General features: G+C 56.2%; 5 protein-coding genes and 2 long non-coding RNA genes across 13 annotated transcripts in view; 4 read left to right on the forward strand and 3 right to left on the reverse strand.

Annotated features, from left to right (window-relative positions):
• Positions 1 to 293, forward strand: part of LOC144379201 (uncharacterized) — a 7,891-nt gene extending 7,598 nt beyond the window's left edge. Inside the window, exon 3 of the long non-coding RNA XR_013441640.1 lies at positions 1 to 293. This exon is cut by the window's left edge and continues 4 nt beyond it. This is a non-coding gene — a long non-coding RNA (uncharacterized LOC144379201).
• Positions 294 to 12,132: 11,839 nt separating this feature from the next.
• Positions 12,133 to 26,546, forward strand: CAMSAP3 (calmodulin regulated spectrin associated protein family member 3). Of its 5 annotated transcripts, none has more exons than XM_036065949.2 (19): positions 12,133 to 12,394; positions 17,558 to 17,811; positions 18,128 to 18,250; positions 18,330 to 18,425; positions 18,612 to 18,644; positions 19,560 to 19,607; positions 19,838 to 19,976; positions 20,550 to 20,689; positions 20,774 to 20,867; positions 20,941 to 20,995; positions 21,149 to 21,222; positions 21,467 to 21,536; positions 21,628 to 23,083; positions 24,147 to 24,286; positions 24,368 to 24,675; positions 25,138 to 25,237; positions 25,579 to 25,691; positions 25,780 to 25,898; positions 25,992 to 26,546. In XM_036065949.2, the coding sequence occupies exons 1-19, from the start codon at positions 12,247 to 12,249 to the stop codon at positions 26,295 to 26,297; spliced, it is 3,816 nt and encodes a 1,271-aa protein (XP_035921842.2). In that variant the 5' UTR covers positions 12,133 to 12,246; the 3' UTR covers positions 26,298 to 26,546. The 5 variants fall into 5 exon arrangements, with proteins under 5 accessions (XP_035921842.2, XP_077912255.1, XP_035921844.2 ...); XM_078056129.1 differs by having other exon boundaries at positions 21,679 to 23,083; XM_036065951.2 differs by lacking the exon at positions 19,560 to 19,607.
• A 1,100-nt stretch (positions 26,547 to 27,646) lies between these two features.
• On the reverse strand, positions 27,647 to 39,309 carry XAB2 (XPA binding protein 2). The gene is made up of 19 exons (XM_036065971.2): positions 39,196 to 39,309; positions 34,333 to 34,481; positions 33,977 to 34,100; positions 33,580 to 33,777; positions 32,704 to 32,838; positions 32,454 to 32,618; positions 31,772 to 31,916; positions 31,322 to 31,473; positions 31,119 to 31,238; positions 30,808 to 30,939; positions 30,577 to 30,708; positions 30,371 to 30,484; positions 29,245 to 29,407; positions 28,938 to 29,128; positions 28,730 to 28,852; positions 28,473 to 28,644; positions 28,077 to 28,206; positions 27,863 to 27,972; positions 27,647 to 27,764 (listed from the first exon to the last, which is right to left on the reverse strand). Exons 1-19 carry the CDS (start codon positions 39,244 to 39,246, stop codon positions 27,703 to 27,705), a joined length of 2,568 nt encoding a protein of 855 aa, XP_035921864.2. The 5' UTR covers positions 39,247 to 39,309; the 3' UTR covers positions 27,647 to 27,702.
• A 159-nt stretch (positions 39,310 to 39,468) lies between these two features.
• Positions 39,469 to 41,041, forward strand: PET100 (PET100 cytochrome c oxidase chaperone). Of its 2 annotated transcripts, XM_078056168.1 has the most exons (5): positions 39,530 to 39,582; positions 39,869 to 39,950; positions 40,296 to 40,382; positions 40,550 to 40,582; positions 40,910 to 41,041. In XM_078056168.1, the coding sequence occupies exons 2-5, from the start codon at positions 39,927 to 39,929 to the stop codon at positions 40,991 to 40,993; spliced, it is 228 nt and encodes a 75-aa protein (XP_077912294.1). In that variant the 5' UTR covers positions 39,530 to 39,582; positions 39,869 to 39,926; the 3' UTR covers positions 40,994 to 41,041. The 2 variants fall into 2 exon arrangements, with proteins under 2 accessions (XP_035921873.1, XP_077912294.1); XM_036065980.2 differs by lacking the exon at positions 39,869 to 39,950 and having other exon boundaries at positions 39,469 to 39,582.
• A 44-nt stretch (positions 41,042 to 41,085) lies between these two features.
• PCP2 (Purkinje cell protein 2) lies at positions 41,086 to 42,965 on the reverse strand. The gene is made up of 4 exons (XM_036065978.2): positions 42,915 to 42,965; positions 42,267 to 42,381; positions 41,852 to 41,976; positions 41,086 to 41,220 (listed from the first exon to the last, which is right to left on the reverse strand). Exons 1-4 carry the CDS (start codon positions 42,963 to 42,965, stop codon positions 41,101 to 41,103), a joined length of 411 nt encoding a protein of 136 aa, XP_035921871.1. The 3' UTR covers positions 41,086 to 41,100.
• Positions 42,966 to 46,806: 3,841 nt separating this feature from the next.
• Positions 46,807 to 54,897, forward strand: STXBP2 (syntaxin binding protein 2). Of its 2 annotated transcripts, XM_036065972.2 has the most exons (19): positions 46,808 to 46,909; positions 48,069 to 48,118; positions 48,398 to 48,479; positions 48,994 to 49,070; positions 49,237 to 49,315; positions 49,403 to 49,506; positions 49,901 to 50,049; positions 50,244 to 50,328; positions 50,414 to 50,544; positions 50,636 to 50,743; positions 50,998 to 51,055; positions 51,203 to 51,268; positions 51,367 to 51,447; positions 51,844 to 51,982; positions 52,486 to 52,595; positions 53,463 to 53,558; positions 54,108 to 54,193; positions 54,322 to 54,479; positions 54,763 to 54,897. In XM_036065972.2, exons 1-19 carry the CDS (start codon positions 46,873 to 46,875, stop codon positions 54,846 to 54,848), a joined length of 1,782 nt encoding a protein of 593 aa, XP_035921865.1. In that variant the 5' UTR covers positions 46,808 to 46,872; the 3' UTR covers positions 54,849 to 54,897. The 2 variants fall into 2 exon arrangements, with proteins under 2 accessions (XP_035921869.1, XP_035921865.1); XM_036065976.2 differs by lacking the exons at positions 53,463 to 53,558; positions 54,108 to 54,193; positions 54,322 to 54,479; positions 54,763 to 54,897 and adding an exon at positions 53,215 to 53,427 and having other exon boundaries at positions 46,807 to 46,909.
• A 7,499-nt stretch (positions 54,898 to 62,396) lies between these two features.
• LOC118518925 (uncharacterized) overlaps positions 62,397 to 65,490 on the reverse strand; it is a 14,532-nt gene continuing 11,438 nt past the window's right edge. Inside the window, exon 4 of the long non-coding RNA XR_013441676.1 lies at positions 62,397 to 62,645. This is a non-coding gene — a long non-coding RNA (uncharacterized LOC118518925). The remainder of the gene's footprint in view (positions 62,646 to 65,490) is intronic.

Raw genomic sequence — 65,490 nt, forward strand, 5'->3', positions numbered from 1 at the left:
AGAGAGCACAAGCAGGGGGAGCTGCAGAGGGAGAAGGAGAAGCAGGACCCCCGCTGAGCAGGGAGCCTGATGTGGGGCTCAATCCCAGGACCCTGGATCGTGACCTGAGCCAAAGACAGACACTCAACCGCTTGAGCCACCCAGGCACCCCTCTTCCTTTGATTTTTAAAAATCATTTTAAAATGTCAAAACCATTCTTAGTTTGCAGGCCATACAAAAACAAGCAGTGAACCGTACTTTGCCCACCCATTTTAGATGTTCCCTGTATATTAAAGATATTATGCCCATTGTCATTTATGCTGCAAATATTTTTACATCAATTTATTTTATGACTTCATCTTTTTACTCTTAATCCTTTCATCAATCTGGAATTTATTTTGTTATATGATGTGTGGTAGGGTTTGAACTGATTATTTTCCCAAATGGTCAACCAGTTGTCCAAGCCATATGTAAAGAGTGTTTGAGAGTGTTAAACTTTCTAATGTGTACTGACAGGTGTGGTAGGTGAGCTGAGCAATCTGTTTGAACTCTAATGAAGTCTCCACCACCCAGGGTCCCCTCACCTGTCATGGATTCTGAGAGAGGCCCCGTCTCTCTGTGACCAATTTGGGATTGTCTTCCAGAATGAGCTTACACCAGCATTTCCCAAACTGGATTCCTTACATTCTTTCTCGGAGTTAGGTAAAGAGGGTCTGCAGACCAGAAAATGTCTCAAACTGGGGCTTCATCAAAGAGTCAAACAGGCTTTCCTTATTCATTCAACAAACGTTTGCACTAGCTATGTGTGAGCACCATGTTGGAATCTGTAACAACAGTGATGAGAAATACAAAAACACAGTCCCTGCCCTTATATTTCTGTGGGAAAGTGAAATAGTTGTATCATATATGATGTGTGTATTTATTAACTTTGTAAGAAGCTGCCAAGCTGTTTTCAAAAATGGCCACACTGTTTCAGCAGGTGTGTGAGTGTTCTAATTGCTACACAATCCTCGCCAACTTTTGGTATTGTCATATCTTATCTTTTATTTTTAATTTTAATTAATTTATTTTTGTTATTCTAGTGGGAGTGCCTCTCATTGCAGTTTTAATTTGAACTTCTCTGATCACTAATGACACTGAACATAGTTACTTGCTATTTGTATAACTTCTTTGGTAAAGTGTTTGTTTAATCTTTTACCCATGGGGGAAAAACACCTTGTTTATCATATTGAGTTGTGAGAGTTTTTAATATTTTCTTGGATACAAGTCTTTTATCAGATATGTGCTTTGAGAATGTTTTCTCCCAGTCTGTGGCTTGTATTTTCATTTTCCTATTGGTATCATGGAAAGGCCGACCCAAAGTTCGACATTTTGATTAAGTTCAGTTTGTTGTTTTTTGGATGATCTGTTTTTTGTGTCCTACCAAGAAATATTGGCCTAAAAAGAGGGTGCAGAGATTTTCTCTTATGTTTTCATCTAGAAGTTTTATAGTTTTAATTCTAGGTTTGGGTCTGTAATCTATTTTGAGTTACTTTTTATATATGATGTGAGGTAAGGATCAAGGTTTATTTATTTATTTTTGCATATAGATGCAGAATTTTTCCATCCCATTTGTCAGAAAGACTCTCCTTTTCTCATCAAGTTACCTTGACAGCTTTATCAAGATCAACTGATCATGTATGTGTGGGTCTATATTTATGGGCTCTCTATTCCATTAACATATATGTTTATCCTTATACCAACATAATATTGTTTTAACTGCAACTTTATGTCTTGAGATCAGGTAGCTTAAGTCCTGCAATTTTATTCTTTTTATTATTATTATTATTAGGGGGGCCCACCCAGGCATCCCAATTTCATTCTTTTTCAAATTGCTTAAGCTATTCTAGGTCCTTCACATTTCTGTAATTTTTCAATCAGCTCACCAACCTCTACCAAAAAAACCTACTGGAATTTTGATTGGGATTGCATTGAACCTATGGATCATTTTAGGGAGAAATGACATATTACCAATATTGAATCTTCTAATCCATGAACGTAGTGTATTTCTGTGTTTATTCTGGCTTTCTTTGATTTCTCTGAACAGTGCTTTCTGGTTTCCCGTGTACAGGTCTTACATATATCTTGTTAAATTTATCTCTAAGTACTTCATGTTTTTGATGATATTGAAAATAGTATTGATTTTTCACAATTCCATTTTCCAATTGTCTATTGTTAATACGTAGAGACAGAATTATATATAGATCTTGTATCCTACAACTTTGCTAAACTCACAATAGGTCTAGTAGCCTTCTTGTCAATTCTTTATGATTTTCTATGTAGATGATTGTATTTTACCTGTTTTCCTTCTTTTCAATCATGTAGACTATCATATTTAACTTTTCTTTCCAATTTGTGCTTTTTTATTTCTTTTCTTGCCTTATTACACAGCCATGACTTCCAACACAATGCTGAATAGAAGCAGTGAGAGCAGACACCTTTGCCTTATCCCCAACCTTGGGGTAAAACCTGCCAGCGTTCCCTATTAAGTATGTTGTTTTAGCTGTAAGTTTTCACAGATGTTTTTTAGTACATAGAGGAAATCTTTTATTCCTAGTTTGCTGAGAGGTTTTTTTCAGTATCATGAATCTGTGTCGATTTTTGTCAAATGAGTTTTCTACATCTGTTAAGATGATGATTCTCATCTGATTTTTCTTTTCTAATCTCTTGGTATGGCAAATTAGATTAATTGATTTTCAAATGCTGAATCAACCTTGCGTTCCTCAGCTAAACCACCACGTGATCATGATGTATTTCCCTTTTTATACATTGCTGGACTCTATTTGCTAATATTTTGTTAGGGATTGTTTGTGTCCATATTCATGAAAGATATTGGTCTGTGGGGAGCGGGGCACCTGGGTGGCTCAGTTAGTTAAGTGTCTGCCTTCGGCTCAGGTCATGATCTCAGTGTCCTGGGATCAAGTCCTGCGTCAGGCTCCCTGCTCAGCAGGGAGTCTGCTTGTCCCTCTGCTCCTCCCCCGCTAGTTCTCTCTCTCTCTCTTTCTCTCAAAAAAAAAAAAAAAAAAAGATATTGGTCTGTGGGGGTTTTTTTCTTGTAATGTCCTTATCTGATTATGATATCAGGATAATACAACCCTTATAGAATGAATTGGGAAGTGCACCCTCCTATTTTCTGGAAGAATTTGTGTAGAATCAGTATTATTTCTTTCTTATATTTTGTAGGATTCACCAATGAAGCCATCTGGGCATGAAGTTTTCTTTGTGGGAAGGTTTTAAGTCACAAATTCCATTTCTAAATAGAGGACTATTTAGGTCGTCCATTTTTTCTTAAGTAAGCTTTTGTAGTTTTGCATTTCAAGGGATTTGTCTATGCCATGTAAGTTCTCAGATTTATTGACATAAAGTTGTTCATAAAATTCCCTCATTATCCTTTTAATGTCTGAAGGACCTGTAGTGATCTCGCTTTTATTCCACTGTGCAAGTGCTTCTCAAGCCTCTGCTTCTGTCACATTTCCTATTGTCTCATTGGCCAAAATAAGTCACAGGGCTAAACCCTGACTCGGTGTGGGAGGGGATCCCCCAGGAGGGTGGAGACAGGCAGATGTGAATAAATTGGGAGCTATTACTTCAACAATCTGCCATACACACTAGCTCCTTGTGGAAAGTTTCTGCCCCTAAGGAACAGATTTATTCATATTACATCCTTAGTGATTTTGTGCAACCAGTTTTATTTATACAAATATAACAAGAGTATTGAACATTCATTAAGACCAGCTTATTGCATGGTCTACCTGTCTACAATTCCTCCTACATCTCTTTCTTCCAGGGCACTCATCACAACTGTAATTAAATAATTGCGTCTTTAGCTGTTCAGTGTCCATGTTCCTACTAGAATATAAGTTCCATGAGGACAGAGACTGTGTCTGTCTATCCGGGTTGAATCCCCAGCTCCTAGCACATAGTAGATGCTCTACTAAGTCATGTATTTGAAATGGAAACCTGTAATCTACAAGCTACTCCACACCTTGGCAATTATCTTCATGTCTAGGATACATAATTTGATAGGAAAATTGAGAAATGAGGTGGGGAGTCTATGAAACAGACTCCACAAACATGAACTGAGTACCTATTGCATGCATATATGATTCTGCTAAAAGAATAGATCTGGGGCCGGCAGAGCTGGAAGGGACAGTGAGCTCCCTTCTCATGGAAAGAATCAAAGACAGGCTGTACAAGAGGAGACAGAGATGCTCTAGAGGGGGCTTGTTTTAGCTTTGGGGAAGGTTTGGACTAGCCCATATATACGGTTCCTTTCATCTCCAATATCCTACAATTCCACAGCAAGGATTGAGTTTGAGGGAAAGAGAAGATGTGGAAAGGAGCACAAAGGGAGGACTCCAAGAGGTGGAAGGATGGCATTGTGGGGAAGAACAGTTTCAGAGAACAGCAGGAGAAAGTTGTGGAGGGTGGTTGGAGATGCAGAGAGGTTTCAGAGGGGAGATTTTAGGTGAAGTTTCCACTCCCTCTCACCTCCCTTCTTTGATTCCTCCCTTGTACCTCTCACACGCACCCTTGAAACTGCTTTCCTCAAGGTCACTATTGAACACTATGTTCCTGTATCTACTGTGAGTGCTCAGTCCTTATCTCCCAGACCCTCCAGACCAGCCCTGAACACTGGGGAGCACTCCCACCCTCTAGAAACCCTTGCCCTCTGGTCTTCTTCTCCAGGCTCCATTGTCAGCCTGTGTCTCGTTCTCCATGGGGCTTCAGTTTCCGACTTCCTTATGCACACCCCAGGTTCTGGCCATGACTCTGGAGGGGCTCCTGAGACATGGGGTCTTGGCAGACTGCAGCATCACAGGACCCAAAGTTTATATGTGATCTGCCTTTTCCAGCATGTCCTTTAGCTGTGCCCTCAGGGTTGGCAAGGGCCAGTGGGCACAGCAATGACCTTAGAGGATGATACGGAACCTTCATCTGTGTTGAGTCCCCACAGGTTTCACCAATGTCAGGAGAGCAGTCAGAGCCCCCTCCTCTCTCCACTTCTCCCTTCCCCCTCCATCCCCTACAATCACATTGGTCTTCAGGTTTTATATCTGCAAAGTCACTGCCTCACATCTGTTTGTCCAAAGACCTTGTCCTACCAGAGGGAGGGAAAAAAGAGATGAAGTGGACAGAAAATTTCTTCTCATCAAGGACAATGCAAAGGACAGAAGGCATACTTGAGATGATCTCTCTCCCTTGACCTGCATCAGTACGGACTATGTGCGTGAATGTGTGTGCGTGTGTGCGTGTGTGTGTGTGTGCGTGTGTGTGTGTGCGCGTGTGCGTGTGTGCGTGTGTGCGTGCGCGCGCGTGTGTGTGCGTGTGTGTGTGCGCGCGCGTGTGTGTGCGTGTGTGTGCGTGTGTGCGTGTGCGCGCGTGTGTGTGCGTGTGTGCGTGTGTGCGTGTGTGTGTGTGCGTGTGTGTGCGTGTGTGTGTGTGCGCGTGTGTGTGCGTGCGTGTGTGTGTGCGTGTGCGTGTGTGCGTGTGTGTGTGTGCGTGTGTGTGTGCGCGTGTGTGTGTGCGTGTGTGTGTGTGTGTGTGTACAGATACTTGTGTTCATGAGTGCAATTGCGTGGGTATCATTCAGTATATTTGTAAGTTTCCAAGTATGTGTTTGTGGATATTTTAGTATTATTCATGTGTCCCATTGTGCGTGTGTGTGTTTATAATAGACTATTTTAAAAAAAAAACAGTTTTAGGTTTGTGGCAAAATTGAGCAGAAAATATAGAGTTCCCATATACCCCCTGCCATCACAAAATCACAGCCTCCCCCACTTAGCAACATCACCCCAGAGGGAGACATTTGTTACAATCGATGAACCCGCATGGACACATCATCATCACTCAGAGTCCATAGTTTATATCAGGGTTCAGTCTCGGTGTCGTACATCCGGTGGGTTTTGACAAATATGTAGTGATGTGTAATCATAATTATAGTCTCATACCGAGTATTTTCACTGCCCTGAAACTCCTCTGTGCTCCACCTATTCATCCCTCCCGCCCCCACAAACCCCTGGCAATTGCCGATCCTTTTATTGTCTCCATGGTTTCACCTTTTCCAGAAGGTCCTAGAGCTGGGATCATACTGTCTGTAGGCTTCTCCGATCAGCTTCCTTCCCTTAGTAATAAGCATTTAAGATTCCTCCATGTCTTTTTGTGGTTTGAAAGTTCATTCTTTTTAAGAGCTTTATGATATTCCAGTGTCTGAATAGGACCACAGTTTATGTATCCATTCACCCTACTGAAGGATGTCTTGGAGGCTCCCAAGTCCCATTGTCCTTTTGTGTGAGAGAGACAAGGGGCTATGAAGGAGAGCAGAAGTTCACGATCTTGAACACATCATGATGAGTGATACCTCATGCGCCCATTCAAAGGACAATATTCCCAGAGGGGCAATGTCGGAAGAGCACCTACATGATTATAGGGGATGGGGGTGGAGGGAGACGTGGAGAGAGAAGGGGGCTCTGGTTATTCTGACATTGCCCCTCTGGAAATGCTGTACATTTGAATGGGCACCTGGGGCATCACTCATCTACGATGCATAAAGATCGTGAACTTCGACTCTCCATCATGGCCCTACGGGACCTGAAACTCGACCTGTCCGAGATGAAACTCATCACCCTCCCCTCCCTCACCCAACCTGGCTTCTCATCTCACGTTCCCATCTCAGCACATGACACCACCATCTGCCTGGTTGCGAAAGGTATCAGCAATCTGCGCATCTTCCAAAACTCCTCCCTTCCTCTCTTTGCCTCCTGCCCCCATGATCAGCGAGTCATGTCAATTCTCTCTCCCAAACACATTCGGAATCTTTCTGTTCTCTCCAGCCCCAAAGCCACACCCTGGGATTGGACTTCTGAGTGAAGCTTCCACAAATCCCTTTACACCAGTAGGGTTGTTTTGGAAATACCAGGCTCCTCAACACGGCCCTGAAACTCACAAACATGCATGGGGCTTTCTGGCCCGCATTTCTGGATCTGACTTTGTTGCCTGCCTATGTGCGTGGTTTTCGATGGGAAAGCGATTTGGCCTGCTGGGGGACATTGTGTAATGTCCAGAGATGTTGTTGGTTGTCACAGTTGGAGGGGGGGGTGTTACAGGCATCTAGTGTGTAGAGGTCAGGGATGCTGCTAAACACCCAACAATGCACAGGACAGCCCCTCCCACAAGAATGATCTGTCCCCAAATGTCAATAGAGCTGAGGGTGAAGAACCCTTATCTAGAGCTGCTTAAAGCCCTCCACAAACCAGCGCCGTCCTGACCCACTGATCACCTGTCCAGATGAGAGAGTATAGAAAACAGCAAGTGTAGAGAAACTTTATAGTAACTTGACATAGTAATTTTACGACTTTTGGGCTCACGTTTTGCATGTCTTTTAAATTCTTTTTTAAATCAATTTTTAGAACAATTTTGAATTTACAGAAAAATTGAGCAACGAGTACAGTTTCTATGTACTCCCGCCCCCAACACACACACACACACACACACACACAGAGTTTCCCCTATTAGTAACATACTAGTATGGGACATTTGTTACAGTTAATGAACCAATTTTGACACATTAGTATTAACAAAAGCACACGCTTTATTCAGATTTCTCCAGCTTTACCCTAATGTCCTTTTTGTGGTCCAGGATCCCACATGACATTTAGCTGTCACGTCGTCGCCTTAGGCACTTCTTGGCTGGGGTGGTTTCTTGAGCTTTCCTTGTCTTTGATGACCTTGACAGTTTTGAGGAGCATTGGTCAGGGATCCCAGAGGGTGGCTCTCTGTTGGAATTTTCCCGGTGTCTCCCTCATGGTTAGGCTAGGGTTACGGGTTTGGGGAAGGAAGATCGCAGACACAAGGTGCTATCCTCCTCACAATATATCGTGGGAGTACATACTATCCACCTAATTATGACTGCGGATGGTGGCCTTGATCCCGCAGCTGGGTGACATTATGTGTACGTCAGGTTTCTGCACTGTAAAGTTCCTTTTTGTCCCCCTCTTTCCACACTGTACTTCTTGGAAGGAAGTCACACTGTGCAGCTCCACCTCTTTTGGAAGATGCAGTATCTACATAAATGATTTGGAATTCTTCTGCACATCAAGTTTGTCTCTTGTCCTTCAACCATTAATGCATTTGATCATTTGTTTGTATCAGGACGAACTCATGGATATTGACTTTATTCTTGGGGTTATAACACAACACGACATTAGTTTAGTTTCTCGACTCGCTCTAACTTTGGCCCCAGGCGGCTCTTTCAGTGGGCTCCCACGGCCTTTGACACACCCCATCATTGCCCGCTGTTCCTTGCTTTCTGGCACCATGCATGTCTTTTTCAATTTTATTTTCCTAGAAATTAATTTTTATTGCATTTTATGGATTGCGGGGGGAAAGTGGTTCTTCAGTGGAGAGAATTTGAGAAGCACTGAAGATCTTCCAGCAGCTTCTTCCGCACTATCAGCTGCAGCGACCTTGGGCTGAGCACACCAGGCTTGCACCTGCCCCAGGGCCTTACAGTGCTCTCCTGGAATGCTTTTCCTTCAGCTCTTCCTTTTCATCCTTCCTGTCTTTCCCTATCTCCCCTCCTCAGAGAAGCCTCCTCCTCCCAGGCTGACACAGCCCCCACCCCAGCTGTCTCCAGCACTCTTGCTTTGTTTTCTTATAGTCCCAATATTTTGTCCCCTGCTGAAATAATCTGTTTGACATATTAACAATTGCTTCTAAATGTAAGCACCAGGGCACCCGGCTGACTCAGTTGATGGAGTGTGCGACTCTTGATCTCAAGCTTGTGGGTTCGAGCCCCGTGTTGGGTGTAGGGGTTACTTAAAAATAAAATCTTAAAAAAAATGAAAATAAATGCAAGTGTCACGAGGACAGGGATAGACCTTGGCATGCACAATATTGTGGGTTTTTAAAAAAATATTTATTTGAGAGAGTGCACAAGCAGGGGGAGGGGCAGAGGAAGACAGAGAAGCAGGCTCCCCACCGAGCAAGAAGCCCTACACGGGACTCGATCCCAGGACCCTGAGATCATGACCTGAGCCGAAGGCAGATGCTCAACCAACCGGATGAGCCACCCAGGTGTCCCTGTGGTTTTTTTTTTTTTTTTAATATTTCAGAAATGTCTCCCTGAGATCCCTGGATGTGGTGGTGGTGGTGGGGTCCTGATAATAATCTCCTTTTACTGAGGCCAAACTTCAGAGAGGCCACCATGAGACACTGTGTGGGTGGGGAGAACAAAAACAGGGGCCATGCTTGAATCCCCATCACTACAGTTTAGTGTGGGCAAGAGGTACAGAGAGGGAATCCCAACCATCCTCTGCTCTGAGGTCCCCACAATTACTGGCCTCATCCAACCCCATTTGAGGGTCATGAATGGTTGGAGAAGGTAGGCTAACCTCAGAATGGAAGGGCGGCATAGTGGATCAGTGGGCTCAAAGCCTCCTTTCATTCTCCTTGCCATGTCACTTTGGGGCTCTCAGCCTCAGTGTTTCTGTCTGTAAAGTGGGTATGATACTCATTATGCTCGAGATAGTGTGAGGTTAAATGAGACTGTATAAAAGGGGCATAAAAGACTCTCAAAAGTTGTTACCTGTTGGTATGATCTCCAAAGGGCACACACACATGCCAAATTTTGCAGATGATTTTTCGGGGCTTCACACGCTTCCCCAAAACCTCATCCTCAATCCCAACCTCTGAACCCTCTAAGTCATCCCCACCCCCAGCTTCATAACCAGAGCTTGTCTGATGAGTTAGGAGGTGTGAGAACCAAAGGCAGCCCCAGGTGAGGGAGGAGGCGGCAGGTGAGGACTTGGGGAGGGCCGGAGGGGGGCTGTAGGCAACCGCCTGCACACAGGGGAGCCAGTGTGTCTGGAGCTGCCTGGGCCCCAGGAACAGGCCCTCAGGGGCAGGTGGGACCTCGGTTCCAGCCGGCTGTGTGTGGGTGGGGAGGTCTGGCCCAGCCCGGAGTTCCAGTTGGCCCGGTGTGGGGGCTGGGCCGGAGGCAAGGGCAACTGTGCCCAGCTCCTGCCCCGACACCAGTGGACGCCCCCAGGCCCTCTAGTCCAGGACAGGTGAGGGCCTGCGGGCCCCCTCCCGGGGGCCGGAAGCCTCTGCCTGTGTGTTTACAGCGCATCCCCCCCAGGAGTGTGTGCTAGTTCGAGTTCGTCCCTGGGGTCCACAGAGGTCATGAGAACCTTCCCAGAAAAGCAAACACGAGCGTGAGCCAGCAGGACATGCCACGCTCACAGGAGTGGCAGCCCATAATAGCACGCCCTTCCCGGCCAGGGCACCTCCCCCTGCCAGGAGCCCCAACAGTGCCACGGATGGGGAAACCAAGGCCCAGTGGGGAAAGACGCATTAGGTCTTTCAGGGGGATTGGGACAGGAGCCGAGGCACGTGCATCGCACACGTCAACATGTGTGTTCACATACACACTGGCCCCTTTGTGTGCCCACACCCACCTCCTGCACAGGCACATCCAGGCAGGAGGGCCGATGCCCCAGCTCCCCTCCCTCGGGCACACCCACCCCCTCTCCAGTCACACGCTCTGGACCATGAGACCCACGCCTCAAACACACCTGTGGAACGTATGTTAAGGGGACCCAGGAATTTCTACAAAGTGTGGGCTCAGGGACCACTATGTGGACGGGGGCTGTCTCAGGTAGACTTGCTGTAGTGCTTTCTCATCTCATAGAATTTTATATAGTTGAGAAAACACTGATTGTTCTGTGTGTGTGTGTGTGTGCGCGTGCGTGCGTGTGTTTTGAATGAAACTCCCTCTGTAGTTGTAAAGGCAGAAACTCACACTATACCCCCTTACACGGAATTCACCCACCTAGTCTCACTTAGATCTGACACACAAATGTGATCTAGGTACAGACAAATAACCGTACACACCCACAGAGCCATTCAAAACACTACTTACACACACATAACCCCCCACACACACTACAGTCATAGATTCACAATCAGGCACACCCACAAATACACTCACACATAAAGAGGTAAGTTCAGATACTCAATTTACATTCAGGAAACAGATCCATATGTGCACCTTGTCACACTCATGCTCACACACAGATCCATGCAAATATCCCCAAATTCACACTGATGTAAACAGCAGCTTCACACACATACACTCAAAAAGTCACACAGGTCAAGAAGAGATAACATACAAACCCAAACACATACGTACACTTATTATACACACAGTTACACCCGACTACGCACTTAGACACACAGGCCCGCAAAGACTTAACACAAACATTTGTGCATTCACAATTCCTTACAGCTAAGAGGCACACTGCAGATGTTTTGACACAAAACCACAATGGAATACACAAGCAAATATTTAAATATCCACAAAAGGGCCTCAGAGGTTTGCAAGTGTATCCATTCATACCCATTCAACCACATTGATAGATACAAGTAGTCACACTCTTGGGTAAATACACATGCCCTCAATTCGTCTCCTAGGCTCCTTCATTGCCACTTCTTCACACCCTTATACAAAACACAAATACATCTAGATGCTCACAAATACGCACACTCGCAGATCCACTGACAAAACACAAATACACACTCACCACGCCTATATCCTCTGGACACAGACACTTACACAATACAGATCCTTGTACACACAACACACATGAAAAGCACGGACACACACACGTGCTGTCACACTCCCACCCAGATACGCACACGCAGACACCCTCAAATACACTCACCACCCGACTACATTCAGGGACGCACACACTGATAAGAACACACACACTCTTGTACGCTCACAATACGCAATCGGACACAGGTGCCCCCACGCACACGCTGCCTCTTGGCCAGGAACGACAAGCCCGCATGGATGCTCACACTCACATCTAAGGGTACACACTTGGGCCAGCACACACATCCGCAAACAGAGGGTCCCTCACCCTCCCCAGCGCACGCGCGCACACGCACTCCTCCGCAGCCTCCCGCCACCACCGCAGTCCGGGCCCGCCCCACCCCGCGGCAGGCGGCCAGGCGAGGCCAGGGCGGGCGGGGGACCGGGTCGGGGTCTGGGCCGGGGGCGGGGCGCACCTGGGCTCCGCCCCGGGGCGGGGCCGACGCTGCGTCGCGAGCGCGAGCGGCCGCACCTGGCTCGGAGGCGGCGGCGGCGGGCCCGGTCCGGGTGCGAGCGCGGCGCTGCCCAGCTGGAGCGAGCGCGGAGCCGGCGCCCGCAGCCCCGGCGCCGCCATGGTGGAGGCGGCGCCCCCCGGGCCCGGGCCGCTGCGGAGGACCTTCCTGGTGCCCGAGATCAAGTCGCTGGACCAGTACGATTTCTCGCGGGCCAAGGCGGCGGCCAGCCTGGCGTGGGTGCTGCGGGCCGCGTTCGGGGGCGCAGGTACCGGGCCGGGGGCGGCAGGTGCGGGGGGCGGGGCGCCGGGCCGCGGAGGCCGGGGCCGTGGGAACAATAGCGCCGGCCGCCGGGGGGCCCCGGGCTCGGGCTCGGGCCCCGCCGCGCGGGGCCTCCGGGCTTCCTGCTCGGCCCGGGCGGTGGACTTTGCTCGCCCGGCTGCGGGAGCGCGGTGGGGGTGGGGCCGGCGGGCCCAGATCCGCGCCGGGACCCCGGCGTCCGGGAGCCCAGGTGAGCGGGGCGGGGTCTCCCGGGCCGGCCTTGCACGCCCTCCCCCCCTTACACATTCACATCACGCCCCCGCGAGGACCCCCCCCCCCACCGCCCCGCAGCCGGGACCCACACCCCGCGTCAGCCCTCCCTGCGCTGCGGGCGGCGAGGGCAGCTCCGGGAGTCCCTTCTTTCGCCTCCATGGCCGCGGCCAGCGGCTGGCAGCTGTGACTTATTACCCCATTTTGCCTAGGAGGCGGGCGAGCCCGGGAGAAGGGAATTGGCCTGTCCGAGATCGGCGGGGGTGGGGGCCCAGGTGTAGGGCCTTCTCCCACCGGGACAGAGCCTCCACTCCTCCCTAGGCCCACATGTGTGCGGAAGTCAGGCCACCCCAAGGGGAAGGATGCGGGTGGGTCCCCAGGATTCGAGGGCCTGAGTGGGCCAAGTCAGGGCCCTAGGGCAGCCCCGGCGCTCAGGCCAGAGCTGGGAGCCAGGGCCTGTTCTGGGGCAGCTGGGGTTAATTAAGGTCTGGGCCTTCCGGGGTGTCCTGCGGGGACGCCTTGCTCTCCCACCGGTCTGCCCACTGGTCTTGGCACCAGCTGGGCACAGCCCATCCCCCCTTCAGTGGCCTTCCCAGATCAACCTGTTCTGGGTGTGGGGCTCGGGGACCGCTGCCCATCTCCTGGGTCCGCCCAAGCCTGTGTCTTTCTCCCAGCACCCTCCCATGCACGGCACGCTGTGGGCCTGCCTTTCCCTGAGGATCTGCTGGAGGAAGAAAGGAGGCTGGCGGGGAGAGACCCAGGTCTGCCCCAGCCTCTCCCGTCCCAGGTTATGTGGCCCTCCAAGGCTCGACTTTGGGAATCAGAACTGGGTTTGAGTCCCAGCTCCACCAGGTTATGGATGAATTATCCCAATTCTCTAAAGCTGCTGTTTCCCCCTCTGGAAAAGAGACCATTTATTCACTTATCCATTTTGCAAATGTCTCGGGGGGGGCACCCACTATGTGCCGGGGCAGTGCTTGGGTGATGGGGACCCCAGTACCCTCTTCACAAGGTTGCTGGCGGCAGACCTCAGATTTCTTCACGCCGTATCTGGCATTACTGTACGTTCTAAACGTCTGCTCCCCATCACTCCTGCTGTGATCAGTAGTGGTATTTTTATTAATATTAATATCATCATGGAGCAGAAATTACTGTCCCATTTCACAGAAGGGAAAGTGAGGTCTCCTGAGGATGATGCCCTGACTCCCCTGCACTGTGCGGTATCCTCCCCGAGGGTCATGTTCAATCCTCAGTCCCACTCTCCTTCTCGGACAGCCGGGGCTGAGGAAGGTGGGGCGCCAGGCCCAGAGAGGGAAGTGGGGAACAGAGCTCTGCCTGATTCATGAACTCTGGGACTTTCTAGCGATGCGCGTTGGGTGCCAGGCTGGTGCTGGGTGCTCTGGACAGAGGGGGTGGGGGTGGAGGTGGCAGAGAGGGGGATGGGACATGGAACCAGATCATTGCTGCTTAGAGTGATAAGGTCTGTGTTGTAGAGGTCTGCCGCGGGGCCGGGGGAGGAAATCCCTGAACTCTGCCAGGGAGGGAAAGAGAAGGAAAGTCTCCCCAGAGGAGGGAGGGTTTGAACCTTGAAGGATGCACCGAGTTGGCCAGGGGGAGGAGACCTCATGTGAAAAGGCCTGGGGTTTGGACCAACAGGGAGTTCTCAGAGGAGACCGTGCAGGTCCCGGTGGTGGGGTGGTGGCCGGGGGAGGTGGGAGATGAGAGAGGCTAGTGGGACTGAGGAGGGCCTCTCAAGGGGTGTGTGTGTGTGGGGGGTGGATCTGAAAGCACTGGGGAGCTATGGAACATGTTAGAGGACTTGACAAAATGAGATCAGATATGCAGTTGCCCAGGGAGCAGGTAGTTCTGGTGGCCCTGAGGCACAGGTGGGAGGAGGCTGGGCAGGAATGCAGGCCAGTGGGCTCCACAGGACTCTAGCTCAGAGATAAGAGGGTGCCATCTCTGTGCAAGTTTGGGAAACACCACACGAAGTCCCTTATGCCGGAGCATCAGGGTGACCTACAGGGAAACTGGGTTCACGTCAGCTGGGCCGTTTATTAGCTGTGTGATCTTGGGTGAGTTAGCTCTCTGGGCCTTGGTTTTCTCATCTGTACAGTGGGGCTAAGAATAAGTTGTCCTAAGGATTACACGAGCAAATGCATGCAAGGTGGCTTCGGTCTGAGTAAATGCTAGCTACGCTTAGAGCTGTGCGGTCCCAGGACGCGGCCGCAGCTCCCTGGGGCTGGTCTAAGTCACGATGCGCTGTAAGTGTAAATGAACCGCACCGTGGCTTCTGAAGACTTCATATAAAAAAGTGAAATATCTCATGATGTTTTTATATTAATTACATGTTGAAATGATAGTATCAGGTATGTTTTGGGTTAAATATATTACTAAGGTTACTCGTTTCTATGTTTTTAATGGGGCAGCTACAAAGTGTAAAGCTACATATGTGGGCCAAACTGCCTTTCTCTCAGACAGCACTACCCTATGGTAAATGCCTAATAAACATTTTTAGTAGAGAACAATGGCTCTCTACTAATGGGGGGTGGTTCTGCCTCTTAGGAGACCTTTGAGAGTGTCTGGAGACATTTTTGGTTGTCACTACTTAGGAGGAGGGTGCTCCTGGCATTTAGTGAGTAGAAACCAGGGACTCTGGTGATCGTCTTACAAAGCGCCGACCAGCCTACCCCACCCCCTGCCAAACACAACGAATTATCCAGCCCCAAATGCCAATAGTGCTGAGGTGTGGGCACACACACAGGTACAGAGGAAGTGCTTGATCAACATTAGCTATTGGTAGCCCTAGCTCACGGTTTTCATCTTGAAGGCCCTGACAAGTCCTGCAGGAAAGAAACTTTCTCTCTTTCTTTTTTTTTTTTTTTTTTTTAATATTTTATTTATTTATTTGAGAGAGAGAAAGAGAATGAGCAGTCGGGAGGGTCAGAAGGAGAGAGAGAGACACGGGGCTTGATGCCAGGACCCCGGGATCATGACCCGAGCCGAAGGCAGACGCTTAACCAACTGAGCCACCCAGGTGCCCCGGAAAGAAACTTGTTTAATTTTGCCAATGGGAACAGGAAATGAGCAGGAGCTGGGGAGATAAGGAGCAGGGTTTGGGTTGGAGAGATGCCAGGAGGTTGAAACCTGAGGACATTAGGTGTTGGGTGGTGGTGGTGGGGGGGGGGGGGATGGTGATTTCTTAGTGCAATTTCAGAGAGAAGGAGCAGGTTTGGAGCAAGGTACTGAGCATCATGAGAGATGCCCAGAGGGCAGTGGGACACAAGGCCTGGGCTGCAGCAGGTGGCAGTGCTCTGATGGCCAGGGAAGCCATCACTGGGGTGGGGGTGGGGGGTGGAGTAACATATCCATTTACAGGACTGTTCTGAACCTGGCATTGACAGGGCATGTGGGGAGGAGGCCTGGCTGGAGTGGTGGGACAGAGAAAAAGATGGGAAGCTGGGAGATGCTGGGGGAGGAAGGTTTCCGGAACAAGGAGGTGCTGGGCAGAACGCCCAGACAAGATACGGCCCACAACTGTGCGTTGGAGGGCCGCTGCTGGCCTTGGGCAGGCTGGGAGCTGGGAGGGCAGGAGTCTCAGGGAGGTTGGGGTGGGGGTCCGGTGGAAGGAAGCAGAGCCTGGAGAACTCTGTTCTTTCAAGAAGCTGCGCTGAGAGGGGCAGAGAGCGGGCACAACTCTCCACAGGAGTGGAGCATTAAGTGGGGAGGTCAAGTGTGATTTTAGGGGGTGGGGAAGGAGCTGGGGCAGGGAGGCACCGAAGGGAGGATGCCTGAGTCCTTGTAGGTGAGGGCGGGGGGGTCTCTGGGGAGCATGGCTGTGAAGACAGGCACCTGAGGAGGGTCTGAGGTGTCATGTGCAAATGTTTTTAAGCAGTAGAATCCTGCCCCCCATTCTTTCAGACACACAGAACCCCAAAAGACAAAACAACTGTTCAGATTGGAATTTAGAGTTGGGGCCTCCCTGGAAGACCCCCCCACGAGGGCTGGTTCCCCATGCTGGCTTCAGTCACCTCCTCCTAGACCTCCCCAGAGAATCTTCCTGGTGCCTTTTTCTGGTCTTTCTCCTCCCCACCCTTGGGTCCTGCTTGGGGCTCCACCACCCACCCCTCCCTCCACATGGGGCTTCCTCCAGCCTCTTCCTACCCTGCCTGTCTCATTCAGCCTTTTCAGGGGTCTTGTGGCCGCCTCTGCAAGGTGACCTCACCTCTCTCCTAAGGCCCAGCCCCTCACATTCAGCCTCCGCTGCCTCACCTGCCGCCCCTCCGCCCCTCCCGTATCCCTAACCCTTTCCCCTCCCAGCCCCATCTTTCCAGTCACACCTGATGGGGCCTGGGCACCTCCCTCTCCCTCCCCTGCCTCCACCCTTCAGTCACCAGGTACAGACCCCTCACCCCCCCCCCCCGCATGTCTGCAGTCTGGCCACCTCCCCCATTCGGTGCCCTGCCAGCCAGCCAGCCCTGCCCTCCACAGCCCACCCCACCCCAGCCCCCAAGCTGAGACAGGGTGTAGAGTCTGCTGAAGGCCTGGGTCTGAATCCCAGGGCCAGCGTTGCCCAGCTGCGTGGCCTTGGGCAGGTTTCTGGAGTTACCTGTTGTGCCCTGGCTGTTGTTTCCCAGGCTGGTGGGCCCCCCCAGGGAGATCGATTAAGCCATCTTGGCATTGTGATTGTTCTTTGAGGGCCTCCAAGCCCACCCACCTCCCAACAAGCCCCTGCGCAGGCGGCCGCCTCCCCTCGGGTCCCAGAGCTGCCGTCCCCCTGCCGCGCTGTGCTCTCGCACCGCCTGGAGCCCCTTCCTCCGGCGCGCTCCCGCGCGTCCCCGTGCCGTCCTCCCTGCGGATGCCCGGGCCCTGACCCGCCGTCCCCCGCCTCGCCCCACAGAGCATGTGCCCTCGGAGCTGTGGGAGCCCTTCTACACCGACCAGTACGCGCAGGAGCACGTGAAGCCCCCGGTGACGCGGCTGCTGCTCTCGGCCGAGCTCTACTGCCGGGCCTGGCGCCAGGCGCTGCCGCAGCTCGACCCCCCCCCCAGCCCCTCGGCGCTGCTGGCCCTGCTGGCGCGGAGGGGCACAGTGCCCGCGCTGCCCGAGCGCCCCGTGCAGGAGGCCGACCTGAGGCACCAGCCCATCCTCATGGTAGGCCCCGCCCACCAGCCCCGCCCCGCTCCTCCCTGAAGGCTCCGCCCACCAGGCCTGGCTCCTCCCCAGAGGCACTGCTCTGGCCCTTGAGGCCCTGCTTTATGGCCCACCAGGAGTGGTTCTTCCAGGACCCCTATCCTGCTCCTTCCCAGAAGCCCCACCCACTAACCCAGGCCCATCCCCAAAGCCCCTCCTACTTCAGGCCCCGCCCCCACCCACCCCACCTTGAGGTGCTTCCTCCTCTTCTCCCTCAGAGGCGAGCGGAGCCCCCATCCCTCGCCCTGGTCTCACCCTTCAGCCCTTACCTCCACAGGGAGCCCACCTAGCTGTCATTGACGCCCTCATGGTTGCCTTCGCCTTCGAGTGGACAAAGACACTGCCCGGTCCTTTGGCCCTGGCCAGCTTGGAGCATAAGCTCCTTTTCTGGGTGGACACGGTAGGTGGGGTTAGGCTGGCATGGGCTGGGGGCCAGGATCGCCCGGTGACCGGAGCTCTGACCTCTCCCTGTTCCCCAGACCATCCGGCGGCTGCAGGAGAAGACGGAGCAGGAAGCTGCCCAGAGAGCCTCTCCTGTGGCCCCTGCAGATGGGGTGGCCCCAGCACAGCCCTCGGTGAGGCTAGGGCGATGGACGGATGGACGGACGCAAGGACAGTTGGATGGCTGGGTGGGCAGGGAAGGGCTGCACCTCGAGGCCGGTCCTACACTCGGTGGGGGGGGGGCGCTGGAGGTGACTCTCTCTCTCTCTTCCCTCTCCCCTCTGCCTCTTCTGCTCTCCCCTCTGCCTCTCTGGCGTCAGTGCCCCACACGCTGGTATTGGAAGCTGGTTCCTGTAAGTGGGGCTGTTTCTCCGCCCCGTCTGCCTGCCTTGCTTGTCGCTTTGTCTCTCCATGTGTCTGTTCTGCCTGCCTGTCTGCTCCCTCTCCTACTTCTTCCCAGCTGTGAGCAAAAGATGTGGGACCCCATCCCTGGGGGACAGAGAGAAGCCCTCTGTAGCCTCAGAGAGGAGGGGAATCTCTGCTGTTAACTGACCGGGCAGACCCCTCCCCAGTTACCGTTCAGGGGGATGAACCTCCCCTCCCAGCAATTAAGAGGGCAAAGCTCCTCGGCTTGTCCATCTTAGCTGAGCTGGGAGACTTCCGGCACTTCTGAAGGGAGGACTCTTGCCCTTCAGACATATGGATCCTGACCCCAGTGGCAGGGCACATGGAGAAGACCCCCTTAGTCAAGAGGAAGACCCCCAAACCCAGAAGAAGGTGGAAGAACCTTCCCAAGACCCCGGTTTCCCTAAGGACAAGTCCCAGCTTTGGTGGTGGTGATGGGGGGGGCCTCCATCCCTGAAGCACAACAAGGGGCAAGTGACCCCTGCAAGTGGAAGGCTTTGGGCTGGGTGGGATCCCTGCCTTTGCTCACTCTGGGGCCCCCTTCCTTCCACTCTCGGGCCTGGGTTGGGGGTTCCTCTCCTTCTGCCTCCCTGCTTCCTCTGCATCCCCTCCCCGAGCTGGGGCCTGGGTCTTTTGTGGGGGGAGCCGGGGGGAGATTCCCTGCATGGGAGGCTGCTCTGTGGGGTCCCTCCAGGCTGGGAGGAGCTGGGGTCCCCAAAGCCGGCCAGAGCGCAGTCGGAGCTGGATGGCCAGGGCTCATGACAGGGTCAGGGCTCTCTCCCCCTCCCCTGGAGGTGTGCTTGGGGGCCCAGCAAGTCAGCACCCCTCCCGCCCCGCTGACGGCTGCTCCTCTCCCCCCCCAGCACGCAATTGCCTTCTGTTTGAAGGAGTCGGGGAGCAAACCCCCCATGGTAATGTATCCCCCGCCCCGGGGTCCCAGGAGTCCTGCCCCAGCCCTCGCTGCTGGCCTGGCTGCTCGCTGCTACCCTTCCCCCTGCTCCAGGCTGGCCCCACTCTGGCTCTGGGACCCCCAGCTTCACGCCCCCTCATGGCGGAAACCCCAGGCCTCCCCACCCAGCCTGCATGACCACTGACTTGGGGCCAGCCTGAGCCTCTGACCTAACTTGGCTCCCACCCGCAGATCCGATACCGCAAGGACCGAGCTGTGGCCCGACGCGCCCCCTGCTTTCCAAATGTGACCACCCTCCAGGATCTGGCAAGTGGGGCTGCACTAGCTGCCACAATTCACTGCTATTGTCCCCAGCTCTTGCGACTCGAGGGTGAGTGCGTGGGCCTGGGCCACACTTGTCCTTGGGAGCTTGGCACCCAGGCATCTGCCCCCGAGTGGGGCAGTAATTATGAGTGCAGCTTCCAGAACTGGTGGACCGGGGCTTGCACATTTTTTCCCCCAGTTAGCTGTGTGACCTCGCACAAGTGTCTAAACTTCTCTGCGCTTCATATAATTCATTCCTGCGGCAAATATTTATGGAATGCCAGATCCTATTGTAGGTGCCAGAGATCCAGTGAGAACAATACAGATGTGCTCCTGACCTCAGGCAGCTCACATCCTAGTTGGGAGAGAAGGACAATGAGTTCAGCCAGGAGAACATTCCGGATGTTAGGTGCTCCAAGCGGAGCCAGGTGGTCAGGAAGAGCTTTTTGAGTTGAGTTCTTGCGGAACTAGTTCTCCAGGCCGTTGGGAACAGATGCAGAGGCCCGAGGAACAGCCTATCCTAGTACCCACTTTGTGAAAGGCACCTAGCATGAGGCCCGGCCCATAGGAGGCCCTCGCTTCCCCAGGGCCCCGCCCTCCTGCCCATAGTGCTGGGGACCCAGGTATCCTGTCCCTACAGAGGTGTGCCTCAAGGACCCCATGTCCGTGGCGGACAGCCTGTACAACCTCCAGCTGGTGCAGGATTTCTGTGCCTCCCGCCTTCCTCGTGGCTGCCCGCTCTCCCTCGAGGACCTGCTTTATGTCCCACCGCCCCTCAAGGTAAGGTCATCTCGAGGCCTTGGGGGCCGAGGCAGGCGTCCAGGGCCGTGGGTCCCATTGGCTGACCCTGCCTTCTGCCTCCAGATCAACCTAGTGGTGCTGCTAGCCGAGATGTTCATGTGCTTTGAGGTGCTGAAACCTGATTTCGTGCAGGCCAAGGACCTGCCTGACGGTCACGGTGAGGCCTGGCCCTGGGTGTGGGGCGGGGTAGGGAGGCCAAGCCCTGCCTGACCCTGCTATCCCTGCTGCAGCGGCCTCCCCCCGGGCCACGGAGGCCCCTCCCGCTCAGAACAGCAGTGGCTGCAGGTACAGTTTCCCTGTTGGGTGAGTCTCCATGGCCATGGTGGGCTCTTCCCCTCGCTGGGCGCTGCGCCAGGGCTCGGGGATGCTCTCTGCTCCACTCCTGGGAGAGGTGAGCAAGGCCGGGGGGTCCCTCGGCTGACGTGCTTCTCTTGGCAGTTCTCCTGTCTTCAACTTCCGCCACCCGCTTCTGTCACCCGGCGGCCCCCAGTCCCCACTCCGTGGATCCACAGGTGAGGGCAGGAGTACAGCTGGTCACTGGAGACCCCTACCCAAACACTGCCTTAGCAGACTTCATGTCTCCTCCTGATCCCTCCACTGGGTCCCACCTGAATGACCCCCACTGACCCCTCCCACCAGCGGCCCCCAGCTATCTGTCCACATAATGCCCCATCAGTGACACCCCCTGGCAGACCCCACCCAGGGCCCAGCGACTCCATAGTGACCACTGAGCGACCACTTACCACCTCTCCCCAGGCTCACTGAAGTCCTCCCCGTCCATGTCCCACATGGAGGCCCTCGGCAAGGCCTGGAACCGTCAGCTCAGGTGAGTGCATCTCAAGGGCCAGTGGAGCAGACTGGGCAGGGCTGGGGCTGGGGCTTGTCCCAGGGGCTGACCCCTCCCTCCTGCCGCCCAGCCGTCCCCTTTCCCAGGCAGTGTCGTTCAGCACCCCCTTTGGCCTGGACAGCGACGTGGATGTTGTCATGGGAGACCCCGTCCTACTCCGCTCGGTCAGCTCGGACAGCTTGGGCCCCCCACGCCCTGTGCCAGCCCGGACCCCCGTCCAGCCGCCCCCGGAGCCCGGAGACCTGCCTACCATCGAGGAGGCCCTGCAGATCATCCACAGCGCCGAGCCCCGGCTGCTCCCAGATGGGGCCGCCGACGGCAGCTTCTACCTCCACTCCCCTGAGGGCTCCTCCAAACTGCCACTGGCCTCCTCCTACCCACTCGACGGGGCCTCAAAGCCACTGTCCGCTGCGCCCACCCAAGCACCCAGCTACGTGCCCCACCCTGAGGGTCCCCTGAAACCGTCTCCCTGCCCGGCAGGGGAGCTTTCGAAATCCCCGGCCCTGTCTGAGGGCTCCCCGAAGGCAGCAGCTTCGTCCCCCGCGGCCGGCAACTCTGAGGTGAAGATGACCAGCTTTGCTGAGCGCAAGAAGCAGCTGGTCAAGGCCGAGGCCGAGGCAGTGTCCCCGGCAGCCACCCCTGCCGCAGCAGAGGCCCTGAGCTCGGAGATGAGTGAGCTGGGGGCCCGGCTGGAGGAGAAACGGCGGGCCATCGAGGCTCAGAAGCGGCGCATCGAGGCCATCTTTGCTAAACACCGCCAGCGGCTGGGCAAGAGCGCGTTCCTGCAGGTGCAGCCGCGGGAGGCTGGAGGGGAGGCGGAGGCGGAGGCCGGCCCGGTCCCTGGTGGGGAGCGGCCAGCGGGCGAGGGCCAGGGCGATCCGGCCCCACGGCCCAAGGCAGTGACCTTCTCACCCGAACTGGGCCCGGTGCCCCCCGAGGGGCTGGGGGACTATAACCGGGCGGTCAGCAAGCTAAGTGCTGCGCTGAGCTCCCTGCAGCGGGACATGCAGAGGCTCACGGACCAGCAGCAGCGGCTCCTGGCCCCACCCGAGGCCCCGGGGCCTGCCCCGCCACCTGCTGCATGGGTCATCCCTGGTCCCACAGTGGGTCCCAAAGCCGCGTCTCCCAGCCCTGCTCGGCGTGCCCCAGCTGCCCGGCGCAGCCCCGGGCCCGGCCCCAGCCCGACACCCCGAAGCCCGAAACACGCACGGCCAGCAGAGCTGCGGCTAGCGCCCCTGACAAGAGTGCTCACGCCTCCCCACGATGTAGACAGCCTCCCCCACCTGCGCAAGTTCTCGCCAAGCCAGGTGCCCGTGCAGACACGCTCCTCTATCCTCCTGGCGGAGGGGTCACCACCTGAGGAGCCTGTGGCCCGGCCTGGCCTCATTGAGATCCCGCTGGGCAGCCTGGAAGAGCCCACAGCCGAGGACGAGGGAGATGGGAGCCCCCCTGGTGCTGAGGATTCCTTGGAGGAAGAGGCGTCTTCAGAGGGAGAGCCCCGGGCCGGGCTGGGCTTCTTCTATAAGGTGAGAGTCACCTAAGCCAGTGGGGGAAGGGACCGGGTGGGTGGCCGCGTGCTCAGGGAGTGGGATCACTGGTGGATAAACCGGGAGGTGGATAGCCAGGTGGGAGTGGGCAGACAGGCAGGGTGTGTGTGGCCGGATGGGTGGGTGGGTAGAGGGACGGGTGGATGACGGATGGATGGGTGGGTGACAGACAGATGGACAGGAGTAAGTGGACAGACAGGGCTGGGGTCTTCCATGGCATCTCCTCCCTCCTGTTCTCTCCTTCCCACTCTCCCCACCATGGCCCTGCCCGTCCCCCTTCCTACTCTTCCATGTCCCTGTTCTCCGTCCTCATAGCTCCCCCAGCCTGGGCCAGTGGTCTCACCTGGACGCCTGCGGTCACGTGCTGACTGGCCTCTACCATCCACCCCCCCAACCCCTCCGTCCTTGGCCATTTTGAATGGCCAGTTCATTTTTTTTTTTTTTTAATGTAAACTGGACCCTGTCGTCCCCTACTTAAGCCCTTCTACAGCTCCCGTTGGTCTTAGAATAAAAAAAAAGTGCTTCCCACGGCTTTGGGCCCTGCTCACCTCTGACCTGTCCTATGTCCGTCACCCTCGCTCCACCTCCCAGCACGCCCGCCCCTCCCCCTTTCCATGCCTGCTAGGCTTGTTCTAGCCTCCGCGCTTTTGCACTTGCTGTTCCCTCTGCCTGGAATACCCTCTTCACCTCCCACCCCTCCCCAGTCAAGTCCCTGTCCTTCTCCAGGAAGGTCACCTCCAGGAAGCCTTGCTTAGTGCCCTCAGGCTAGGATAGGTCCCTCCCTACACTGTAGACTGGTTGCTGCTGCTGATCTATCAGGTCGCCTTCCCCACTGGGTTAAGCGCTTGGTGTGAACAGCACCCAGTCTGGCTTGGTCCCCTTTTTGCCCCGGTACCCAGCTCAGGGCCGTGCACAAAGCAGGAACCCGCTAAGTGCCTTCAGACCAGTTACACAAGGGAAAGGAGGGGTGAGTGGTTAGCAGGCAGGTTGGACAGAAGTACTAGGGGAGGGACGGCCAGCTGGACTCGGTGCCTGCCCCCAGGATGAAGACAAGCCCGAGGACGAGATGGCCCAAAAGCGGGCCAGCCTGCTGGAACGGCAGCAGCGGCGGGCAGAGGAGGCGCGGCGGCGGAAACAGTGGCAGGAGGCCGAGAAGGAGCAGCGGAGGGAAGAGGCCGCACGGTGAGGCTGGGGGCTGCCCGGGACCCCTGCCGCCAGTGAACCTGTGAGCGGTCTGACTGCTCGGTAACTCTTGATCTGCAGGCTGGCCCAGGAGGAGATGACTGCGGGCGCCCCGGCCCCCCCAGCTCCTGTGGCCCCCACAGCAGGCCCAGCCCCTGCCGGGAGGGCCTCAGCTGAGGAAGAAGTGGGCCCCAGGCGGGGGGACTTCACTCGGCTCGAGTATGAACGCAGGGCCCAGCTGAAGCTGATGGATGACCTTGACAAAGTGCTGCGGCCACGGGCTGCGGGGACCGGGGGGCCGGGCCGGGGCGGGCGGAGGGCCCCCCGGCCACGCTCTGGTTGCTGTGATGACTCGGCCCTGGCACGAAGCCCTGCCCGTGGCCTGCTGGGTAAGGACTCTGTAGGGCTGGGGCGTCAGGGCTGGTGCCTGCCCAATGCGCATGTCCAGGGCTTGCCGAGACCCCCATGAGTACGTGGGGTGAAAGGGGTCTTGGGGGGTTGCCCATGCCTGTTCGACTTCCAGAGGGATGTGGGGTTACAGTGGGGCAAGGCATGCTGGGCAGAGCTGGCCTAGAGTTCTCGCTAGAGCTTAAGGGACACAAGGCTCTCTCAGGGATGTTTAGGAGCAAGAGCTTTGGGGGGGGGCGTTCCCTCCCGCCTGCTGGGCACAGCCCCCTCCTCCATGGGTGGGCGGAGGTCCGTCTCAATTGGAGTGCACAGGGTGAGGGTCTCAGGAGGCGGGGCTGACCCCTTGTTCCCTCCACAGCCTACCACGTAAGCGCCCCCCCACCCCCCAGGCCCTGTGGAGGCAGGACTGTGGGTAGGAATGACCCCATGCGCTCTTCTCCCAGGCTCCCGGCTCAGCAAAGTCTACTCTCAGTCCACCCTGTCACTGTCCACCGTGGCCAATGAGGCCCCCAATAACCTCGGCGTGAAGAGGCCCACGTCTCGGTGAGTGTGGGCCAGGCAGGCCTCTCAGGGTCCGTGTGTGTCTTGCTGAAGGGATGAGAGGACGCAGTCCTGTGCATGTGCACAAGGGGGGCTGTTGACGGGCCTCAAGAACACGGCCGTGTACCTGAGTGGGGGTGCACCCGAGCGGGGGCGCGGGCATCTGTGGCTGGCGCGCGCACACACACACACACACACACACGCACACACATGCAGCACGCGCACACATCCCCCCGCTCTGCAGGGTCCTAGGGCCATCCCTTCCCTGGTCCCTCTGCCTCTGGGGAGGCTTCCCTGACCACTGACTGCATCCCCATCCCCTCCTGTCCCCCCTTCCCCCCCAGGGCTCCGTCCCCATCCGGCCTCATGTCCCCCAGCCGCCTGCCCGGCAGCCGTGAGCGCGACTGGGAGAATGGCAGCAACGCCTCCTCCCCGGCGTCGGTGCCCGAGTACACAGGTAAGTGGGGCCGGAGCTGGCGAGCCCCAGGCCCTGCCTGTCCCCCCCCCCCCCAACCCCCAGCCCCGCTGACTGCCCCACCCCCTAGGTCCACGGCTGTACAAGGAGCCCAGCGCCAAGTCCAACAAGTTCATCATCCACAACGCCCTGTCTCACTGCTGCTTGGCGGGCAAGGTGAACGAACCACAGAAGAACCGCATTCTCGAGGTGAGCCTGCGCCGGGGGCTGGGGGGCCGGCGGGGGGGCGGGGGAGGGTTGGGGGCCCTGCCCACTGGCGAACCGGTTGCACCACCCCACCAGGAAATTGAGAAGAGCAAGGCCAACCACTTCCTGATCCTCTTCCGCGACTCGAGCTGCCAGTTCCGGGCCCTCTATACGCTGTCCGGGGAGACAGAGGAGCTGACCCGCCTGGCGGGCTACGGCCCCCGCACGGTCACGCCCGCCATGGTCGAGGGCATCTACAAGTACAACTCGGACCGCAAGCGCTTTACCCAGATCCCTGCCAAGACCATGTCCATGAGTGTAGACGCCTTCACCATCCAGGGCCACCTCTGGCAGAGCAAGAAGCCCACGACTCCCAAGAAGGGCAGCAGCACCCCCAAGTAGCCTCGTCCCGGTGGTACACGGGACAGGCCCCAGCCGTCGGCCATCCGGAGGACAGCCTGAAGGACAATCAGTTGGTATTCCTGGGTCTCGTCTGTTCCCAACCTTGTTTGGGTAGGGCTGGAGTCCCTACCCCCTAACTTCTGTCCTGTCCTGCTGTGGGGGCTGAGCTGGGAGGTTCAGGGACTCAGGGCTCAGCTCAGTCCCCTGTCTGTCCTCCCCACCTTCTTGAATAAAATAATTTAGAAAGAGCTTGAGTGTTGTTGGCATCTCCTAACCCTAACCCAGTGACATCTCTGAGAGGTTTCCTTTCTCCTCGATAGCTCTGATGTGGTTCCTGCCATGGCCCCTCATAGCCGCTCCTTGGCCACCTCTTCCCTGATCTCTCCCCGTGGCCGCTCACTCCACTTTTCTCCTCCACGTGGATGTTATTGGCCTCTCCTGTCATTTGGTCTGCGGCCAGTTGCTAAGCTTGACCTTCTCTCTGCCTGCCTCTTGTTTCTAGGCTCGGTTACCACCGCTAGAAAGGATTCCCAGGTTTCTCTCCTATGAGCCCCTCACCCAAGAGTCTGGGTCTGTCCTTGGCACGGCCACGGACGTCTCAGATGTAGGCCCTACAGCGTGAGCTCGAGCCGGCCTGAGCTCCTAGTCTCCCTGTGGCTCAGGCACGGGACCAGCTCCCCCCTCCCCCCCACCTGATGCCTAATGGCCTCTTCTGTCTCACTCGCTTCTCTCCATCCCCAGGTCCAGGCCAACGACCTGATTCCCCCTCCCCCCCGCCCCCCCACAGCCCAATCCCTCACAGCCCACATGGCCTGTTCAGGGCACAAATCTGATTATATCCCTCAATGCTTAAAATCCCTTAATAGTTTAGAGCCCACTAATGGCTTCCCAGAGCTTAGGCCTAAGGACCACGCCCCGGCCCCGGCCCAGGGCTGAGGACTACTGGCTGCTGTCCAGGGCGAGAAGTACCTCGCGAAGCTTGCCGACCTGCCTTCTCCTGAGAGGAGGTCAGCGCCCTGGCTCAGGAAGAAACAGTTTGGAGAGGGAAGGCTGAGTACCTCCACCTGCTAATGTGGGTACCGGCTGGCAAGACCTGGGCAGTCCAGGGCAAGGCCCTCAAGGAGGCCTCAGGCGGCAGAGACTGGCCTCTTAGTCCTGAACTGGCTCTGCAGGGTGAGGGTGGGGCGTGTGCCTGGCCTGGAGCCCAGCTGCCCCACCTCCTGCACCAGCCAATCTGGTGGGGGGGGTGGGGAAGGGGGGGGCTGGGCCCAGGGCCAGAGCTCCACTGAGCAGGCAGTCCGTATGGGCACCTGGGCAGCGAGAAGGGCGGGCAGGAAGGAGGCTCAGACTGGGACATACACACATAGGCTGTATTAGGGGAGTACAGAGGGGGGCAGGGGTGCAGTCAGTCCTCCTTCAGGCTCCCGAACACGGCGGCCGGCACACTCTGCTGCTCCAGCCGCACCTCTGGAGGAGGGGGGAGGCAGGGAGGGCATGGTCACTCCAGGAGGGGGCCTGCCTCTGCCTCCCCCCAAACCGCCCAGCCTGTCTGGCCGACCCCTTACCGTTGGGCTCCAGGTCCATCTCGTCCTCGTCCTCGTCCTCGCCCAGCTCAATCTCCTCCGGGTTGGCTTGCTGGGCCAGCTCGGCCAGCTCTTCCCGGGAGGCGTCGCTCCTGCAGGCAGGCAGGGGTCAGGGAAGGGGCCACACCGCCCGGCCTCCCTGGCACCTCCCCTCTTAAACAGGAGCTGGCTCACTCTCACCGCCCCCCACCCCTACCTCACAAACAGGATCTTGCTCTGGGCCCGTGGGGGCTGGTCCCGCTCGGCCTCAGCGGCTAGCTGCTCTGCCCGCTGCTCCAGCAGCTTCATGTCATCCATGCCGCTCTGCCCAGGGGCCAGGTCAGACACTGGGGGGGGGGGGGCACGGGGTCAGACAGCGTAAGCGGGTCCTGCCCTCCCCACAGCCATACCAGCCCCACCACAGCCCACGCCCACCTTGCTCTGGGTGCCCCAAGCTGTGTGAGCACCCAGCCCTCAAGGAGTTCCCAATTTCCAGTGGGGGAGGCGGAGGTGGACCCCCAGTGCTCCCAGACAGGAGGTCAAGGCTCGGCAGAGGGCAGAGGCCAGGCCGAGAGGACCTGGCCAGGGCGAGGGGTAGCCCGCAGCTGCTCACCGGTGCCCGTGGCGCTGCCCGACACCTTGAGCATCTGCGAGGCCATGAAGTTGACCTGAGTGTTGTACGTGGCCTGCACGCTGCGGCGGATCCGCAGCATCTCCCGGATGGTGTCCTCATTGCCGTGCCGGACCTCGAAGTCCTTCCACGTTTGCCAGAAAGCCCCAGTGGTCTGTGGAGGGTGGGCGGCAGGCGCGTGAGCGGGCTGGCTTGGCTGCAGCCCACCCCCCTGCCCGCCCACCAGGCTCTCCCCCTACCCGGGGGTCACAGATCTGGGAGCAGAAGCTGTAGATGGCGCGTGCCCGGTCGATCTCGCCAAGCCTGCACTCCATGTCCGCAAACCGCAGGCACATCTCCCGGGCGTGCTCATCCGACAGCACCTGGCGGGTGGAAGGGGGTGGGCGTCAGCGGGGTGCGCAGACCCTGGGCCGGCCTCCAGAACGGCCCCCCGCCCCCACGGGGCACCTCAATGGCCTTCTGGTAGATGCCGCGGGTGTGGGTGACGCCGTAGATCTCGGCCGCGCGCTTGATGTAGATGTTGAACATGTCGTACTGCTGCGCGGGCTCCACGGCCCTGGTGGCGCGCTCGTACACGGCCATGGCGTGCCGGGCCAGGCCCCACTCCTCCTCCAGCTGCGCGTACAGCAGGTACAGCGCTGGACGGGAGGCCGGCGGGTCAGGGGCTGCGGCCGGGCCGGGCCGCCCCGCCCCTCCCCCTCCCCGCCCCTCCCCGCCCGCCCCGCCCCTCCCCCACCCACCCCGCCCGCCTCACTCTTGGCGTATTTGGGAGGGCAGCCGTCCAGCGCCTGTTCAAAGAGGTCCCGCGCCCGCTCCAGCTTGCGGCCCCCGTAGCGGGCGATGAACTTGGTCAGGTACGTGCTCCAGATGTCCGACACGTTGGGCCACTTGAACAGCGAGATGCCGCGCTCGTACGCCTGCCCCGAGAGAGGGAGTCGTGCGTGGGAACACAGGGCGAGCGCGCGTGGCGCCCAGGCTGCCGGGAGCCTGGCCCTGTCTCCCTCGGGCTGAGCAAGGTGGCCTTTCCCTCGCCACCCCTCCCTACAATCACGACGCAGTCAAAACGGTCTGTATGCCTCCCTCAACACACTGCAAAGCCCCCAGTGACAGGGCAGGACTAGGACTGACCAAGTCACCAGGAGGTAACGTTATGGGCAGGGGACTTGGGGGCGGGGGCGGGGGGACCTCTCAGCTCAGCAGACACTGGAGCCCAGAGCCCTGCGAGGAGGCTCACATGCCGGGGCCAAGGGGCGAGGCCTGCGTCACTCAGGCCGGGGGTGGCCTGTGTGTCGTGTACAACCTCCCCAGCTGTGTCCGGAGAGTCTCCACACATAACCCAACACGTCAAGCAGCCTGGTGGGGCCTCAACGTGTACACGTGCAGACCTACAACCCAGGGCCTGAGTGACAGGGCGGGGACAGCCCACACACACCCACACCAACCCCCCCATACACACAGAAGCAGGATGAACTGTGTCCCCCAAACTCCTGTCAAAGCCATAACCCCAGGGCCTCAGAACGGAACTGTACTTAGAGATGAGGTCTTTAAAAAGGAAATGAAGATGAGATTGCTATAGTGGGCCCTAATCCAACGACTGGAGTCTTTAATGAGATTAAGACACAGACACACACACGGGGATGACCACGGGAGGCCACGGGAAGAAGACGGCCACCTGCACGCCAAGGAGAGAGGCCTCAGGAGAAACCAGCCCCGCCGACACCACAATCTGAGATTTCCAGCCTCCGGGACTAAGACGACACGTCTCCGTTAAGTTCCCTGGTCTGTGGCACTTCATTAGGGCGGCAGAGCACGCTAACACAGCGCCCGAGGCACTGAAGAGGACACACTGCTGTCTGGCGCCCCCAGGTCACCCCCCTCACCTTGAAGCTCTCCTCGAAGTACTTGTGCTCCTCCAGGAACATGGCGTAGTTGATGACGATCTGGGGCGTGGCGATGCGCAGGTCCAGGATGCGGTCATACACGGCCTTGGTGGACTGCGGGGCAGGGGCGGGTCGGAGCATGTCCCGGGGCAGAGTCTGCAGCCCCAGCCCACCCCCTGCCACAGGCCCTTGGCCACGCAGCTCACCTGGAAGGTGCCTAGGCTCTCCTCTAGGTCAGCGAGCATCGACCACACCTTCAGCGACTTGTACACACGGTTCTGCACGGGCTCCGAGCCGTCAAAATACTCGGCTCGGCGGGCGGGCAGCGCGGTGGCCTTCTGCAGAGAGCCAGCAGCGGAGGGGGGAGCTTAGGGACGTCCGGGGCCTGGCCACACGGCACGCCCCACCCCCGCCCCCAAACCCCGGCTTGCACTTACCCGCAACAACCGCAAGGCCTGGTCGTAGTTCTCGTGCCGGAGCTCCAGCTCGCCACACTCACACCACACACTGGCCAGGTCGTCCACCTGCTTGAAGCTCACCTTGGTGGCCTTCTCCAGGATGATGCGGGCCTGCCAGGGCGCAAAGAGGGCAGGCTGAGGCCCGGCCTGCCCCCCCCCCGTGAGGGTGCACGTGTACACAGCTCAGGCAGACGTGACTGTCTGTGCCTCCTGTGTCCTCCGGCCAAGGCATCTGCGCGCGCACACACACACGCACACACACGCACGCGCACACACGGCACAGCACTCACATCGTCCAGCTGCCCGTTGTCCTCGTAAAACTTGGCAAACGCGACCCACAGCGTGTGGGGCTTGCCTGTCGCCTTGAACGGGTCCACCGTCTGCACAGCCTCCGTGTATGTGTTGATGATCTGGGCGGGAGGGGTTGAGTCAGGGCCCGGGCCGGTGGGGGAGGGGGGAGCGGCAGGGCCGAGGGGGTGGGGCCGCCACGCACCTCCCGGGGGCGGCCCTGATGCAGGGCCACGCGCTTGTGCCACTCGTGCACGTGGTGCGGGTTCTGACGCAGCAAGACGCTGTTGAGGAGCAGGGGCCGCCGGCTGATGAGCTGCTCGAAGCGGGCCAGGCGCAGCTCCAGGTCCACGTCATCTGCTCCACGTGATGAGGGCCACGGAGCAGAAGTGAGGGCCTCGGCACACAGTCCCCACCGAGTGCTCTGGGCTTTGTAGACTCACCCCATTGGCCACCCGCGCTGGAGATGCATCCCTCGTCCTGGCTACTCTCCAAGGTTCCAACCACCCTGGCCCCTCAGCCGGCCTCCCTCCCTGCCGGCCCCCGACACCCGGAGATGCACCGCTCCCCTGCCCAGCCACTCAGGACGCTCGGAGCCCTGCCCGCCAGCCCGGCCTTCTCCCCTCACCAGCCCAGGACCGCCGTGGAAGCTCACCTTCCTCCTCCCGCCCCAATTCTGAGGCTGTCTCCATCTTGGCTGCAATCATGCTCTCCTCAAACTGGGCATAGCTGTCGAACACCTGGGTGAAGTCCCGCACGGTCATCACGGTCCGGATGGCCTCCTCATACACATCTCGAGCCTGTGGGCACAGGAAGGGTGAAAGGAAGGTGCTGGCTGCCCACTCGTGTGAACACAAGGAACCCAACGGTGCCACCCTGGCAGCGGTCCAGAGCCGGGGTCGCCCAGCTCTGTCAGGCTCTGAGCAGTGACACTCAGCAGAGCCATGACTAGAGCCGTGCCCCGGAGCCGTCCCCTGCCCCCTGCCCGGCCAGAGCGCTCTCCCCGGCTCTGGCCCCTCCCCAGTAAGCTGACAGTGACGGTCCCTTACGTAGAACCAATGAGGCTTGAGGGAAACGCGTGTGAGGTGCCTGACACCCAGTAAGACTCGTGAGGTGACCGACCCCCGTGCAAGGCCACCCAGCCAGGAAGAACTCAGGTCTGGCCAACCCCAAGGTGGGCATGCTTGCCAGCAGGGCTGGACCACTTCTCCTCACCTTCAGGAAGGCCGTGCACCTGGGTGTGTTTTCTGCTCCTGCACATGCCCACGGGCGTCCCCTGAATGCCATACGCTCGAGGGACTGCCCCCCTCCCCTCGTCGGCTCCCGGGCCCGCTCACCTTCTCGAAGTGGCCGCTGCGGATGTAGTAGTCAGCCAGCGAGCACCAGAGCTTGCCTAGCTGGTCAGTGAAGCGGGTGAGGCCCCCGCGGATGATGGCATCCACATTGAGCGACTGCACCTTGTCTGGGTTCTGGGAGATGAGGTCACAGAGCTCGTGCCACAGCTGCAGCGCCAGGAGGAGAAGTCTCAGGCCTGTTCCACACGGGGGCGAGCCGTCCTGCCCCACCCCCAGCCCCCCACAGGCCCACCTGGTAGTTGGACTTGCCGGCCTTGGACACGAAGCGCTCATCATTGACCACGGTGGCCAGGCGCTGCGCGGCTTCATCCAGCCGGTCGCTGGACTTGAGGTACTCGATGTACTCCTCTGCGCTCTCGGGGCTAAGCTGCACGGCAACCGGCCCCATCGGCAGTCAGGGGGGCTGAGGAACCGTACCACGACACCCCCTCCCCCTCGGCGGCTCCAGGTCAGCCATCCGCCACTGTCCCGATCAAGAGCCAGCCCTGCCGACCCAGCCTCAGCCACCCCTGTCCAACCTGGGTCCCACCAGTGTGGCTTCAGCCCCGCAGGTCCAGCCTAGGCCCCAGCGCTCCAGTCTGGGCCCCACTGGTCCAAGGCCAGCCCCAACTGGTCTGGCTTAGACAACGGTGGAGCCTGCACCGTCCAGGCCCTGCTGTTTACCACAAGCCCCCTGGCCAGACAGCACTGTGTTAAGAGTTTCACAACGTATGACACTTGTTAGAAGTTTAACAAAGCCACAACCATCCGCACCCGGTTTCCACCTGGAGACGCTCCCATAGCCATTCATCTCACATTCCCCGCCCTCCTGCGGTAGCGGTTTTCCTGGTTTATGTGGTCAGCTCATGGGCATCTGTCTGCCCAGTTAGACCAGAAAGTTCCACGCATGCAGAGACTGCCTCTGTCACGCTGTCCCAGGACCTGTCTTGGTACCGGACACGCAGCTGCTGCTAGCAAGTATGTGGAGAATAAACAAATGGCCAACAAAAGCCTATCTCAGGAAGCCTTTTCCCCACTTCCTGTCAGGTGACATCCTGCAAGGGGCTAGTGTCCAGGGAGCCAGTTCTGGGCCCCTCTTGGCGCGAGGATGCGCCCCCGCCCAGCTCACCTTGAGGAAGCGCCGGTAGCCCCGCACGGCTGTCTCGGGCAGCGGGTGCGAGCGGAGGAAGCGCAGGTAGAGCGGCCAGATACGAGAGTGCTGCGTGATGGGCAGCGCCCGGAGGGCACGGTCAAACGTGCGGCGGGTGTGCGTGACGCGGCCCTGGTCCATCAGGAACTGGCAGTAGTCCAGCCACAGACGGGGCATCTGCAGGTGTGGGGGAGAGGCGTGCTGTGCGCTGCAGGCGCCACGGCCCGCCACAAAGACCCCCGCTGCCCTAGGGCCCAGAATGCAGCAACACCCAGAACCCCCTCCTCCAGGACCCGGTCTAGCTCAACCGCAAGTCCACCGAGGCGGCAGGACTCCCAGCTTCGTGCATTTCCCGGGACTGAGCCCCGCCCCCCACCTTGTGCATGAACACAAAGGCCCTCTCGTGGCAGTTGTTGGCGTCTTCGTAGGCAGGGTCAGTCACGCAGCGACGCTTCACCTGTGCCCGGCGTGCCTTCAGGTATCGGTACCAGAGTTTGTAGCTGGGGGAGGGTGGCAGGAGGGGACAGAGGATGACTGGTCAGCCTTATGGACCCCTAGAACGCTTCGCCCTGTCCCCATGAAGCAACTGCTGGGAGAAGGGGCCTGGGGAAGCCTGACAAGTCTCAGCAATGGGGGGACGGCTACTTGGTGCCAAAACAAGAGCCATCCCTGGGGACCTCCTGACCGGTTCTGTTAGGATAGGATTGGGGGGGCGGCTGGAGCGATTCCCACCTGCAGGGCAGCAGCTTCAGCGCCCGCTCATACAGCTGGTTGAGCCTGGGCTTCGGGGCACCTTGTTTGAACTCAATGTAGCGGAGCCAGCACTTGACCGAGAACTGGTTCCGCATGATCTCCTCCTCATAGGGGAGGTCCTCTTCCTCCTGTGGGAGCCAGCGAATTGGGAGGAGAGAGACCTGCCCTCAGAGCCTGGTCCCAGGTCCCCCTGTTCATCAGAGCCAGGTCACCCAGACACCCAGATCCTAGGGCTCAGGTCCGGATCTTAGTCCTTGGAAATCTACTGCCCACCATCTGACCCAGATCATCAGACTCCTCAATCAGGGTTCTAGGCCAGACTCCTGAGATTGTCACCCAGACACCACTCTTTTGGACTTCCAGATCGAGCCATCCACTCTCTGGCCCAGATCACCAGATTCCTGAGACTCCCTGGTCCAATGCCAGGCCTTGCTCGGACCTGGACACCAAGCTATAACTCCGCACAACGTGCCTCTTCCTGAACACAAGGCCTTTGGCATCTCAGGCTCCCACTGGCCAGAGTGTAGCTCAACTCTGCCCCAGAACTTGGAAAATGAATAAGGAAACCTCTTTTGAAATGGAATGCGGAAGCCCTGAAGGGAGAACCCTCATGCCCTACCATCTGTCAATTGCAGAACCCCCAGAGGAAGATTTTCTCCTTGCCTGGCAACAGCCCAGCCAATGAGAGACTGCCATAACTCAGTCAGTGAGAAGCCATCACCACCCTGAACCGGCACTTTCTTCTAATAGACTTTCCTTCAAAGCAGCCCCTCCCAGCTGACTCCTTTTTCTCTACAAAGTGACATTTCTCTCCTTTGTTCTCCAGACTTGCCTTTGGTTTTACCAGAGCTTGCATGTTCCTATTTAAAATTCCTCTGCCACTCTTTTTTTTTTTTTTTAATTCTTATTTATTTATTTGACACAGAGAGAGAGAGAGAGAGAGACAGCGAGAGAGGGAACACAAGCAGGGGGAGCGGGAGAGGGAGAAGCAGGCTCCTGGCTGAGCAGGGAGCCCGATGCGGGGCTCCATCCCAGGACCCTGGGATCATGACCTGAGCCGAAGGCAGACGCTTAACGACTGAGCCACCCAGGCGCCCCATCCTCTGCCACTCTTAAATAAACCCATTTGTGGTAAAATAACTAGCAGTTTTATTTTCAGGGTCGACAGAAGCTAGACCTTTCCCTCAGGAGAAGTGTGGACCACCACTAAACCTCACTAATACTAAACACTAAAAACCCGGTGAAGAGGCCAGGCCTCAATAAGCATACCTCACGGATATTGCGGGTTCGGTTCCAGACCACAGTCCAGTGAGTATCACAATACAGTAGGTCAAGTGAATTTTTTGGTTTCCTAGTGCACATAAGTTATATTTACGCTATACTGTAGTCTATTAAATGTGCAATGGCATTATGTCTAAAAAATCTACATATCTTGATTAAAAAATACTTTCTTGCTAAAAAATGTTAATCCCCATCTGAGCTTTCAGTGAGTTGTAATCTTTTTGCTGGTGGACGGTCTTGCCTCCGTGGTGATAGCTGCTGACTGATTGGGGTGGTGGCTGCTGAAGGCTGGGGTGTCTGCGGCAATTTCTTAAAAAAGACAAAATAGTTTGCCACATCAATTCAATCTTCCCTCCGTGAACGACTTCTCTGTAGTATGTGATTCAGTTTGACAGCATTTTACCCAGAGTAGGACTTCCTTCCAGACTGGAATCAATTCTCTCAAACCCTCTGCTGCTTTGTCAACTGAGTTTATGTAATATTCTAAAAGCTCTGTTGTCATTTCAACAATCTTCACAGCATCTTCACCAGTAGATTCCATCTCAAGAAACCCCTTTCTTTGCTCATCCATAAAAAGCAACTCCTCCATTCAAATTTTATCATGAGATTGCAGCAATGCAGTCCCATCTTCAGACTCCACTTCTAATTCTGGTTCTCTTGCTGTTTCTGCCACACCTGCGGTTACTTCCTCCCCTGAAGGCTGGAACCCCTCAAAGTCATTCATCAGGGTTAGGATCAACTTCTTCCAAAACCCTGTTAAGGTTGATACTTTGACCCCTCCTCATGAATCAGAATGTTCTTTTTTTTTTTTTTAAAGATTTTATTTATCTATTTATTAGAGAGCAAGCGAGAGAAAAACAGCATGAGAGGGGAGAGGGTCAGAGGGAGAAGCAGGCTCCCCGCTGAGCCGGGAGCCCAACGTAGGACTCGATCCCAGGACTCCGGGATCATGACCTGAGCCGAAGGCAGTCGCTCAACCAACGGAGCCACCCAGGCGCCCGAATCTGAATGTTCTTAATGGTGAATCCTTTCCAGAAGGTTTTCCATTTGCTTTTCCCAGATCAATGTAATTGCTACCTATGGCAGCTACAACCTTATGAAATGTATTTCTTAAATAATAAGACCTGAAAATTGAAATTACTCTTTGGCCCGTGGGCTACAGAATGGATGTTATATCAACAGCCATGAAAACAACATTAATTTCATTGTAGATCTCTGTCAGAGCTCTTGGGTAACCAGGTATATTGTTAATGAGCAGTCATTATTTGGAAGGAATCTTTTTTTTCTGAGCAGTAGGTCTCAACACTGGATTCAAAATATTTAGTACAGTGTTGTAAACAGATATGCCATCATCCAAGCTTTGTTGTTCCACTTATACAGCACAGAGTAGTTTTAGCTTAATTCTTAAGGGCCCTAGGATTTTTAGAATGGTAAACGAGCACCAGCTTCAACTTAAAGTCAGCAGCAGCATTAGCTTGATGACTTTATGAGCAATAGAGTCAGCCTATCCTTTGAAGTGCTGAAGCCAGGCACTGACTGCTCTTCTCTAGCTATGAAAGCCCTAGATGGCATCTTCTTCCAAGAAAAGGCTTTTCCATTTATTTAGAAGTCTGTTTGGGGCACCTGCGTGGCTCGGTTGGTTAAGCGTCCAACTCTTGATCTCAGCTCAGGTCTTGATCTCAGGGTTGTGAGAAATAATAATAATAATAAAATAAATTTTAAAAGTCTGTTTCGTATACTCACCTTCATTAATTATCTTAACTAGTTTTTTTTTTAAAGATTTTATTTATTTATTGGAGAGGGAGAGAGGGAGAGAACGCACACAAGCAGGCGGAGCAGCAGAGGGAGAGGGAGAAGCAGGCTCTCCACTGAGCAGGGAGTCGGACACGGGGCTCGATCCCAGGACCCCGGGATCATGACCTGAGCCGAAGGCAGACGCTTAACCAACTGAGCCACCCAGGTGCCCCTTAACTAGATTTTCTTCTTTTTTTTAAGATTGTATTTATTTATTTGAGAGAGTGAAAGGAAGAGCGCACAAGGGGGGGAGGGAGAGGGAGAAGCAGACTCCCTGCTGAGTAGGGAGCTCAACACAGGGCTTGATCCCTGGACCTTGGGATCATGACTTGAGCTGAAGGCAGACACTTAACCGACTGAGACACCCCAGGCGCCCCTAGATCTTCTGATTAACTTGCTACAGATCCTACATTGGCACTCGCTGCTTCACTTTGCACTTTTGTTATGGAGATGGCTTCTTTCCTTAAACCTCATGAACCAACCTCTGTTAGCTTCAAACTCGTCTCCTGCAGCTTCCTCACCTCCCTTAGCCTTTGGAGAACCAAAGAGTTAGGCCTTGCTCTGAATCAGACTTTGGCTTAAGGGGATGTTGTGTCTGGTTTGATCTTCTACCCAGACCACTAAAATTTTCTCTAGAACAGCAATAAGGCTGTTTCACTTTTTTATCATTCATGTGTTCACTGGAGTAGCACTTCCAATTTTCTTCAAGAACTTTTCTTCTGCATTCACCACTTGGCTGTTTGGTGCAAAAGGCCTAGCTTTCAGCCTATCTCAGCTTCCAACATGCCTTCCTCATTAAGCTTAATTATTTCTAGCTTTTGATTTAAAGCAAGAGATATGTGACTATTCCCCTCACTTGAACACTTAGAGGTTATTCATTGGTCTAATTTCAATATTGTTATGTCTCAGGGAGTAGGGAGGCCCAAGGACAGAGGTGGGCAATAGCCCATGACGCAGTCGAAACACATACATTTATTAACTTCCCCTTTTATTTGGGTGTGGCTCCTGGTGCCCCAAAAGTAATGGAAAAGTTTGAAATACTGTGAGAATTACCAAAACGTGACACAGAGACATGAAGCGAGCAAATGCTGTTGGAATATGGTACCAACACACTTGCCTGATGCAGGGTTGCTACAAGCCTTCAATTTGTTTAAAAAAAAAAAAAAAGAGAGAGAGAGAGAGAGAAAGAAAAAAAGAAAACAAAAAGAAAAAAACTCCTGCAATATCTGCGAAGCACAATCAAAAGACATGCCTGCGCTCCAGATACCAAGATACCAAGTCTTGGACTCTTCAGGATCCCACTGGCCAGCGCCTGACCAGCTCCACATCTGACTCCAGAGTTCTCCTAATGCAGACACCAATCCTTTATTTCAGAAACTACAAGGCTCCGGGCCAGACCTAGGCCGTTACTCAGTACACCAGGACTTTACCACAGAAACCAGAGCCCTGGCTTTGGGTCACTAGCCTCTACTTCAGACGCCAGATCTCTACAAGATTTAGCTATGCGATCCACCCCTCTCCCCGCGCGCTCCCATTTCCACCGGAGGCCCGGGTCGCCTGGCCCTTAACCTCGACAGCAACTCTTCACTCAGACCACCTGGACTCAGGCACCAGAACTTTGCTCCTGGCCAGCCGGGTCCACACGCCCTGCCCTCGGGGGGACAGAGTTTTGGCCCAGACACCCCAGGCGGCCAGGCCTGAAACCCCTGAAGCATCCAAGCCCTGTGCTCCCACACGGGCCACCCCCCGGCCTCGCCGCGAACTCACGAAAACGAGGTCCGGCCGCTGGGGCCGGGAAAGACGCGCCATCACCACCATCTTCCTGGCTGTCCAAGTACGGGAAGGAGTCGTGTTATAATGACGCCTCCCGCTGAAGGCCCGCCCCCCAGAGCCAGGCCTATTTCCTATTGGTTGAACCCTTTCCAACCCCGCGGACAGCGTTTGTTGACTTTCGCTTAGAAGGCGCCAGCGACCGGAAGCAGAGAAGAGGCTCCCGAAGATGACGTCATCTTGAACCTCCTCTACCAATCAGCTTCAGTGGTGGAGCCTGCGAACGCCCAATGAGCTGCTGTTTTGCTGAAGGGTTGACTCGGGGCGGAAGCGGCTTTGTAGCCAAGGAGAAGCGAGATGGGGGTGAAGCTGGAGGTGTTTCGGGTCAGTGAGCTTTGCAGCGGGTGGACGGTTGGACTCCTCCCGGCACTGAGGAGGCGGCTCTGAAAGGGAGGGGATTCCAGGAGAGAGGGCGGTGTGGGGTGAAAGCTTCTGAGTTTTGAGAGGGATCTTTAGGGTTGGAAGCCCGGCGAAGGGGGCTCTGGGGTAGGGGAGGGCTGGTGTGCGGGAGGGCGTTTGAGAGGAGTGATCTGAAAAAGGGGCTCCGAGAAGGAAGGCTCCAAACCCTGAGGAAGCTCATGGGCTCCGGGTGGTTGTGTGTTTCTAATAGGGAGACCCCTGTGATTAGAGCAATAGATTCCAAATAATGAGGCCTCCTGGGTTTGAAGATGCTCCAGGGATCTGACGAACGGGTGGGTAATGAGGTCTCACGAAGATGCCTTTGATTTTAGGACGAGGTTTTGTACTCTGAGTGAGGGGTCTTTGCGCGCGCGCGCGTGTATGTGTGTGTGTCTTCGGGAGGGAGTTTCTCCAGACTTGGAGGAGGCTTTGAGGTCTCTTAAATTATTACTCTTAGGGGTCTAGGCTTTAAGGTGTCAGGCTTCTGTATCCTTGGTGGGAGTTCTGCGGTTCTTGGGGACCCTGAGGAGGCACGCCTAAGCTCTGCGGGAGGATGGTCCTCCAGGCTCTGAGCAGCCATGCGTGTTGTGGAAGGGGTTTAATCCGGGGCTCCGTTCATTTACCCCCTGCCCTTCTAGATGACGCTCTACCTCACCTTCCCTGTGGCTATGTTCTGGATTGCCAATCAGGCCGAGTGGTTTGAGGACTATGTCATACAGCGCAAGGTGGGCACAGGGAGAGTATTCATGGGTTCATTCCAGGGCGTGGGGGAGAGAATGGAGCACCAACCTGCTGGGGACCAATGTCTGCTTCCCACCAGCCAACCCTGCCCTGGGTGGGGGGCTCTGGAGGCTCCTGGCTCATGCTACCAGCTGTTACTTTGTCCCCACAGAGGGAGCTGTGGCCACCTGAGAAGGAGGACCAGGTAAGTCACATACTCTTCTTACCCCTAAAGGGACGGAGGTGCCTGGGTCCCTGTGGCCATGATGGGTTTCAGTGAAAATTTTGCTCTCAGTCATGAGGAAAGAGAACTGAGAACAGAGGGGCATATAGTTTCTTTCTTGCCCTCTTCCTGAAAGATGAAGCGATCCCCCTTGAACCGTCGCTGTAATTGGCACAGGGCTTCCAGTGTAGATGCTGAATCCTGTGAAGCTGTGGAGAGTAAGGGGCAGGGTAGGGGGGAAGGGAGTCTAGGCCCCTGAGGTGTGTGTCCTCCTCTCTTCCCGTTCCACCCCCCTTCTCCAACCCCCAGCGCCGGGAGCTAGAAGAATTCAAAGAGAGGCTACGGAAGCAGCGGGAGGAGAAGCTCCTTCGTGCTGCCCAGCAGAGCTCCTGAAGCCTAGCCCCTCCACCCATGAAATAACACACAGTTCCTTGTTTCTTGTGGAAGTGTTTTATTGTCTGTTTTCAGGGGCCATGCAGGGCCCAGGATGGCTCAGGCCCTCAGGGGGCTTGTGTCTGGGGCTGGGGGCTGCTGTTCCGACGGAAGCTGAGGGCAGTCGGGTCTTGAGGGGTGAGGAGGGGTTGGGGGCTGAGCGTCCCGGCTCGTTTCTGCACTCCGTCCTGTGGATGAAGAGGGGTCAGCCAGAGGGAGGGACCAAGGACAGTGCCAGCCGGAGGTGACCCAGGCATTGGGGGAGGGTGCCTGTGTGCCCCCTCCTGCCGTCTGTCCCTACCATCCACCGGCTTCTATGTACCTTAGTTACTCAACCTTTAAGATGGTATTTGGGGTCTTGATCAGAACCCAGGCTGTGCGTGCATATGTGTGTCATAAACACTAGTGTATTGAGGTCTGTGTCCTGTGTATAAACTCATGTGCCCTCTTCCTCGGAGGTGTCTTCCTAGGAAGGGGGTTCTGCTCATTCTGTCTTCCCTGAAACCCTGAGACAGGGCGGCAGGGCCCCTGAGTTCCGGCCACGGCTCTGACATTAACATGCCCCCAGCCTGACCTCGGGCCCCTCTCGGCCCTGTCTGGGCCTTTGTCCTCCCACCCGAAGTTGGGGATTGGATTGGCCAGGATCCTGTGACTGGCAGGGACCCAGGATGGCACTCTTATCAGGCACTTATCCCTAGGGGGCAAATCGTGGCTAGATGTGAGGGTGAGGCCCCATTTACTCCTGGCTGGGGGTGGGAGGCAGGGTCAGAGCACTCAGCCTAGCTGGTCTCTGCTCAGCCCCAGCGGCACGTCACCTACCTTGGGGCCTATGGGCTGGAAGCCAGGCAGGGTGCTGACTGTCACACGCTGGTCATCCATACGGCGGCCCTGGGTACTGGCCAGCATGTCCATGAGACTGTCCATCTCGGGTGCAGTGCCACTCTCTGCGTTAAGCAGAAGCATGTGAGGATGAACATACATGCTGACTCCAGGGGACACAGCCCAGCTGGAGCCCCCAACCCGCTCCTCTGCCTCCACTCATGTTCTCTCGGAAGCGTGCTTGTCTGTCCCCCCCATCCCTTGCCCAGTGTTCCCATTTGCGGCTTACTTTCTCAGGTTCTTGCCCACAGGCCCCCCAGATGGCCACTCTTCCTGGATCCCTACACCCTGACCCATTCATGCCCCCAAACATTACACCAGTCCCCCCACCACCACCACCCGTGCCAGCTCTCACGGCTCTCGGAGGTCGGATCCAGCCCTGTCTGCAGCGAGCACCGCTGCTCCTCCATCCGGTCGCCCTGCACCTGGCTCAGCAGGTTGAAGAAGCCCTCCTGGTCTGGAGAGCCAGCCTGGGGAACAGACACACTCAGTCCAGCTGGCCTCTCAGCTGGGGAACCCCTCCCCTCCCCTCCTCGGCTCTCACCATGGTCCCCGCCAATGCGCTGCTCTGCAGAGCTGCTCAGAATGAGACCTGAGCCTCCTTCCCCATCCCGGCCCCTGCCCCAGGGGCCCAGCCAGCAGGGCCACCCCACGTGGTGCTGCCTCAGGGGAGAAGCTGCCGGTGCCAGCATCCTGACGTCCTAAATTGGGGCCTGACTGCAGGGTGGCCTGGGGGCTGGGACATGAGCCAGGGAAACATACCAGGGGCTGCCCCAAATCCCAGCATCCCCCACCTCACAGGGGTTAGCACCGAGAGCCCTGACCTCTGCCCTGGGGCTGGGTTAGGCACTTGGACCCTCATGCCCACCAGCACTTCTTTGGGTGGCAACTGGGTCAGGGGTCCCAGGAGACTTGCTTGCTAATTAGGTGCCCTACAAACTAATTAGTCTTGTCATTCACAGGCCCTTGAGTTGGGAGGATGTGTGGGGTGGGATCTGCTTACCTTGACGCAGGGGGCCGAGCTCCCGTCCACCTTCTCTTCCTGGTCCATCATTGTCCCCGCTCCCCTCCCCTGGGTCCTGTCCACTTCTCTGCTGGCCTCTGCCCCGGCCCCGTGCCAGAGAAGGCTTTTTAAAAGACTGGGAATTGGGGGGGAGTGGATACCCAGCCCCAAATCCCCAGCTCATACCCCATCTGCTCCCACCCAAGCTTAAGCCCCATAAAGATGATCCAGATAATTGTTTTTGCAGCAGGATGCCGTGCTGCTGTGGGGGTAGGAGACAGGGTGACCTGGGTTTGGACCTTGCCCAGCAGGACTCACTGGGCCCCAAGAACTCTCAGGTGGGGCTCAGCAGCAGGCCAGACCAGTGTCCCCACAGTGGGGCGAGGGGGCTGGGTGGCCCCACTGGGAGAGGTCAGGCCACCAGGGCAGCTCAGGTGAGATCTGTAGCCCACCAGTGGGAAGCAGTGCGGACAGTCTCACCTGCCGGAAGGGCAGTTGCCATCCGCAGGTGGTAGGGGAAGAAGCTGGACCTGAGGACCACTGAGGCACCACCAGGCTGACTAGCTCCATGTCTGTCTCCTGGCACCCCCCCCCCCCCACTCACTGTCCCTGGGTCTGGTTGCCCACCACAGGCCCTAAGACAAGAAAGTCTGGGATTTCCTTTTTTATTTTTTAAGGTTTTATTTATTTAAGAGAGAGTGAGAGAGAACAGGAGTGTGTGTGTGTGTGGGGGGGAAGTGGGGCAGAGGGAGATGGAGAAGCAGATTCTCCACTGAGCAGGGAGCCCGACGTGGGGCTCCATCCCAGGACCCTGGGATCATGACCTGAGTAGAGGGCATACGCCTAACCGACTGAGCCACCTAGGTGCCCCAAGAGGGTCTGGGATTTCCTGTCCTGCCACCGATGCCAGGTTGAGCTTTCTCCTGAGATCTCAGTGCCTGGGGATGGGAGGCAAGGAGCCCCAAGCAGCTATGGCCTTCTTCTAGTGCCCTGGGTGCCACTGGGAGGGTCCCGCTGGAACCCCATCCCCTACCCAAGATGCCTTTCTAGAAACCAGTTAAAACCTCTTCTCAGAGTAAATGGGCCACACGAGCACCACTCCTGCCTGAGCACAAAGCTCAAAGCTCAGTCCTCTTCCCCCAGGCAACTGTTCCCCATCCAGGGCCCCCACCCACACCCTGTCCACAACCCCAAGTCCTCGATGCCAACCGGACGCCCTGCTCTTCCACGGATGCACTAGTTTCCTGGAGCTGCCTTAACAAAGTCACAAGCTAGGTGGCTTAGAGCAACAGATGATTGTCGCACAGTTCTGGAGGCCGGAGCCAGAAGTTGGGACGTTGGCGGTGCCATGCTCCTGAGACCCGCAGGGGAGGGTCCTTCGTTCCGTCTCCCTGGCTCCTCGTGGTTGTAGGCAGCCCTCAGTGCCCCTTGGCTGGTCGCTGCAGTATTTCAACCTCTGCCTCTGTCGTCACGCGACATTCCTCTGTGTCCCTGTCTTCACATGACCGTCACAAGACATGGAACCCAGTCATGTTGCGTTAGAGCCTCATGCTACTGCAGGTGACCTCTTAACTAAGCGCATCTGCAACGACTCTAGTTCCAAATAAGGTCACAGTCTCAGGTACTGGAGCTTAGGCCTTCAGCCTGACTTGGGGGAGGGTGGGCGGGATACCATTCAGCCATTAACAGCACAAGACCCTGGTCACCCTCACAGAGTATAGTGGGGGGTGGTAGGCCCTCCGGACCTTCACCCCCAGGGGACAGACTGAGAAGCTAGAGGGGTCTCACGGCCTTCCAACTCCTCCCTGTGCCCCTGCAATCCATCCTTCCCCTCCAGGAGCTGCAGGGATCCCCTCCCTCCCCTGCTCAGAACTCTCCCTTGGCCCCCATTGCCCTGAGGAGAAAACTCAAACACCATGGAGTAATGGAATGTTCTAAAATCGGGGATGGATGCACAACTCTGAACATACTAAAATGCATGGAATTGTACGTTCTCAGCAAGTGAACTGTGTGGTATGTGAATTATATCTCAATAAAGCTATGAAAGAAAGAAAAAACAAGAAAGGAACGGAGAGAGGGAGGAAAACATGGAAGAAAACCCCCAAATCCTACCTAGAGTAGCCAGCCATCCTGGTTTGCCCAGGACTTTCTCAGTTTTAGCACTGGAAGTCCTGTGTCCTGGGAACCTCTCGATCCCAGGCAAATTGGACTGGGTCAGTCCTACTTTGTCCCACAGAGGTCTGGCCTCTGCAGCCCCTCCAAGCTCACCTGCCTTCCTCCGCTCCTCCAGCTACATCCCCTGCTTCTCTCTGCCTGGATCGCTGCATAGCTGCTGCTTGATGTCCGTCAGGTTAAATCTAAACGTCACCCTGTCAGGGTCCCCCCTCTGGTACCACACACAATAAACCACATGTGGCACGTGCTCTCACATCACTGTTTATTTCCGTTAGAACGGAATTGACCATTTTCTCTCCCCCTTCCATTTAACCTTAAGTGCCACATGGCACATCTAGTTTTATTCACTGTTGCCTGTCCCATGTAAGTGGCAAAGGGCCAAGCACCAGACGAATTCCTTTTTTTTTTTCTTTTTTAAGATTTTATTTATTTATTTGAGAAAGAGCATGAGCAGGGGGAAGGGCAGACGGAGAAGCAGACTCCCTGCTAAGCAGAGAGCCTGACGTGGGGCTCCATCCCAGGACTCCAGCATAAAACCTGAGCCAAAGGCAGACGCTTAACTTACTGAGCCACCCAGGCGCCCCATCCGGACCAATTCTTTTTTTTTTTTTTTTTTTTTTTTTTTTTGAGATTTTATTTATTTATCTGACAGAGACAGCGAGAGAGGGAACACAAGCAGGGGGAGCTGGAGAGGGAGAAGCAGGCTCCTCGCTGAGCAGGGAACCTGATGTGGGGCTTGATCCCAGGACGCTGGGATCATGACCTGAGCCGAAGGCAGATAGAGGCTTACCCACTGAGCCACCCAGGCACTCCCATCCAGACCAATTCTTAATAAACTTAACCAAATGAAGGAACTAGTTCTGGACTCTGCATTCACACACGAGCATCACACCTGAAATACGGGACCTCTTTTGGATGGGCGCTGCTGGACTGTGCCCTCTGTGACAAGGTGGCAGCCGTTTGCTGGCACACGGCAGGAGCAGGCCATGGAATTTCAAGTGTGAACTGAGTGTGTGTGTAGGTGTGCAAGGGGTTGAGCATGCCCCTAAGCCCACAAGTTCATCAGCAGACGAATGTGATCATCAGTCTGTGAGGGCGTGTGTGCACCCGGTGAGGGCAAGGCTATGACAAGCGGTCCTCCTGGGAAAGAGTCCTGGTTCAGATCCCAGCAGGCCTATTCATCATGTGGCCTTAGACAAGAGTCCTGCTGAGCCGCGGTTTTGTTGTCTATACCGCACTCCCTGTCAGAGGTTCTCCGAGGATCGAGTGAGAACCTGACACAGGTCCTTGGCACACAGTAGGTGCTGGCTTAGCTTCAACCCTCCCTCCAGGCTTCCTCGTGAATTGATCAAATGTTGTCCAGCTTGCTGCTACGCTCTGGGGAACAGAAGGTAAGTGGGTCACGGGCTTATGGCCGCCCGCGGCCCCGGATGGGCACACAGCGTCCGTCAGCCACGGAGAAACTTCTGGCAGGGTGGTGGCTGTGTCTGGGGGAGATTAAAGCGTTAGATTCCCCGCGATCCCACTTGCTGGCTGCACGCAAGCAGGGAAGGTGTGTCTGAGCTCACGTCTGCGTGTGTCGTCGGGGTGCCCCTCCAGCGACTCCGCACTCGTCTGCGTGGACACATCCGCCCGCCCACTCTGCGAGGGACAGATCTTCCTCTCCGAGGACCGATGCGGGGAGGGGCCAGCTCCGCGGGGCGGGGTCCAGGTGGCTGACGCGCGGGGCCACGCCCCCACCTTGGGACAGACCCGGAAGCGGTGGCGGCGCCCCTAGGGGAAGATGGCGCCCTCGGGGCTGAAGGCGGTGGTGGGGGAAAGTGAGTGCGTCTCCTAGGGGGGCGGGGGCCAGGGGTGCACGAACCCTGGACCCCGGCGGCGGGGATTTGGCGGCTGGGCTGGGCGTCGAGCACCTGATCCTCGAGGGGGCGGGCGGGGACGTGGTCCTGCTGGACGTCCCGGCTCTCCCGTGCCGGAGCGAAACAAAGTTGGGAGACTGGACTCCGGGGACCCAAGGGGATCGGGCTAGGGGTGGCGTAGGCAGGCGCCAGGGCTTGCCCTCCTGGACCCCCTAGGGTGCGGGCGGAGAGAGGGCACAGCTGGACGCCCAGACTGCCGGGTCTCCGAGCCTGGCAGAGTCGGGGGTGGGGGCTGGACTCTTGGCCTGGGGCCCGGGCTGGGTGCGCTGGTCAACTCTCCCAGGTGGTGTGAGAGTTCGGGGGATGTGGTCAGGCCAGTGTCCAGGCCCAGGGGTGGGGGACACCTTCCTTCTTGCCGGGTCCCCACGAACCTCACGCAGCGTGAGGACTCGGGCGTCTAGGCCGCGTGGGTCGGGGCCCTTGGGAGAGGGGTGGAGGTCGCCCCCTCCCCCATCTCGGGTAGTTCCGGTCTCAGCACCTCCTTCCTCCTCCTTCCGCCCTGGAGGTTCTGATAAGAGTGGACATGACACTCTGGGCGGGCGGGGCCACCCTGTCCCTTCTGCCTCCTCCCTCCGCAAGACAGGGCAGACTATGGCTCAAACCCCTACCACCCCAACCCAAAATGGGGAGAGGCCAGGCCCGCCTCAGAGCAGGGAGTCAAGGGTCCTGCAAGGAAACTGATGGGGAGGTCGAGTGGTGGGGTCTGGCTTCAACGTCCCCACCAGGGGAACTCAAGGTTGCAGATGGCGAGGCTGAGAGCCGGGCTCTGGAGGGAGGTAGACCTGTATGTGAGCTCTAGCTTTTCAGTTATTCGTTCATCTAAAGCATATTTAATGAGTGGCTCCTTAAGCCCCAGGCACTTAGCCATTTAGGGCTCAGGGTGCTTAGGCTAGTCACTTGTCTTCTCTGAACCTGTTTCCCTATCTGTAAATTGGGGGTGAGTGACCTCACAAGACTGATGAGAGAAGTAAACAGGAGTGAAGATGGAGGCCCAGAAGTCTTGGGGGCATGTTGGGGCCACAGAATCCAATATCCTGAGCCCACTCTACCTTCCCTGCAGAAATTCTGAGCGGAGTCATTCGGAGTGTCAAAAAGGATGGGGAGTGGAAGGTATGGAGTTGGCAGAATGCCTTGTCCAGACCCATGTGGGGTGCCCCGAATGTGGGACCCATAAGAACTCCCTGAGGAGGCTGCTGGTCCATGCGGTGGGGTTGGGTGGGTGGGTCTGGGTCAGGGTGGGGTCGGGTGGGGGTCCTGGGTCCTCCCATCCAGCCAGCTCTTGAAGCTATCAGTTCTGCCTGCCACCCCAGCCCCACCTCAGGGGTAGCTGTAGCCTGTCCTGCCCACTCATCTGTCCATCAGTACATCTGTCTCCATCCATCCGGACAGGTCCTCATCATGGACCATCTGAGCATGCGCATCTTGTCCTCCTGCTGCAAGATGTCAGACATCCTGGCTGAGGGAATTACTAGTGAGTGGACACCCCCACCCCATGCTGCCCAGATGGGACCTGAGTATGGGGTCCCCTAAAATTGTCCAGAACTCCCGAATACGCAACTCCCTGTATATACAGCTCTTCTTCCTCCTGAGTGTGGGAGCCTGTGACGGGCACACCTCCGATGCAGGACTCCCCAACTGCGACTCCTAAGGGGTCAGCCTCCCCGACTATGTAACTCCTGTGTGTGGAACACCATGTAGGACCCTCAGAGTGAACTCAGTGTGAGACCCCCCAGAATGTGTGACTTTCTATGGGAGACCCCTAGGAGGCATGGCTGTGACCTTGAATGTGTAGAACCCTGCCCATGTAACTCTTAGCTGTGTGCCCTATGGGCGGGTACCTCCCCTTAGGCGCCCGAGGGCGTACAGCTCGCCCTGTCCTAGCATCCAACCCTCTTGCCCAAGTGTCCAACTCTCTGAGTCTGAGACTCTCCGTGAGCCCTGGCCCCAATGCCACCTACATATGGCCCTTTCTCCATTCCTCCTAGTCGTTGAAGACATCAACAAACGGCGAGAACCCATCCCCAGTTTGGAGGCCATTTATTTGCTCAGCCCCACGGAGAAGGTGCCTGTGTGAACTATGTGTGTGTGTGTGTGTGTGTGTACACATGCCTCTGTGCACGTCTGTATGTGTCAGGTCGGGGGGGGCACAGGCAGTGGCTGGGAGGCTGGGGCAGGGCTCCGGAGGGGCAGGGCCAGGCTTGGCTTGGACAATGGTCTGCCTCCCCCAGTCAGTGCAGGCCCTGATAGCAGACTTCCGGGGGACTCCGACCTTCACCTACAAAGCAGCACACGTCTTCTTCACCGACAGTGAGTGAAGCGAGCTGGGGGCATTGGGGGAGGGGGGGTCGGGGCGTGGGGCCACTCTGGCCTGATGCCCCCTCTTGCCCACCCCAGCCTGCCCCGAGCCCCTGTTCAGTGAGCTGAGCCGCTCCCGTCTAGCCAAGGTGGTGAAGACGCTGAAAGAGATCCACCTGGCCTTCCTCCCCTACGAGGCCCAGGTACAGCCCAGGCTAGTCCAGGGTGGGGGGTGGGGGTCCGTGACCAAACGTCCTGGGTTCCCTCAGAAACAGACACTGAACCCAGTAAAGGGGACATCGGGTCAGAAAGGAAAGCAGCCAACACAGAGGGGGCACCTGAACTTCTGTCCCCCTGGGCAACTGCAGGGGGCAGTGTAGAGAGGTGTCTCTGAGGTGTCCTGCCCGAGGGGGAGGGGGCCGGGGTGTTTCTCCACCTCCTACAGGCATCAGTTGGGAGCGGCCCAGGACCTGCCTCCTGGATGGCGAAGCAGGCTCCAGAGCCCAGGGGAAACCCCGGGGAGCGGCAGGTGCTGGAGGCCGCATGCGGGCCAGGGGTACACCCAGAGCGGTGGCCTCGGCACTTATGCCCTCCCAGGTGTTCTCCCTGGATGCCCCCCACAGCACCTACAACCTCTACTGCCCCTTCCGGGTGGGGGAGCGGGCCCGGCAGATTGAGGCACTGGCCCAGCAGATCGCCACACTGTGCGCCACACTGCAGGAGTACCCGGCCATCCGCTACCGCAAGTGGGGACCCCACCCCGATGCCACCCCCCACCCTGACCCCAACCTGCCTGCAGCCTTGAACCTCACTTTTGACCCCAGTCCTGGTCCTCGCCCGGGCCCGACTCCCATCCCTAACCCCATCCTGACCTCCCGCGTGTGCCTGGACCTCCCCCGCCCCACGCCTGATCCCCCATGTCTGCCCACCCCACCCGCAGGGGCCCAGAGGTCACGGCGCAGCTGGCTCACATGGTCCTGGCCAAGCTGAATGCCTTCAAGGCAGACAATCCCAGTCTGGGTGAGGTAAGGGGGCCTGCCGGGGAGGTGGGGATGAAGCCACGACCAAGGAAGGCCAGGGTCAGTATCCTCATCCCTGCCAACCCCCCAGGGCCCGGAAAAAACGCGCTCACAGCTACTCATCATGGACCGGGGGGCGGACCCTGTGTCCCCGCTGCTGCATGAGCTCACCTTCCAGGCCATGGCCTATGACCTGCTGAACATCCAACAGGACACGTACAAGTAGGCGGAGCCCAGGAACACTACCCACCCCCGCATCAGCTCCTGGGTCCCTGGTCCTCGGCCGGTTGCCCTGACCCTCCGTCTCCCGCAGGTACGAGACCACGGGGCTGAGCGAGGCCCGTGAGAAGGCGGTGTTGCTGGATGAGGACGATGACCTGTGGGTGGAGCTACGGCACATGCACATCGCAGACGTGTCCAAGTGCGTGCCCCTCCGCAGGTGGCCCCACCGCATCCCCAGTCCCGTCTCCCCCCTCCACTGTGGGCCATGTATGCGGTCTTTGGCTCTGGGTGAGCGTGCCAATACAAGCCACGCCCCTCAGCCGGACTCCTCGGTGTGGGCTTGCCCATGGCCTGGTACAGGGACACGTGTGTCCCCTGGCTCCCCCCCCCCGCCGTCAAACTACAGTGTTGGCGCCAGTCCCCACCCCACCCCTGCCCACTCTTCACCACCAGGAGGGTCACGGAGCTTCTGAAGACGTTCTGTGAGAGCAAGAGGCTGACCACCGACAAGGTAGGGGCGGGCCGGCGTCAGGATGGGCAGCTGGGGAGGAGAGACCCCTGCCAGGATAGAGCGGGGGCAGGGCCCCAGTCCGGTGGCAGAGCCTGGAGTGGGATCCGGGGTGGGCAGGGCTGGGCCTCACGGCCTCCCTGTCCCCAGGCCAACATCAAAGACCTGTCCCACATCCTGAAAAAGATGCCGCAGTACCAGAAGGAGCTGAACAAGGTGAGCATGGGTGGGGAACCTGCCCCCCCCCACTGCCGCCAGGCTCTTGGCTTGGACTCAGTTTCTGTTACCCCCAACTCCCACCTCCCACCCCGCAGTATTCCACGCACCTGCATTTAGCCGACGACTGCATGAAGCACTTCAAGGGTTCGGTGGAGAAGCTGTGCGGTGTGGAGCAGGTGGGGGAGGGCCTGGGACAGGGGTGGGGCCTCAGAGAGATGGGCCTGTAGAGGGGGCTCGGTCTGCAGGGGAGGCGCCTTGTAGAGGTGTGGCCTGTGAGAGGGGCGGGGCCTTTGGAGAGCCCGCGGGGACTGAGAGGGGTGGGCCCTGGGGAGAGGGGGTCCTGGGACGGGGGTTTGGTCTATGGGGTGGGCAGGGCAGGTCCCTAGAGAGGTAGGACCTGGATAAGGGGTGGGGCCTGTGGAGAGGTGGGGCCTCGAGAGGGGCGGAGCCTGTTGATGGCCAGGGATGAAACCTTCAGAGACCTGATAGTAGGAAGAAGCGGGTCCCCAAAGTCCTGTCAAGGACCCTGGGGGTGGCCTAGCTCTGGAACCCCCCAACCCCCTGCCCCGCAGGACTTGGCCATGGGCTCAGACGCAGAGGGTGAGAAGATCAAGGATGCCATGAAGCTGATCGTGCCCGTGCTGCTGGATACAGCGGTGCCAGCCTATGACAAGATCCGGGTCCTGTTGCTCTACATCCTTCTACGGAACGGTGGGTTGGGGGCATGGGAAGGCCTCCGGAGACCCCCATTCACGGGGGTCTGCAGTGATCCAGGGAATCTCTCAACCCCACAGTTTTCCTGACCTTGGGATGCCCCCACTCAACAGGCACACCAGACCCCCCAGATATACCCGCCTCGAACCTGGGAACCCCCTCCATTGATCTGGGGGATCTCTCATTGGCATGAGGGCTCCGTTGACATAAGGACCCCCAAATCTATGACTCCTCCAAACTTGGCCCCCTCAACTAATTCCAGACCCCCATCTCTCCCCTCTGGGATCCCCATCCAGAATTCTAGCATCTTCCTTGCACCTGCCCCAGTGGCTCCCTTGGTCCAGAGGACCCCCCCATCACAGTCTAGGGACCTCCTCTCGCCACCCCCAACCCCCTTCACCCAGGAACCCCATGGCCACCTTCCGTCCCCCCACCCTCTCTGAGCCAGCCCCCCTCATGAGAATCCCATCCACAGAAGCCCACCCATCCTCTTCCTGCAGGCGTGAGTGAGGAGAATCTGGCCAAGCTGATCCAGCATGCCAACGTGCAGGCACACAGCAGCCTCATCCGGAACCTGGAGCAGCTGGGGGGCACGGTCACCAATCCTGGGGTACGCTGGCCTGGCAAGCCGTACGGTCAGAGACTGGGCGGAAGGCAAATGTGGGCTTGGGGGGCTGCCTGGGAGGCTCAGAGCCTGGGGCCTGGGGGGCTGGGGCATTCAAGGCATGGGCTTGGAGGACAGGGAGGTCTGTGCAGGATCAGGTCTGGGGACCAGCGGGCACCACAGCCATCCCCAGTCATGGGTCACATGATAAGCAGGGAGTAAGGTGCAGCCAGAGCTGGGGTCCTGGTGATGGTGCAGTGGGGGTGTGTGACCAGAGTCCCGGGGGCGGACAGCAGGGTCGCCGGCACACAGCGGACCGTGGGCTCCTGGAGGACTCAGAGGACCCTTCCCAAAACACCGCCACCCCAAACACACCCGCACAGCAGCTTCCTGTGCTCAGCTGTCTGCTTAGCTGCTCCTGTCTCTCTCTGGCCCTGTGTGTCCCCCCTCCCCTGACCCTGCCTCCACGACTGGGGTGGCTCTCCTGTCCCCTCACCTGTCCCTAATCGCTCTCCCGGCCCCTCGTCTGTCGCCCTGTCTCCCACCTCCTGATTCCACTGTTTCTCCGTGCCCTTCCGCCTCTGTCCCCACCTGTCTGTCATCCTTGTCTTTGTCTTTGCCACAGGTCTTGGTCTCACTGGCTCTGTATCTCTCTCTGCTTCTCATGCCCTGTCCCTCTCCCTCTCTCTTTCCCTCTTTCTCCCTCTCCCCGGCCCTCTCTCCTTCTTTCTCCTTCCCTCTCTCTCTGCTCCTCTGTTCCGTCTCTCCATCTTTTTCTGCAATCCTTCCCCCAAGCCAGATGAGCCCCCAGCCCCACCTGTGACCCGCCTCCTTCTCCCCCATCCCCCCCCGCCCCCCCCACCCCGCCTGTAGGGCTGTGGGACCTCAAGCCGGCTAGAGCGGAGGGAGCGCTTGGAGCCCACCTATCAGCTGTCCCGCTGGACCCCCGTCATCAAGGACGTCATGGAGGTATCGCTGGTGGGGCCTGACCTCCCCCTGCATACCCCCACACCCCACACCAAGTCCTGCCCTGATCTAGGCGGTGGCTCAGCCCTCTTCATGTCACGGTGCTAAGCCTCGGGGCTTAAGGGAAAATCCCTCATTATGGGCATCCCCCTGGCATCCGACTCATTCTGCCAGCGGGGTGCCCCAAGCCGACACCCGACGAATTGGGACAGCGGGGGCCCCTCGAGGGGGAGCCTCATTTCCTGTCCAACCACTGGCCCCTTCCTTAGTCCTCCTCTGTTCTCTTCCCCTGCTGCCCGCCTGCCAAGAAATCCCCTTGTTCCCCCTTCACCCTCCCCACCACCAGCCCCTGCCCATCCCGGGAGCCCAGAGCAGCGACAGCTTAAAGGACCAGGCCAGGGGCCCGGCCTCCTGGCTTCCTGCCTGCTTTTCCTCTGGCACCTGGCGCCTCTGCCCGCTTGGGGGCCCAGCAACCTTGCCCGCCCCCCCCAAGGACCCTGGATGCCCCGTCACCTGGGGCTGCTCTCCTAAGCCTCCCTTTCTGGCTCCCAGGATGCCGTGGAGGACCGGCTGGACCAAAAGCTGTGGCCTTTCGTGTCCGCCCCCACCCCCACATCCAGCTCCCAGGCTGCTGTCAGGTGAGGGACCTGGGGATGCCCCCTGCCCACACCCAGGCCCATGTGATGTGAGGGGTGTGGTGGTGGCGGGGCAGGGGGCGGGGGCGACTCCTGCCCAGACTGACCTCTGCCCGCCTCCCCCTGCACAGTGCCCGCTTTGGCCACTGGCACAAGAACAAGGCCGGTGTGGAGACGCGGGCAGGGCCCCGGCTCATCGTCTACGTCCTGGGCGGCGTGGCAATGTCAGAGATGAGGGCCGCCTATGAGGTGACCAGGGCCACCGATGGCAAGTGGGAGGTGCTCATTGGTGAGAAGCCAGGACTGGGGTCCCTGGGTGCTGGGGCTGGACTCGTAGGTGCTTTAGAGGGTCAGGCTGACAGGGGACTCCCTGTTGGATCCCCCAAACCTGGAGCCTGTGCAGGGGCTGGGGCTTGGGTTCCCAGGGAAGGGCTCACCTGGGGGCTGGACCCCTATGTTTCTAAGGAGTCTAGACTCCTGAGTCCTGAGAGTCAGGGCCTGCTTTCCCAAGGACCTTCGCTGGAGGTCCCGAGGCAGCGGCCCCACCTCCCCAACCCTCCCCTGCTGCCCAGGTTCCTCGCACATCCTCACCCCGACCCGCTTCCTGGATGACCTCAAGACGCTGGACCAGAAGCTGGAGGACATTGCCTTACCCTGACCTGCCCCCCTCCCTTCCCAGAGAAATAAACTCCTCCCTTCTCTCTGCCTCCCAGCGCCCAGCTCGCCTTCTTTCTGACGGAGCTGACCTGGGCCAGCCGCCCATGGGCCCTCCTCCCTGACCTGTCCCGCAGGACCCACTCTTGTCCTGCCAGAGGGCATCTTCAGCTGAGGTGAAGGTTAACAGTTGGGCTTGGTTTGGACATTGGTTCCGACACCGACTAGCTGGAAGGCCTTGGCTGGCTTCCTGGGTTCTCCATGCATCCTAGCCATGGGGCCGCTTTGCAGAGGAGATAGATGGCATGCCAGAAAGCTGATGGCGCGAGGGCCCCCCGCGGGCCCTAGAGTCATCCTGGCCGCTGTGATGGGCCTGTTAGTATTAGCAAGCAGAACGGACCCGGTATCCTGCCCCATCCGCACTCCAGGAACTGTCTTGATGGGCCCCAGAGCCATACGCGGGGATCAGAGTCTGCCTTTGTGTGAAGACAGACACACAGCACACCATGCCCAGTTCCCACCCACCCCCGAGCGTTCAAAGTCTCCCGGCCCATCCTCAGCCCCACCCCCAGGGTGTTCACAGGGGCTCGTAACTGCAGGATATGGCAGAGGGTATATGAGTGTGCTGGGCCTGCCCTAACAAAGTACCCCAGCCTGGGTGACTTAAACAACAGAGATGTGTTCTCCCACAGCCCTGGGGACTGGAAGTCCAAGCTCAAGGTGTCCGCAGGGTTGGTTCTCCTGAGGCCTCTCACCGGCAAGTGGAGGCCGAGATGTGGTCTTCTCCCATGTCCTTACGTGGCTGTCCCTCTGATGCCTGTGTCCTAATCCCCCCTTCTAGAAGGACACCAGCCATGTTGGATTAAGGCCCACCCTAATGACCTCGTTTTAACTCAATTATCTTGTAAAAAGACTCTCTCCAAACACAGTCACATTCTGAGGCACTGGGGGTTGGGACTTCCTCATGAATTCTTTTTTTTTTTTGGCGGCGGGGGGGGGGGGGGGGCGGGGAGTACAATTCAGCCCGTAACACCCAGTTAAAAGGAGATCTGAATCTCACAGCGTGAATAAGATATGACCATTCTCTCTCTGTGGGGCACAGATACTGAGCCAGGCGGACAGCAGCAGACAGGGCTGTGGGAGCCCAGAGGATACCCTAGCCAGACGGGAGGCAGTCAAGGAAGCCTTCCTGGAGGAGGGGAAGTCTGAGTTGAGAATGAAAAGAGGAGTCAGGGAAGGGGGGGGAAGGCACAGGGGAGGCCAAGGCAAGAGAGTGAGATGGAGCAAAAAGGATATTGGGGGGCAATAAGATCTGAGAGCCACAAAGCGCCTGGAAGGCCTAGGTGAGGATTTGGTCCCTGCTGGCACAATGGAAAACTCTGGGTGGGTAAACTGGGTATAGCCCCCCCCCCCCCCCCGCCCCGGTGGAGAGCTACTTATTCCCATTACGTCACCTCAGGGGATGTGGCCCATCCAAGGCTGGGACCAGGAGGGCAAGGGCGGAGACAGGACACGCAGGACCCTTCCTCCCCGGCCATGGAAGACGTGGCCCTGATTGAAGTCACCGCTCCTTTCGAGAATTCAGGGAAATCTAAGGACACTTTTCCCAGGAAAATTGCACACGCAGTTGCAGGCGGGGCCCTGGTGAAGCGCTAAACACTCTGACTCAGCAAGTCTACTTCTAGGATTTACTAGAAACTCCTACCAGGGCAGAAAGCTGGAATATGCAAGGTCGTCGCAGGGGCGGAGTGGGTGCGGGGAGGGGCCCCGGGCCCCGACCCCTGAGACGCCCGCCCTGGATGCGCGGCTCCCCGTCCGGCCTCGGCAGGGAAGCCTTTTAACTGGCCAGAGACGGAGCGGGAAGGAGATGGTTTCAAAGTTTAACATTTAAACTCGCCTCCCCAGGAAGCCGCGGTCTCCGCCCCCCACCCCGCCACCTCCCGGGCCCGCTTAGGTAGGTAAACGCTGTGAGCACCAGGGGGCGCTGTGGCCCAATTTTCCGGGTTCTTGGCTCTTTCACGTCCGTACTTGGAGCTGGGGTGACCCTAACTGGAAATTCTAAGAAGGTCAGTGGTTGCTCCGTGCTTCTCCGCGGCAACATTGCTTCCACCGCCTCGGACTCTGCTCTTCATTTATGCCGAGGTGCTGTTGTAGCGTCTCCGACTTAAGGACGTTTTGATTCAACCAAAATTCACGGACCCCTATGGGCCACACAGCCGGCAGCATCAGGCCCTGAGCACGTCACAGGCATCATGCCAAGCCCTCCGCATGCACTACTGAGACTTGTCAAAACCCTCCTATGAGAATGAAATCAACCTCCCTCTCTCTGTGTTTTACAAAGTCCCTCCGCAAGTCCATTCGCCACTGGCTCCCTCAGCCACAGCTGCTGTGTCTCAAACACACGACTCTCGTTCCAGCCACAGGACCTTTGCACCTGCTGTTCTCGTTGCCTACAATGCTTTGCCCCCAGTTCTTCGTATCCTCCCTCCTTCCCGTTTTAGCTCAAAGGTCACCGTGCTTTATTTCCTCAGGACATTTATCCCGACTTGGTGTGTTTTCTTAGGGGTTCTCTTCCTGTCCTAGGGAATGGCCCCCATTCTGGATTTGGCTGGCTGCTTCTTCGTGACCCCATATAACTTGTTCTTAGCATCTGTCCCCACCATCCCCACCGTGCTGTTTCCTCAGGTCAACAGGTGGTTAGCATTACCTGGACCAGGTTCCACTGTAGGTCAGAATACTCTCTCATTGGTGGGGCTGGGTACTTCCCGTTGCATCTCCTCAGGAGCTCCATAATGTCAGGGTGCTACAATTCATCTGTGGGTTGGTGGGAGTGGGGCAGCTGTCCCCTGGTCCCCACCAATTCTCCACTTAAAGGTGTTAGCAGCCATCATGCCTCAATGACTGGACCCATCCTCTCCTGAAGATTATTTTCAACCTTATTAATCCTTCCCCTGGAATTAGCTGGGATCCTTCTCTCTTTTTTTTTTTAAGATTTTTTTTTTTTTAATTTATTTGTCAGAAAGAGAGAGAGAGCACAAGCAGGGGAAGGAGCAGAGGGAGAAGCAGGCTCCCTGCTGAGCAAGGAGCCCGACACAGGACTCCATCCCAGGACCCCAGGATCATGACCTGAGCCGAAGGCAGACACTTAACCGACTGAGCCACCCAGGCGTCCCTAGCTGGGATCCTTCTCAAATGACCTGTCCCTCGGCAACTAGTTGGACTGTATAGAAACTAACAACCTGATACATTTTCTTAGGTATTATCTGCAGGATCCCCAGGAGGCAGCAGGATATATGAGTTTGTCAGGGGGGGTCTGGAGTCGAGACAGACCTCAGGGTGACTGGTGGTCACATTGTAAGCATATAGGAAGCATCCAGGAAACTCTGGCTGCCATAATGATAATCATCATAATATATTATGGATATAATAATAATAACATTATTATTTGACACTCTAATGGGGTCCGGCACTGGGCGGGCTAAGAAGGAGGGCCTCACAAAGTGAGCAAAAAGGATTTCTCAGGCTCACATCAATGCTTTGGAGCGTCTGAGGGCACGGCCCCCAGGAGAAGTGAGGATGGATGGTCTCAGGATCAGGAATGTGGGCGTTCTCCACCCGTGCTGTGCAGGGAACCTCTTCTAGAATAATATCTGATCCAAGTCACATGGGAAGAAAGGTTTGTGGTCTGGAACTTGCCCCGCTGAAATAAATGTAAGGCTCTGGGGCACGCCGGAGACTGCCAGTTGGGTGGGAGAGGTGAAAGCGGGGACCCTGGCAGAGGAAGGGGCAGAAGAAGGAGTGCCCGAAGTCTTCAACTTGGGAGGCAGGGGCTTCGTGGCCCCAGGGCAGGGACAGGAAGTGAGTGTGACTCAGCGAGCCAAGGAAAGCTTCAGGAAGGAGGCCGTCAGCTCCAGGGGAACCCAGACAGCGAGGAGGCAAGGCAAGCTTCCCTTTTTTTTGTTTTTCTGAAGTTACTCAAAATCTTCAAACACCAGTTAACCAACAGCTGCCAAGAATATTGTGAAAAGGCCCCTGGAGTGAAGAAATTGCCCAGCGAGTGGGAAGGCTCTGCCCCAGGGGGGGCCAGAGATGGAGTCTCCAGGGCTGCGGCGCTGGGATAGGGGGGCGGGGGGGGGACATGACAGGACAGGAGGAGGAGCCCCGCCCTTGATGACCACAGTTTTTTGTGAGACCACTCGGAGTCTCGGTCCTTGTCGGTGGCCGGGGAAATTCTGGGAAAATGCTGGTGAGGAAAGGTGACATCTTTGCAGCATTTGCCCTGTGTGGGGTCACGGTCTCCGTGGTCTCTGCAGATGCACGTGAATGAATCAGAAGGAGAAAGACAAACACTGCATGATTTCCCTTATATGTGAAATCGATGTCCCCCCCTTTATTGAAATATAATTGATATGTAACATTGTGTCGGTTTAAGGTGTACAATGTAGTGATTTGACTTATGAATATATTGCAAAATGATTTCTACCGTAAGGTTGGTTAACACATCCATCCCCTCATAGAGTGACCGTGTGTGTGTGTGTGTGTGTGTGTGTGTGTGGTGAGAACCTTTACAATCTATTCAATTAGCAACTTTCAGATATACAATGCAGTCATGTTAACTGTAATCACCCTGGTGTACATTAGATTCCCCAGAACTTATTCATCGTCTAGCTGGAAGTTTGGACCTTTGGACAACCTTCCCGTATTTCTCCACTCCGCCCCCTGGCAACCACTGGTCTGTTCCCTGTTTCTATGAGGTTTTTGGGTGGTTTTGTTTTTTTAAAGATTTTATTTATTTATATTGGAGAGAGAGAGCGGGGGGAGGGGCAGAGCGAGAGGGAGAAGGAGTCTCAAGCAGACTCTGAGCTGAGCGTGGAGCCCAATGCTGAATTCGAACCCAGGACCCTGAGATCATGACCCGAGCCAAAACTAACAGTCGGATGCTCAATCGACTGTGATACCCAGGTTCACCGTTTTTTTTTAATTAGTTAATTAATTAATTAATTAAAGTAATCTCTACACCCAATGTAGGGCTTGAACTTACGACCCCGAGATGAAGAGTCACATGCTCTTCCAACTGAGCTGGCCAGGCACCCTGAGTTTGTTCCTTTGTTTGTTTGTTTAAGATTGATACATGGAATCTAAAAAAAGCCAGGGTGGCACCTGGGTGGCTTAGTCAGTTAAGCTTCTGCCTTCGGCTCAGGTCATGATCCCGGGGTCCTGAGATCAAGTCCTGCTCCGCAGGGAGCCTGCTTCTCCCTCTGCCTCTCCCCCTGTTCGTGCTCAATCTCTCAAATAAATAAATAAAAATCTTAAAAAAATTTTTAAAAATCAAAAAGCCAGGCTGAGTGGAAGGAGTTTCCACGAAACTCTTTCCCGCCCCCCTTTACTTTGCCCTCCGTGCATCCTCACCTTGGTCCATGTACTGCTCACCCCAGAGTTTGGGGGAGAAAATGCCTTAGTTAAAAGGGAAGACTTTGGCATTGGACAAATCTGGGTGAAATCTCCCCTTTGAGAGTGAGCCAACCACACCCAGTCTCAGTTTTCCCATCTGTAAAACAGCACCCAGCCATTTGGGGAATTGGGGAGATGGTGCTGGGAGAGCGCTGGGGCCTGTGGTGGAGGCCAACGTGTGGGGGAGGCTCAGTTTTACCCCAGGAAGCCAGATTCCACCCCCCACTATCCCCTTTTATTCACAGTTCCTCAGTTGGTGGGGAGGGTGCAGGGTACTTCATACCCGCCCCCCCATTTCTTGATTATTTCCTGTGAGTAGGAATACCTGGGAACATTTCTTTTATAAACTTCTGTATTCTTTGAATTCCTTTTTAAATAGGAACACTTAAAAAATTTTTATTTATTTATTTGAGAGAGAGAGACAGAGCTAGCCAGAGAGAGCACGACTGGGGAGGAGAGGGAGAAGCAGGCTACCCGCTGAGCAGATGCAGGGCTCGATCCCAGGACCCTAGGACTACAACCTGGGCCGAAGGCAGATGCTTAACCAACTGAGCCACCCAGGTGCTCCAAAATGTCCCTGGGGCACCTGGATGGCTCAGTCGGTTAAGCATCTGCCTTCAGCTCAGTCTGTGATCCCAGGGTCCTGGGATCGAGGCTGCTTCTCCCTCTGCTCCTCCCCTCCCCCCCCCAAATGCTTTCTCTCTCTCAAATAAATAAATGAAATCTTAAAAAAAAATAGGGACATTTTATTTCTGTCATTTCTTTAACAGAAAAAGAAAAGCTGTAGGAATATTCTCAAAACAATGTTGCTTTTATTTTTTTTCTTTCTTCTTATTTTTTAAAGCTGGGACAGTGCTGTGGTCATCCAGGGAGTGCCCCCCACATACACACACTTCTTGGGGCTGAAAGGTGCAGATCCTTGAGCCAGACGATCAGGGTTCAAATCCCAGCTCCTCCACCAACTTGCTGTGTGACCCCAGACAAGTCACTTAGCCTCTCTGGGCCTCAGCAGCTCCTCTTGTGGATAATAATCATCTCTACCTGACCGGCTGGTGGTCATATGTATAAATTGCTCAACAAACAGTAGATATGATCATCTCAGGGCACCCCAAGGAGCCCCCAAGTGAAAGATATTCTGTAAGGAGTCCAGAGGCCCAAGGAACCCAGGGACATCGAGAGACAAGAGTGGGTCTACTGCAAAGGAGAATCTCAGGTGGTTAACACTGGAAATCTCCATGCTCTTTACCACCCAACCCTCAGGCTCTCACTGTTCCTTGCCCCAAGGCGCAACCTGGCCCCCTCAGGTCTTGCCTGTCGTCTCCCCACCTCTGTAGCTGGTAGCTAGCTGCTCAGGCTCCCCTTCCGCCAGGCAGGTCCCCCCCACCCCGGACCCCCGGGTCAGAAGCGTTTCTAAATGAAGCCAGGCTCACCAGCTCTTGCTTAAGAAAGCGGGCAGGGGGCGCCTGGGTGGCTCAGTCATTAAGCGTCTGCCTTCAGCTCAGGTCATGAGCCCAGGGTCCTGGGATCAAGCCCCGCATCGGGCTCCCTGCTCAGCGGGAAGCCTGCTTCTCCCTCTCCCACCCCCCCTGCTTGTGTTCCCTCTCTCGCTGTCTCTCTCTTTCTGTTGAAAAATAAATAAAATCTTTAAGAAAGCGGACAGGGTTCCAGGGCTTTTGCTTTTTTTTTCTGTCGTTCATGTGGAACAGGAAGCAAGTGATTCTTTCCTGATTTGGCCGAGCCCCCTGTCATCTCGTCTGTCAACAGGAAGGCAAGTTGTTATCTAGAGAGGCAAGTGACTCCGGTTACTTCTGGAGGTCAGTTTCCCACGCCCTCCTGGTTCATAATAACCCTTCGAGGACAGAAGTACACTAATAGGCAAGAACAAGCTGGTAACAGTTGTGAATATTCACAAGGTCTGCAGCTCCACACGGGAAGGCGGGTGGTACGGAGCCGAAAAATCCTCTCTCTGTGGCTTCAGGACACAGTTTAAAACCCTTAAGATCTTTGGGGACCTCTTTTATTTCCCCAACGCTCATTTAAGTTATAAGTACTGGGTGGCGATAATCACACGACTCTCTGCATTTGTCAAAACTCATAGAACTCAGTAAAAAGAGTGAATTTTACTTTATGTAAATGACACCTTATGTTTTTAAAAAGACAATACTCGGGAGGTGCCTGGATGGCTCAGTCGGCTGAGTAGCCGACTCTTGATTTCGGCTCAGGTCATGATCTCAGGGTCCTGGGATGGAGCCCCGTGTCTGGCCCTGTGCTGGGCGTGGAGCCTGCCTAAGATTCTTTCTCTCCCTCTCCCTCCTCCTTGCATGCATGCAGGTGCTCTCTCTCTTTCTCTCTAAAAAACAAAACAAAACAAAAACAAAAAACTAAAAAGACAATACTTGGGAAAAACAAAACATTCATGCAGCATGCAGGCATGTACATTTGTCAAAATACATCCAACTGAACACTTTAGGTGCATTCTATTTAACAAAAATTATACCTCAATAAAATTGATTGTAAAAGACAGTGACCGCCCTATTGTATGCTTTATTTTTTTATTTTATTTTTAAAAAGATTTTATTTACTTATTTGAGGGAGAGAGAGAGAGCGAGAGAGCACGCACGAGCAGGGAGGAGAGGGAGAAGCAGGCTCCGTGCGAGCAGGGAGCCCGATGCAGGACTCGATCCCAGGACTCCAGGATCACGACCTAGCCAAAGGCAGAGGCTTAGCCAGCTAAGCCACCCAGGTGCTCCCCTATTGTACGTTTTAAAGACCTGGCTCTGAAATTTTATTTGATAGCATTTGATGCAAAATTGAGGCCACTAGACCTCAGTGTCACTGATAGAAATCAGGGGGAATGAAAATATATTTTTTTTAAGTTTATTTTTTTTTAGTCATCTCTACACCCAGGGTGGGGCTCGAACTCATGACCCTGAAATCAAGCATGGCATGCTCTTCCGAATGAGCCAGCCAGGCACCCCCAAAATATTTTATTTTCTTCAAAGAGAAAGAAAGGGCATGTAGCCCTTTCCTGCTACTTAACCAAGGGTTTTCAAACTAAGTCCCCAGGGAATCCTAGGGGTTCCACACACGCCCCCTGCTTTTCACCCAACCTGTAGTCAGAGCTGCCCGCTTCTGTGCCCCTCAAAAGTTTTTATCTGAAAAGTTCTGAGACTGAAGGGTTTGAAGGATCAGAGCTCTTAACAAAATGACTCTTGCTGTGTCCCGAACTACCTTGTATCCAAGCTGTGTCTGGGGGTCTTCAAGGAAGGGAGTCTGCGAAATTTATTAATGCCAACCAGGCTCTCTGCCTTCCTGCCCACTGTTTTTTTTCAGTTCCTCAAAGCTGGTGCACGCTGTCCTTCCCCAGGGCCTTGGGACAAGCAGTTCCTTCCACCCAGAATGCCGTCCCTGACTGGTTCTCCTGCTTAACTCTTGCTCACCCCCAGCTTCCGCTCAGCCATCTCTTCCTCCATAAAACTTCCCTGGATTCTTCCACCAAGGGCCACATTCTTCTGCCAGAAGTTCTCCCAGAACTCTGTTCCTCTCCTCTGGGGCAGAGATGACTGGTGGAGTGTGAGGCCAATTGAGCTCTCTCTTGGTGTCTGTCTTCCTCCGACAGACAGGGCAAAGTGCGTGAGGGCTGGGGGGTCCCCTTGCTCCTGTGCATGCTCCACTGCATGCACGGTGCATAGCATTGCATCCGGCACATGGTAAGTGCTCAATAAATATTGCCTACACTTTGGCCCTGTGTACACAGTTGTATTTACATAGGGATTTCACACATACATGTCACTTTCACACACGTCACTGAAATAGAGTATGCGTAAAGAAAATTGTGCAGTTGGAAGTGTATGCTCGAATTTTCACTAGCTTCCCATTTTCCCTCACTCCCCAGGAAAGTTCCATCCTCATCTCCAACAGCATAGATTAGTTGTGCTTTTTTTTTTTTTTTGAGAGAGAGAGAGAGCAGGTGTGTGTGTGTGTGGAGTGGGGAGAGGGGAGGTGCAGAGGGAGAGGGAGAGAGAGAATCCCAAGCAGGCTCCACACCCAGCACGGAGCCAGACACAGGACTTGATCTCAGGGCCCTGAGATCAGGACCTGAGCGAAAATCAAGAGTCGGATGCTCGATCAACTGAGGCACCCAGGCACCCTGCCCTGGTCCTTTTTAATAAATGGATTTGTGCAGTATGTTCTTTTCTTTTCTGCGTCTGGATTCTTTTGCTCACAGTTATGTTTTGTGAGAATCATCCAGACTGTTACATGTAGCTGCAATTCATACATTGTGATCTCTCATTCACACTCATTGCTATTGACCAGGAGTGGACATTTTTTTTTTTTTCTGTAAAAGGCCAGATGGTAGCCGGGTTCACCTTTGCAGGGCATAGTCTCTGTCACTGACCTGGGAAAGCAACCTCAGACCATCTATAAAAAAGTAGGCATGGCTATGCTCTAAGAACACTTTATTTATGGGCACTGGGATTTCAATTTCATGTACTTTTCATATGTCACTGTTAAAATTTTTTTTCCAATGATTTAAAAATGTACAAACTTTTTGGCAGCTCCTCGAAAAGTTAAGCGCAGAATTGTCATATGATCCAGCAATCCCGCTCCTGGATATATACCCAAGGGAACTGAAAGCAGGGACTCAGAGATGCTCAGAGATGCTCATACATTCCAAGGTTTACAGGGGCATGGTTGACAAGAGGTGGAAACAACAAAGCAAGTTGCAACTGACAGATGAATGGATAAACAAAATGTGGTGTGTCCCTACAATGGAATATTTGCCATAAAAAGGAATAAAGTTCTGCCCCATGCCACAACATGGATGAATCTTGCTAAGTGAAAGAAGACAGACACAAAAGGATAAGTATTGTGTGATTCCACTTACTTGAGGTGTGAACAGGCAAAATCATAGAGACAGAAAGTAGATGGTGGGAGCCAGGGGGTCTGGCTAGGGGGGATAGGGAGTTAGTGTTTCGTGGGGACAGAGCTTCAGTTTGGGAAGATGAGAAAGTTCTGGAGATGGTTGGTGGGGATGGTTGCACAACAATGTGAGAGTACTTCATGCCATTGGGCCCCACACTTAAAAAATGGCTAAAATGGGGCACCTGGGTGGCTCAGCCAGTTAAGCGTCTGCCTTCGGCTCAGGTCATGATTGTGGGGTTCCGGGATCGAGCCCTTCATCGGGCTCTGCG

Source organism: Halichoerus grypus, chromosome 1 (assembly GCF_964656455.1).
Source record: "Halichoerus grypus chromosome 1, mHalGry1.hap1.1, whole genome shotgun sequence".
NCBI lineage: Eukaryota > Metazoa > Chordata > Mammalia > Carnivora > Phocidae > Halichoerus > Halichoerus grypus.

Excerpts from the sequence above, each read along its gene's own strand:
- PCP2 (XM_036065978.2), bottom strand. The coding sequence starts at position 42,965 with ATGATGGACCAGGAAGAGAAGGTGGACGGGAGCTCGGCCCCCTGCGTC. Across the intron at positions 42,382-42,914 it reads GCTCGGCCCCCTGCGTCAAG|GCTGGCTCTCCAGACCAGGA; the intron begins GTAAGCAGATCC and ends TCTGTTCCCCAG. Across the intron at positions 41,221-41,851 it reads TCCAGCCCATAGGCCCCAAG|GACGGAGTGCAGAAACGAGC; the intron begins GTAGGTGACGTG and ends CTTCATCCACAG.
- STXBP2 (XM_036065972.2), top strand. The coding sequence starts at position 46,873 with ATGGCGCCCTCGGGGCTGAAGGCGGTGGTGGGGGAAA. Across the intron at positions 50,050-50,243 it reads CCGGCCATCCGCTACCGCAA|GGGCCCAGAGGTCACGGCGC; the intron begins GTGGGGACCCCA and ends CCCCACCCGCAG. Across the intron at positions 54,194-54,321 it reads AGCTCCCAGGCTGCTGTCAG|TGCCCGCTTTGGCCACTGGC; the intron begins GTGAGGGACCTG and ends CCCCCTGCACAG.
- PET100 (XM_036065980.2), top strand. The coding sequence starts at position 39,556 with ATGGGGGTGAAGCTGGAGGTGTTTCGG. Across the intron at positions 40,383-40,549 it reads ACTATGTCATACAGCGCAAG|AGGGAGCTGTGGCCACCTGA; the intron begins GTGGGCACAGGG and ends TTGTCCCCACAG. Across the intron at positions 40,583-40,909 it reads CACCTGAGAAGGAGGACCAG|CGCCGGGAGCTAGAAGAATT; the intron begins GTAAGTCACATA and ends TCCAACCCCCAG.
- CAMSAP3 (XM_036065949.2), top strand. The coding sequence starts at position 12,247 with ATGGTGGAGGCGGCGCCCCCCGGGCCCGGGCCGCTGCGGAGGACCTTC. Across the intron at positions 19,977-20,549 it reads CCAGCTCTTGCGACTCGAGG|AGGTGTGCCTCAAGGACCCC; the intron begins GTGAGTGCGTGG and ends CTGTCCCTACAG. Across the intron at positions 25,899-25,991 it reads AGAAGAACCGCATTCTCGAG|GAAATTGAGAAGAGCAAGGC; the intron begins GTGAGCCTGCGC and ends CCACCCCACCAG.
- XAB2 (XM_036065971.2), bottom strand. The coding sequence starts at position 39,246 with ATGGTGGTGATGGCGCGTCTTTCCCGGCCCCAGCGGCCGGACCTCGTT. Across the intron at positions 31,917-32,453 it reads GCAGCGGCCACTTCGAGAAG|GCTCGAGATGTGTATGAGGA; the intron begins GTGAGCGGGCCC and ends CTGTGCCCACAG. Across the intron at positions 29,129-29,244 it reads CCCTCCCAAATACGCCAAGA|CGCTGTACCTGCTGTACGCG; the intron begins GTGAGGCGGGCG and ends CCTCCCGTCCAG.